Source organism: Gadus macrocephalus, chromosome 14, assembly GCF_031168955.1.
Source record: "Gadus macrocephalus chromosome 14, ASM3116895v1".
Lineage (NCBI taxonomy): Eukaryota > Metazoa > Chordata > Actinopteri > Gadiformes > Gadidae > Gadus > Gadus macrocephalus.
Genome location: NC_082395.1, coordinates 8,958,050 through 9,030,138, shown reverse-complemented (window position 1 = coordinate 9,030,138; position 72,089 = coordinate 8,958,050). Strand labels below are relative to the sequence as shown.

Below are 72,089 nucleotides of genomic sequence, written 5' to 3'. Positions count from 1 at the left end.
TTCAGGAGAATAGATCACTGCTGATTAACACACAGGCACCCTTACCTTGCGCACACTGATTGTGCTGTTAACATTCTAGTCACACTGGGCAAAGGGGGGGTGGGGGGTGGGGGGTGGGGGGAAGAGAGAGAGAGAGAGAGAGAGAGAGAGAGAGAGAGAGAGAGAGAGAGAGAGAGAGAGAGAGAGAGAGAGAGAGAGAGAGAGAGAGAGAGAGAGAGAGAGAGAGAGAGAGAGAGACAGAGACAGAGACAGAGACAGAGAAAGATAAAGAGTGCAGGCAGTACAGAGGGAGAGAGAGAGAGAGAGAGAGAGAGAGAGAGAGAGAGAGAGAGAGAGAGAGAGAGAGAGAGAGAGAGAGAGAGAGAGAGAGAGAGAGAGAGAGAGACAGAGGGGGGGGGGGGGCAGGGGAGAGAAAGAGAAACAGGAAGAGAGAGAGAGCACGATAGAGGGGGGGGGGGGGGGGCAGAGGAGAGTGAAGAAGCCGTGGAGAATGGCAGACATGTCAATTGTGCAGGGCTTGAGGGAGCGGCTGAGTCATCAGTGACCATTCCATGATGTGATCTCACGGTCCTGACTGGATGGCTGGGCTCTCTACCTGCAGCACACACTGGGGATAGCATTAGCTATTCCCCGTCCTCTTTGTTGCATTGGTTGAGGGATCAGAACAAACAGAAGGAATGTTTTAACAAGAGACACAAAAGAGCATTTAAAACATCCCAATTTTGTGCTGTAACAACCTTTTCTATTTCAGTATTGTACGTTTGGCTTGACTCTTAAGAATATGGTTGAAAATGTTTTCATTATCATGACAACAGATTATAGATATTGCCAGACATCATCATTTTCATTGTCCCAGAGACAGGTGTAGGCCTGAAGCCATGCTCCACAACACGTTGATATGGATATACACTTTGACCTACCATGTAAGGCGCTTTACAATTTTTTTCTGCCTGAAAATAAACCAAACTTGTATACAGGACCAAACCCAGAGTAATCATTCTGGGATTTACCCAGGCCTTAACAAATAGAAAGTGTTTTTCGCAGTGTGAGAAATCAGTCAATGTAATGGCACAGTCTGCCTTAGTTTACGTATTTACTCGAGAAACGATTCTGTTAGGACAAAGGATGACTGTACTGAGCCACTGCAAAACATCTAGCCACAAATTGTAGGAAAGTGAAAAGTTCATTCATCAAAATCCCACAGTAGCAGCATTATTGAAGTTTTTTTTAGCTCAAATCCATACAAGACGATGGGAGCTTTAATGTGGTAAAGGCCTAGGACTTAGGAACAGGGCATAGGACTTGCATTATTCAATGCTATATTAAAATACCTTAATATTATAATGTTTGCACTTTTTTGTTTCTCACATTACCCAATGTTAAAGTACTGTCATTGATTTATGACTGAACAGACATTACAGACTAGGAATAACCTGGACATATAACATAAATTCAACTTCCATCTCAGATAGCTCTAGTTTAGATCTCATCAAGAACATTGAGTCCCCACACTTGGCAATGAAACACAATTTATGTGATTTTTTTGCAATCACCATGTCTCTCTGGAAGAAGCAATTACATGCTCGGTTGGCCAGCAATTACATTTTTGAAAACTTCACTCTACATGAACTTGAAAAGTAGAAGGCATACTTTTTTAAGGATGAGATTTCACGCCGTTATCAATTATCACAAAATATCCCCCACATCTCTCTTGTTATATTATCATCATTATTATACAATCACATAGAATATACCAGAGCCAGAGTAAAAATTATGATATTATAGTAGGTAAGCATAATCATATTATTTATACATTTACGCAAACATACATTTCAAGCATGGTATATGCTGTTCATTACTGTCGCGGAAATATAAATCATAACTTTAATATACAATTATATACAAATTATACCTTGTTGATATAATTACTATTCAAATGAAAAGGAATTGCATATTCTCCCTGTACCTAGAGATACCTCCCTTTCTTTCTCGGACTGAGAGCGGTTAAGATCGTTGGAGTTTGCATTGCCACTGTAGCCATGAGGTCTGATGGTCTGATACTCATGCCAATCGACTCACTTCTTTGTTGTGGAGATTCCTTTAACTGTCTTGCAGCCTTGCTTGCTTGTATTGCAGTTTAACTTGGCCTCCCCGCCAATCCTAAACCCTCCACGATGGTCACTCCCACTCACCTTTGTTACGTTTGAACGACCCATAATGCAAAAGTTTCCCTATAAGAATCTTGTTCACCCTTCCATTGTATCTCTGAAGGTATCCTTGTTAACTTTGCTGCCTGAACTTTCCCATGATCATACTGTAATATTAAACCAAATGTTTGGCTGGCCAACGTGTCCTAAATTTTTCTTCATCATTACTCACCATATGTAACCTTATCTAGCATTGGTTGGATTCAACATGTATAAAATAGGTAACGAATAACGAATATAGTGAGTATGAACAGAATGAAAGAGCCTGAGACCATCCTGGTCACATGACCTCAGGGGCGTAGCCACGTGGGGGCCAGGGGGGGCCGTGGCCCCTCCTGGTCAGAGGTTGGCCACCCCGCTGGCCCCCGGAGTATAAAAATAAAAAATAAAAAATAATGGAAATGGTCTAAAGAAAGCTTAAATATATGCACTTTTAGTTTGATCTAACTTTAAGTGCAATAAATATTGCACTTAAAATACCCCGCCCCCGTTGACAATCAAGTGCCACCCCAAAGATAAGACTGGCCTGGGCTGGCCCCCACAGTTATAAAATCCTGGCTACGCCCCTGCATGACCTCACATTCTGTTTTGATATCAGGCTGGACTTCCTACAAACATATAGATTTCCAGAAATTACAATGTAATTGGGGCCAATAGTGTCGTAGTTGACGTAAATGGGCCAATCAGGGACTGCATCAAAGTATGCACTAGCGGAATTCTTTTGCAGAAACTATTCTGCCATGATCGCATGTGCTGATTGGGTAAGTACGTCTGTCAAGGCATGTATACTCGCCCACTGAATTTTAAGTTGGTTGCTTGCTAGAGGTTCAGACTTAGGGCATAATTTGAATCATATTATAATAATATGATATTGTTATATTTATTATTTTATTTATTATATTATATTATTATTTTATTTATATTATTATGATTTTTTTTGTAATTTCATACTTTTGCATTCTCATGTTGATTGGCTCATTGGTTGGTGTTTGTTGTTGCTGCAGGCCTCATGGTGCTGCAGTAATCAGTACTGACAGCTTCCACATTCTGGAAGAAAGACATCCTAAATTGGAATAGATTCCCCCCTCCAACTCTTAGCAGGATGGATGGATGAGGTTGCTGCGGTTGCTGTCGATTTAGTTAGAGCTAACAAAATCGTACTGCGTACTGCTCATATAGATCACCATATATATGACTGTATTGTTGGTTGTTGAAAGAACAACAACAACAACCACAACCGCCTCTGTACCTCATTCTTCCATCAACTTACCACTGGAAACTAGAAAACTCAATTCGGATCCAGCAGTTCTACCTCAGCAAAAACCACAGACTGAAAGAGAAAGAGCTAGGCCTATGCCTTGTTTCCTGTAACATTACGGTGATATATTCCTAAGAGGAAAAAACAAATTCAAGAGTGGATACGTTTTGAGAAGGTATATTCATACAGTGGCCAGCCTACACACTGTTGATTTAAAACGTTTACAGACAATTCTTTACAGTGTAATAGTGTTAGTGCTGACCAAGTTTCTATTGCTACTGGTAATAGATTACAGTTTTTTTCAATTGCTTGAACACGTTTTGCAAAATTTGGCTCATTGTGTCAAAACTCAACACACAAGCAAATAAGACAACAACACTGGGAAATAAACCATTCACATCTATGTCAAATTGAAACTCGGCTATCGAAACCTAACAATTCTTTGTAAAAATGGCACTCTGATGTCAAAATGAAACACACTTGCATCATATGAATACACTTTCAGATCAGCAGCAACACATTGGTCTACTTTATATAAAACACTGCAGTCTTTCATGTTCACTGTTTTTATTCAGCACCACAGAGGGCACGTTTTCACCACAACCAAAATAAATACTAAATACTGTATATTGCTCTACTGTACATTACAGTGCAGTAAATACAGTTTGAGCAAAAATAAATAAATAAATAAACCCTATTGTACTGTGAACACAGAAAAACATGGCAATTGTGCATGGGTGGGCTTATGGACCCTGCCGTCTGTTGGGGTCTGGCCATAGGATCTCATCAACATCACAAGTAATATTTTCTTGTGTGCCGAATCCATCCATGGATTGACCCTATGTTGATGTCTCTGCAGGCCTGTTCCATTGCCTGCAGAAGAGGCATGCGAGCATGAGGTTGGCGGTCATATACGCACCATCTCCAAGCCGAAAATAATTCTTCTATGGGGTTTAGAAATGGTGTGTAAGGGGGCAAGTATAGGACTTCAAATTGATGATGGTTGGTGAACCAGTTGCAGACCAGAGCAGCCCGATGGAAACCAACAATGTATATGTGGTACTGATACAATGGCACATATTCAGCTGTAACTGGATGACACCAATACTGTATTGTAAATGTAAAGGACTGTAACACTTACCTGTACATGTTCACGTCGAAGTCCTTTGACCCTGACACTGTTTCTCTCAAATGGGACCCTGTACAATTGCTTCATGGTAATTTGGTGCTTTACCATGATGCGTCTGATATTGGAAATGCTCACTCGCTCTATGTTATTGAATACTTCTCTATCTGATACAGTCTGAGTAGAGTAGAAAGTAGAGAGTTGAAGACATACCTGTTTTCGAGTTGGAATGTCCTTATTATGGATGAAACTGTTGGTGTTCAGTTTTGGAAGAAAGTGTTTTCAGGTGTGTAAGTAAGTATTCTCAATTAACCAATGTGTTTAGGATTTTGAATAGATGTGTTTTAGCAATGGTACAATGAGACGTCATTTTTGAATTAAGTGTCTTATGTATGAAATACTGTGTAGTGTGCAGGAGCAAGTGTGTTGCAGAAAGGAGCAAGTGTGTTGCACAATTGCAACTAAAGTGCAAAGCAGCGCTTTTGTTTAAGGAATGGTTACATGTGTTTAAGGTATAGAAACAAAAACTTCAAGTTGTGTTGCTTTGGTCTAAGCATGTGTCTATAGTGTTCAAGCAATTGAAAAAAACTGTAATTACACATTTACAGATACAGCGAAATTATTGGTCCAAACAAATAGGCTATGAAGCGAAAGATGTGAAACGCCCCTTTACCCAGATTTTATACTTGTCTCCTCTCAGACTTTCAATTTTTGAGTGAGTTGTGAGATTGTACTTCAACCCACCCCAATTCTGACGAGCCAACATCCATCATACGTTCTGCAGCTCCATGGCTCCGTTCCTGTATCAAAGTATATTTTATTCATTGCATAGACGCCTCCACCAACTCATTCCCTTGCTCAGGTTGACATATATTAACAGTGATAGGCGACTCCCGCGCCGCACGTCGTTGCTGCGTTTTGTTCCCTGGGAGGACTATACACATGTTGACAGATGTCACCGAGCATAGGCTTAGACAGGGCCAGACCCCAGTAGAGTAGCGTAGCAGGGAGTAAGGGATCAGCAGCCAAGCTGAGGGAACTGCCTGCACTCAGGCTGAGGTAATGCGACCGGGGTTTTACACCGTCTGCCAGACGCAAGAGGAGACAAGCTGCTGTCTGTTTGCCTATGCCTCAACTCTCCCAGCCACCCTGGAAACCCAGAGTGACTGCCCACCATTGGTTCCCTTCAGATCATAACAGTGGGACTTCTGTCTACAACAAACTAGACACCAATTCATCCAGCTATTTATTTAGCTGTATTCTTTAACCGACATACACTACTAGAACGAAACATCCAAATCCTATTTTGTTTAAAAACAGGAAGACGAACATTGAACAAGACACACAATCTCCTTTTTAAAGGACTTTATTTTAAGCTGAGTATTTGTCCTCTTTCGTTTTTGTCTCAGCATCACCTTCTATTAAGTGGCTGGGTAATTAAGACCAAACGTGATTGGGCCTCCGATCCCATCCTATGCTGTAAGTCACTCAGGGGGGCCTGCCTAACATGTCGTTACATTAATCTAAAGGACGTACATTGTTCCCCCTTGCTGGTTCAATATAAATGAATTATGGAGGGGAAAAACTAATTATCTTTGAAGTGGGGCCTACTCTGAGAATTCTGAATCATTATCACATTGTTTATTGCACGTTGTTTACGAAGCAATGTCAGGGAGCGACTGATGTGGGGAGGGGTGAGCAAGTATACCAGTTAGCCCTGCATGTTCAGACTTAATGATTCCTCTCGCTGATGAGAAATGAGGAACAAGTGCAATCAATGCATGGGCGGTGGATACCAGGTACCAAAGTAGTTTGAAGTATGTGTTGTTATTGAGCCGATATAGGACCGGATGAGGGCAAGTAACAGTACAGTAAGAAAGGAGACATACAAATACTTAGTTCATTAACAAGATATGGAAAACCATACAAGGAAGATGGTCACATAAATATATAGCATGCAGTAAAATGCTGACCAGTGTTGCAATTTGAAAGTCATATGATAATTGTTTCATATCTGATCTGACCAGATAGTTGATGATGTTGATCATGTCCATAGCTCTATAAAGTGGCATTCGATCTTCTATCAAGTTTCAGAACAACAACCTAGCGAAGCTCCATGTAGTTAAAGTCCGATAGTCAATTTATCATTTATAATAGCCTCTTCTGCCCCAAAAAAGAAAAGAAATGTTCCCATACGTATTGGCTTAAAACTGAAAAAGATATACGTGAGAGTATTGCAGAAGCTCAATCCATATGCCTTTCTTCTTGAGCCAACATGTGAATAAGAAAAGCAACCCCTCAACAGCAGGAGATGAGCTTGCATCCAACTTGATATCATAACTAATTTAAATGCTTCAGTCCTGCCCAAAGACATTTTTTTTTGAGCAGCCTATAAAGTGACCACAACAAATACAAACACACCTTGCTGGGTGAACCCTTCTCTGGTTCTCTGGGTAGGCTATAGGTCTTGCTCTTAGAATTTCATGAGCCTGCTATGAACAGCACAATAATAAAGGGGCAATTTAGTCATTGAGGTTTGGAAGTTCCAGCAGCTCTTATGTGTATATGCTTGCTTCGCAAGTTTTCTTAAAATGAACAGGCAGCTCCTTAATGTATGTGGCATTTACAAAAAAACGAATAATACCACCACAATAATAAAGCTACTCATTTAAACCTATATTCAATTTAAACCTACATATCTCTCTTTATTTTTACACACACACACACACACACACACACACACACACACACACACACACACACACACACACACACACACACACACACACACACACACACACACACACACACACACACACACACACACACACACACGCACACACACACACAGATGCTCTACTTATAGCACCACCATTTAGCTAAAAACAATAGTACTTTTCACGAAGAAAAAACGCAAAAAGGGAAGAAGGAGAATAACAAAGGCGGTTTCAGTCATCATGAATCTCCTTCTCTGGTTTGGTGAGTGTTGAGTGTTTTTCAATTAACAAGGTCTGGGACTGATGTTTTCTAAGGCTCTTTTAAGTAGAAAGTGTAGAATGTGCATACAGTATGTGTGTGTGTGTGTGTGTGTGTGTGTGTGTGTGTGTGTGTGTGTGTGTGTGTGTGTGTGTGTGTGTGTGTGTGTGTGTGTGTGTGTGTGTGTGTGTGTGTGTGTGCGTGCGTGCGTGCGTGCGTGCGTGCGTGTGTGTGTGTGTGTGTGTGTGTGTGTGTGTGTGTGAGAGGGGGTGTTGGCTGGCAATGCCTTCCACTATTTATTTAATCAAGATTATGATTTCCCAATACACAGCCCCAAGCAGGTACTTTTACAATTAATTCTTGTTTTTTTCCTTTCCCTTTCCTCACAGTCATGCATATCATGGTATTCAATTATATGTTATGTAATATTTTATGGTATTATTTTTTTTATACCATAAAAAAACATAATGTTAGGGCTAAAATGACACAAAATGTCAAGTGTACTGACCTGAGATAACAAATGCTATAGGGTAAGAGGATTCATTCAGGATGGAGGCATACTTGTCGCCTTGTAGCTGTTGTACAATGCTTGCAACACAAAAATGCCATTGTGGAAGGCAGGATTGCCAGCTTTCAGGCAAACACGTGCACCCTCTCGTTGCCCTCGCTGTCTTATTGGTATGTGTTCAGTTACAAAGCACACATTATGTGATGTGACGTGAAGTTGTGCCCAGGCACTGTGTTAGACTGATGGGCTGACCTGTTAGTGAGTTGTCAGTCCCCTGGCACTGCAGTCACCCAAACACACACTGTTCCCTTTCTCCTTCACTGTATATTTCAGAAATATGTTTGGATGAGACCGAACATTGGTTCCAGTAGTTTTTTGCTTCTCAATAGGCTACTGAAGATTTGCAGTACAGAAATTGTTCCAATTAGCATGGGGTCATCAACTCTTGCTGAAATGTCAAACCTAGAACTCTCGATTCTTTTATCACAACATCCTGTCATTGGTTTACAAATATAAAGGCCTTTAGCAACAACCCACTGACAATGGCTCTATAAGGGTAACAAATCCATAGAAAGGCGCATACAGATAAAAAAAATTACATCTTGTAATATTCAAGGTGAGTACTTCTTAGAAATATTGACAAAAAACGTTTTGACTCTGCTGTCTGGGTGAAAAACAAACCAGCATTTTATATTATAGATGATTGCAACTCTGAAAAACCTAAAAAAAAAAAACTCTAATAAAGCACCTTGAAGGAATGCTGATAAATTAAGGCTCGACCACATCTTTTTATTTAACTACAACCTTTCCCTAGACAGAATATTATGCTTTCAGAAAATCACTTAATGGGGGGAGGTGTGGAGTGGCAGTCCATTAAATACAAAGCTCAATGCACACCTGCATGTCTGATTCCTTGTCCTTAGCACTTCCAGTTCGATGATCCTGTCAAATCTGTATCCTCAGGCAAGGTCCACGCTGTCAACGGGTTTGTTGTTTATTGTATTGCTAGTTGATCTGAAAAGCATGTCACCAAAAAGTTAAACTCGACTGAAAGGAGACTGCCTTGCCCTCTTCCTCCAGGACCTTGGTAACAGCATACCATTAATCACAATTTCTTTCATCATTCTCTTGTCTGTTCCGTAAGCACTTCTTACTACAGTGAGTTTACGCTGAAAAATGATCAAATTCTCGCCTTTAACCTACAAAGCAGTTTGTTTGATGTTGTTGCTTTTGAGCACTAGATGAAGACAAATCACGCGCTGCTTTTCTACTTGATATCGATTTTTCTGTTGACATAGGTTAGATTTTGTGTGCCGCATTGAAAAAACTCAGAGCCTACTGATAACCAAAATACCAAACATAGTCCCATGACACTAATTATTATTTAAGTTTTACTGGTGTAATCGTTTAAAAATAATTAGAAAGGACTTGGAAACACAGTGAGTTGTATCAAGTTAGTTTTTCTAGCGATGCAAAAATAAGATACAATAAGATTACCATGGTACCATTGGTAGTATTTTTTCCAAAACATGTCCAGTATCCTTCTGTGCCATGAAACATTTCCAGATCCAGTAATACTTGCACTGTCAAGGTCAACGGCATGGCGCTGTTCAAGTTCAAAATGTTCATCTCACCTGAAACGTTATACCTTACTCACCCATAATTCTGTTCTGCACACCTTAGCCCATCACTGCTGACATGGTGCAATACCCCACTAGCTGCTCAGCTCTCACCCCCTCACAACAAGCTGGTGTTCATGGCCCCGGGCTCCCCAAACATCAGCTCTCTGATCATGCACCTGGAGCCAAAAGGTGTTGATGCTGATGTCGAGGAGCCGCTATCCCAGCAGGTCGGCGTTAAAACACCTGGTCCCTGTACCGGTGTTACCATGTGCAGGTGTTAATACCATGTACTTGTGGTACCATGATCATGCAAATTGTACACAAATCACCACACACACACACACACGCACGCACGCACACACAGGGGGGGGGGGGGGAGCAAAAGCAGACATCATGAATGAACTGAACGGTTGGTGGTTCAAACATAAATAAAGCTTGGTGGGATTTTTATTATGGCAAGCAATCTCTTCATGACATTCCTCTAACAGAATTCTACTGGTCATTCAGAAGTAATTTATTGATGGATTTCCTTGTAATTTAGAGAGGATTAAAATATATTGTGTTTTTTCACTGGCAGGTTCATTCCCAATTGCTCATATAGGAATCTGAAATCCTGTCAGTAGATACGACTTGATGATTGGACTTCAGGAAAAAATACAATATATATTTTCCACTTTTCATTTCTTTCTTTCTTTCTACTTCTTTTTTTCTCTTGTATCTCGGTATTAAGCTATTTCTGTGCTCAGGCTGTATTTCTTTCCACACCTATTACAGCTAATAATCTTCAGTGTATTAATGTGGGTATGTGAGAATGTGATGCACTAAGTGTTTTGAGTCGACAGAAGCTAAATGCAGTCTTTGTGCCATTTGAAGAAAACCTTGTGAAAGGCCAAAAGGTAAAACGTTTTTTCATAGAAATAACTACTACGGAGAGCATTTTCATTGAAATGCATGCTCTGAAAAATCCTCCACACCACAATCAACTGTTATGTTGTTGCCTAGAGGGAGCATAAAGGTGATAACCACTCAACTCAGCCTGGGATCCCTTAGTATAGAGAGACTGTATAGAGTTTAGCATAGTAAACTCTATAAGCATGTAGTTAAATAGAGCCCCAAGGTCACTGGGGATAGGGGAATAAAGCAAGAGGCAATCTATTGATAATATTTTTTTTCTTATGAGCTGGGGATTTTAGGATGTCATATATCATAAGGTTTTATTGCACTTTAGAGGTGTGAGTTAAGTGTGAATGTAAATGAAATTGGTATACCTCCAAGGATAATATTGCATCAAAATATGATTTTGGTCTGAGAGTAGAACAATCCATCTGCCAACATACAGACCATCAGCTATTTAAAAAAAAAATACATGAGATGAAAAAAAGATATAAGAAGCACTTGCATGCTAACCATGTTCCCTCCCAGATGTTCTTGCCACATGAGAATATGTTTTTGTATGGAATGGATCAGATTTGTACAACAGTATGCTGCATGTATGGTAATATATTCAGCTGCTGCCTGTACCTTGCGGTGCCATCAATGCTTGTTATTGGCCATTTAAGGTATGTGGTTTATTTATAGATTGTAGTGGGATACTGGCAGGTTGAAAATATATTATAGATTACGATTTCTTAAATGTAGGATAACACTCTGGGAGTGTGGGGGGCGGGGCGGGTGTTTATTGAGGTGTTATCTATTGTTTAGTTTTCAGTCTTTTGGGGAGAAGCTGTAAACAAAACAGAAAACCACAAAGTGTGTTCTTGGTCAGAAACAGGGAAATGTATTCTTTGCAAGCCTGCAGGGGAATAAGGCTGGAATAAAATAAAATGCTGCTAAACTATGCAGATTTTCAAGAAAAGCTGTAATGAAGGTCTCGGGGGTTACTTAGAGCACATTGTTCTCCGAAGTGTGTCTAAATCTACATGTTGCTGCTGTTAAGCAGATTATTTGGCATGGTGGATGTAAGGGGAATGATGATGTATAGCCAATCAAGGAATTTTCGAGCTTCTGCATCGCTATATTGCTCAACCGTGCTGTGAGGAAGCTGAGTGCACAGGGGTGTGAAAAAGTGGCTCATCATACAGCCCGACGTTTGACTTTGTTGCTAAATGTTAGAGTTAATGTCTTAAATATTTCTTTCCTGTTGCCATAGCTACATGTTTTATCCATGCGGCAGATTTGCAGACATCTGAGACACTATGAACTGAACAGGCCTGACAGATTGTAATTGCCTACAGAGTGTGAGTTTAATCTCCGCTCTTTATTTACCAATGGAGGGAAAATTGCGAGCTGAAAATGGCATTAGCTTGCATGTTTCCTTCTTGTTTGTTCTTAATGTTAATACTGCTCCGACTCATGTCCAAGGATGACTTGGACACCAGGGAAAGATGCATCTACAGAACTGTTGCTAAGCCATCTCACTAAACACACCCAAAACCCCCGAAGGGAACAAGAGGAATCCTTTAACCTAAATCCGATTTAGGGCATTCTTAATCTTCTCTCCAAAAACAGCAGATGTAATTGGAATAATAATTTGCTTACTTATTTACTTATTTGTTAGATATAATAATGTACTTCAAATCACTTTCAATAAATAATTATTGCATCAAACACAAATAGTTTTATGGTTAAGGGTACGTACAATTTAGGTTTATGTATACCTTGCAGTCGAATCAAGTACTCGCCTGATTCAAAAGTGATTTTCTTACAAGCACTCCGCTGGACCTATGCAGACGTTTGAGGTCTATGCAATGGCAGAATTAGGTGCTGCCAGTCTTATGTGTGGCGAGCGAGAGAAACATCCCTTCAGGGTAAAACAGCCCAGCCCTGGCCTGCACTGACCCCTCCACATCCTCCTAATCACTATGTCCTAAAGAAATCCTATTCCACACAGGTTTCCGGGAAGAAGACTGAATGGTTTTCACTGAATAGCATGAGGATTTCAGATTAACAAATAAAGATGTATTATGGATGGAATGTGTACTCAAAAACGTCAGGATTTTAGATTTCTTTTTTTAATATAACCCTCTTCATCAGATTTGAAAACCCTTTTGGTACAATATGGACTGAATAAGTAAAAGAAAAAAGCAACTAAAACCCATATACAAACATATACTGTTTTTTCAAAGACTGAATGAATGTTCTTTGGGCAAGGAATACTGGCAACACATCTATCTATTTTCTTTGGTCACATCAACTTAAAAATAATCATGATCAACGCATGCTAAGATATGTTGGTTAGGGAGGTTCTGTGATGAAAATAGGTTGCCTTTTATATTTTAAGGTCTGGCCCTGGATGTAATAAGGTCTGGCACGGTAAAGACTTGGACCTCCGTCATCTCCCCAGATGCACAACAGAGCAGAAATAGGCCTTGATTCAATGCTTCTTTCCTGGCTTTGGTCATTACAGACTGCGCAACTTACCCTTCTATTCTTGTCGCTTTCTTTTTTTCCCTTGTATGTTTTCTGTGTGGATGCATGGGAATGAATACACAAGTGTTATCACATTTGATCTGTTACAGTTGAACAAAAAAACAAGATACACTTAACATGTTTGTACTCTTTTATTACTATATATTATAAATAATCAGAATATTCATAATTAGAAAAGACAGTGTACTCCAATGTGTAGGCCGTCTCTCGTTTTGTACAGCATAATTGCTTTATAAAACTACATAGAAACCTGAGACACAAAAAACGTCAACTAATAAGAAAGAAACTAAAATTAAAAACAATTACAGCAGTTTTTTTTTTATCTTGCTACATAGTAGCAATGACAAGCAATAGTATGGGAAAAAATTAGACTTCCAAGTCAAACATTTCAAAACATAAGAGTAACTACACACCAGATCCAAGAAAGGAGCCAGCTAACACTGACCCTGTGAGGGAAATACAATGTTTAACATTTATCATGTAATGTCACCTGCACATTGTGGACATCATGGTGGACAATATGACTTTGTTACAACATGTACACCACACACACACACACACACACACACACACACACACACACACACACACACACACACACACACACACACACACACACACACACACACACACACACACACACACACACACACACACACACACACACACACACTTGATCTCCCTCTGCATAGGCTCATCTTAAGGAGCTGCTAAGCAGTGTGTTGGTGATGGACCATTTCTGCCCTGTGCATTTCTGGAGGGCCAGATGGTAGCCAAACTCGTTCTCATCGCTCTCAGCGAGCTCCAGGCACCTTTTCGATTTCCTGTTCTGAATAGCTCCACCCTGAAATATATAGAACAAACAAACAAGGAAATGAATGTCTATTCTGTGCGGGGAAACGTAGCCCTCTTGCGTTTGGCAAAAGAAAAAGAACGCTAGCAATTTGCCTGGCCATCTAGCTGACCCACCTGGACAGACACTTGGGCCCTGCCAAATGACTGGCCTTCAGGCAAATCACATTCACATCCACACGGCAGTCACATCCACCTGTCACTTTAAAACATGGACACAAACATGGACACAAAAGAAAAATAGAAAAAAAGAGGACCGCTGCTAGATGTCTGGTCAATCAGCTGAGGTTAAAATGAAAACGGTTTTGTACAGAGCTGTGGTAGTATGGAACTCGTTGCCACGTTATATCAGATGCTCCACTACAAAATAAGGATTTAAAATGAGGGTAAAACAGTATCTGCCAATATTTCATGAACTTGACTGATCTGTGTTTAAGTATGATAGAATAACAGCAGTGGTGGTTGTGTTGTGATTTTGGTACTATTAGTACATTTATGTACACAAATGAACAGTCAATGTAATGGGTATGTTTTTAACCCTTTTCTCCCTCTTGATTATGCAATTCATAATACTGTAAACTTGAATTTCTGAAATTCTTCTGAATTTTTGTAAGTGAACTATTGTCTATGTATGTGTGTATCTGTAGTGTTGTTGTGTATGATGTTGTGTGTTTTTTGGTGTGAAGGACCCCAGGAAGAATAGCCATGCTGTTGAGGCAAGTGCTAATGGGGATCCATAATAAAGTAAAGTAAAGTAAAAGGTCGTCATGGTCAGCTTGTCATGGACCATAACTTCCTATTCTGGCTCCAAGCAATTGCAGCTACATAGAGTTCAGATGGCATGAATCATTTGTCTCAAAATGGAATTGAACCATATAGGGAATGCAGTATGATTTTATCCCGGTTGTATTTTTAAAACCATGACATTTATTGGTGCGTCAAGAAAATGACCCATGAAATAATGTGTGGGTGTGTGTCTGTACATACGTGTTAGTGTGTGTGTGAGTGAGTCAGTGATTGAGTGCGATCCTGTGAGCATTCTGAACATTCTGAGCATCCTATCTTCTTTTTACATAATTTATAGACTGATTCATGCAATACATTTGGCTGCAAATTTAACAACGAAGAGACCCCACCCATCTCAATGCAATTAGCTGCTGACACCGCAACCTACTTTGTTTTGATTCATCTGGTGATGTAGCTTTGTGTTCCTGGAACCATAGAAGATTATAAAGGCACCGCTTCATATAAAAGCACTTTTCATGTCACTGCCACTCACTTCTAGAAAGACACAGTGCCACACACAGCATTTGCATAGTTCTCTTGAGGTAGATGACAAAGGGAAAAAGTTTTCAAGGGGTCCCTGAAACTTCCTTGTGAAGAGAAGGCCGCCAAAGAAAGAAAAAAGAACATTCATGAAAATCCAACTAAATTTGAAAGATGAATTGTACTTCATAATATTAACTTCGGCAGGTTTTCGAGGTCTGAGGAAGTCAGGGTCTCCTCCTCAGGGCCTCCTCATCATTTAAAGACCAGCAAGAGTAACTAGTCAAAGTCCAAGGATTCTGCAGTAGTGGCCCGCGGAGACACGGAAGATGGTTAGAGCTCTAGGCAGAGAAAGGAGGAAGATAAGCACCTGACAGCTCTATATTTGTACGCAGAAATGTCACAGGGGTCAAGTCGTGCTGGGTGGTTGAACAACGTGACGACAGATTGCTCCTCGTACGGTACCGTAAAGCTAGGGTAGGCAATTTGGAGAAACCAGCGAGAGCAAGCTAGATTTATAAACTGAAAGATCTGACCCTTACTGCAGGCTTCCCTCCAAAGCTACTCCCAAAAACATGTGACTAGCTAGCTTGCTTTAGCAGTAGGTCTGCCTTGGGGAAGACTCGAAACCTGGATAACAAGAGCCAGGGCAGAGTGCATACAGGCAGACGGGTATGTAGGTGGACAGACAGAAAGGCCATCCAATGATTTCATTCAGGCCAAATTAAATGGTTGGATGAGCTTATTTCTGGCCAACAACAGATACCAGATTTGTATGATTTGTTTGTCAGAGCATTTTATTTATTGATTGCAGTCAGGATGTAAAATAATTTCAAAAAATATTTGATATATTCTATTTCTAAACTTCAGCTATTATTAAAAGAGCAGTGAGTTAAACTGAGTGGCATCTAGTGGAACCGACTTTGCAGAAATGGAATACAAAAAGAAGACTTTCATTATATTCTTTGCATTTATTTCTTCACTATAAATTATACTGTTGTTTTTCGTCTATGTAAAGCACATTGAACTGCTTGATGTATGAAATGCACTTTACAAAACACTTGCCTTGCATTGAAGTATATTCAAGTAAGTTTTAAATAATTGAGAATTATAATCCTTCATTTTGGAAGTACATTAAATGGGCCAAAAAAACAATAATAAACCAATGATAATAGGGCAAGCAGCTCAAATTTCCTCATCCCCAAACATCTCTAGGTCAACACAAAAGGGTCACTCATCTCTTAACTCCACGCCCGTTGCATTTCACAGACTGCTTAAACAATTCGACACACCCATGGAAATGTTGTCACATTTACCTTGTGTACATTGCTATATATTTTCTTTCTTCCTTCATTTGAAAGGTGGTTACAACACGTTAATTTACGCTGAAACGCGGGGACTACGGAAAAGAGGCAGGAGAGCGTCTTCCCTCCATTATGTTTTGATGAGCTGAGATGTTAGCGCGCAGCGCTCCCTTAAGATGCTCCGGTTTCATCAAGGCTGCCTTCTTCCGTTTGAGCGAAACACTTCAGCAATGGCATCAATAATGAATGCCTTTTCTCAGAGATCAGGCGTGCGGCTCCTTTTTCACACACACCATGGAAACTGGTTCACTGGTGCAACTAGAAGTCTTCCATCCACATGCTTAGAAAGTTTGAGTTGGGTGTTATTCACTACTAGGGGTGTCCTCGACTGAGATTTTGCATAGTTGAATCTGATTTGTCAGGCCAGCCCCATCTTCGATTGATCGTCGAATAATTTATCATATATTTGATATATATATGCAGCTCAATGTCGCCAGATTCTTTGTGACTTTCGGATGGTTGAAATGCTTGAAAATTATGAACATGTCATAATATGAAGAAATTGTGCACGTCCGTTCATGTCAGCATCGGCCTTTAATATGATTTATGCAATACAGGCTTTTTGCCTAATATACTATATGTATATATACATATAGTATATACATATAGGCTAATATATTATGCTCCCTAATGAATGTAAAACATCTATGCAATCAAACAGTTGCTGGTTTCTGGGGAGACTGAGAGGTTTTTCTCAGTCTCCCCAGATTTTTTCCCCGGAAAATCCTGCATCGATAAAGAGGATGCAGAAGCGTTTAACTGATTCCAAATTTAGGACGAATGTGAATAAACCATTCACACAGCAGCGTTCAGACTAGCAGAACAGCAAAAATGCACTACCGAGTACCGACGGAGTGAATAATTTTAACCAGCACAAGTGGTGTGATATGACAGCTGCAGCTGACACAGTTTGCATTTTACAATTTTCACATCATCTCAAATGGTTTCGAAATGAAAAGAAAGAGTCAATCACCAACCCCCACCCAAGAACATTGTATAATTTATAGGCTTTTACTTCTAGAAGCCATGCAATACTGTCACTCATTTAGCACTCCAATTCTCCCACTGTTAAACACACAATTTTCCCTAGACGTCAAACTGCTAAGGATGATGTCCACTAAATGTCTTTCTATCGAAGGTTTGAAGTGTCTTAGGTTCAAGGTCGTCCCTATGCAGTCGACAGCATGTTATCCTGGCAACTATCACGTTAGTAAGAGAAAGTTCTCGAGACATATGTTCGGGAGAAGTACCACACCTGTTCCTCTACCTGCCATAACTACCTGTATTTAAACCCTCCTTTTTCAACCTGTCTCTCACGGCATTCTTCACCTACATCCTCCACTGGCCTGTGTCCTTCCTGCTTCCTAACTCTCCAGGTCCAGAATGGGGATTGATAGATTGAACACAAGATGACCACCCAGGGCTCCAAGCCAAACTTCTCCCTCCCCCAACCTCCTGCTTACAACCTCATCTTCCAAATCTGCTTAACTGAATACTGTCGAAAGCCTAGACTGGAGAACCGTTAAAGGAAACAAAAGTGGGACAGAGTTGATTAAATTCTGAATATTTTGTATCATTCTTTAATCCGTATGACATTTTTTACAACAAATCTTCCTATGTATTATTGTGTTTTGTCATAGTAATAATAAATACACAGTCTGAAATACACCAAAAGCATATTGAGTATTGTGAATATTTCTTTTTGGGGAATGCAACTGTCAAAGGCTGATAAGGAGGACAGAGAGCGTAGTTAGCCCGCATTGGCTCACAGTAATGGGAGATTCGGTCAGCCTTGAAATCTCTTTGCTATCTGGGCGACCCTGTCGGCTCTTAATGATTATACTGCAGCCAGATGAAACCCTAGGCCTTTTGGTTTTGGACACATGCTCGACACTAGATCCCTGGGACCTAAGTAACTGCCTCTTTTTGGTGTGACTGGATGAGGCGCGTTTACAATGCACTCTGCTTTTTCTTACTGCAGATTGCAGACTGCAACTTCTCTCATCTGTCCATCCATGTCTTCCTGTAACCTTCTGTCAGACACTCGACATCAAGTCTCTGATTTAGACGAGATCCTGACCAGACCAGATCCTGTTCGCCTCCAAATGCAATCAAATGCTCAGCTTACTTCGACAGCAAACATTACCATCCGGAAGAGACTAAAAGTAAACCAACACCTACTACTCTGAGCTGCTCATTCCGTGTAAAAGGAGCTCTTCAGGTAAAGCTTGTGTACCAATATAAATTGGTACAAAGATAAATGTTTTCAACAAAAATGATTACTGTGGTCACCACCACCATCTCTTTATGCGTCTGTATATCACTGTATGTGTGTGTGTGTGTGTGTGTGTGTGTGTGTGTGTGTGTGTGTGTGTGTGCGCGTGCGCGCGTGCGTGCGCGCGTGCGTGTGTGCAGGACCTAACACGGGGGTTGCCCACCTGCGTGAAGAGCCAGTGCAGCTTCATGCGTTTGGCGGCGGCGTAGCTGCACTCGATGAGACGCGGGCGGCTGTTGACGTCCACCAGGCACTTGTTGTCATCGTCGTCTATGGTGGGGCTGAGCAGCCCGACGTGCAGCAGCTGGGTACTGGTGTAGTACACGTTCTGAAACAAGCCACCAAATCAGACCATTCAGGAAGCTGAAGCAGGAGAATACATTCCCCTACGGTTCTCCTCATATTACATGTCGATTCTAATGTCCCAACGTGTCGTTGCATTTGCCGGCCCCTCGCCTCCATCTCTCAACCAATCAGGAGCCTCCATGCGTTAAACAGGACTACATTTGCGCCAACGTGCCACTAAATCTACCACCCGCGGCATCTAGACTCCATCAGGGGGAGATGCCATTTCCCGGCAGACTTCATGGATCCGGTATATTGTATTAAATAGATTATATTGTTCCGTTTTATACGAGTCTCTACTGATTGAAAAGTCCTTTGCACACAATGCTACACAGGTAGAGGATGCTTTACCATCCTCTCTTCCAGTTTAGTCCTTAGCCCACAATACTATCTACTGTTCTGTATCTAACTAAATATGTAATGAATTTGGGGTCAACATTTAGAACGTGGCCCCAGGTCATAAAATATGAAAAAGGCAAGTGGGATGTTGTCTTTGTGTTGCTAGGTTTGAAACGGATTTGCATCTAGCTTGTTCTTACTGACTTGAGCCCGAACACAGGGAATATGGTGTGGACACCTCATCATTTATAGAGGAATGATGAATATGAATTCAGCCGCCATGAGGCATCACTAATTGCAGCCTCTTCCATTCAATCACACCCTCTTATGTAGTGGGCCCATGTTAGTTAGGCAAAAACGAAATACCATCAGCACAGGCATACCAATAAAAGCCTAAATTAATTAATTAATTGATTAGCAATAATCTAAATGTTTGTGTGATACGTGTTTGCTTGTGTGATATGTGCGTTCGTATCTGTGTATATAATTCTAGCTTTTTTCAAATATGGTCGCCAACATTCAACCGTATTTAGACGATCAGCCTTGGAATATGCATGCATTGACGAATTAGAATTTGCTATGCAAATTAGGACTATATCCAAAATAATCTAATAGGAGAATGGCGATGGATATAGTAGTAAGCAGATATATTGGTTTTATCGTGTGCAGATAAGAAGCACATGAATGTATTTTCCTTAGTTTACAATAACAATGTTAACAAGGATGATTCCTGAGTAACTCTACAATGTCATTGTAGTATATATGTATGTATGTATGTATGTATGTATGTATGTATGTATGTATGTATGTATGTATGTATGTATGTATGTATGTATGTATGTATGTATGTATGTATGTATGTATGTATGTATGTATGTATGTATGTATGTATGTATGTATGTAGCAGACACTTACTTAATATATACACAATAGGTTTACAGACGTTGAAAATGTGGTCTCGCAATGTTATGGATTTTTTGTAGCTGTTTGAGTGGCAGCACCATCAACAGTAAGTATGCATGACAGTCCTTGCTGTCCCCCATTGGATTACACAATGGGGAATAAAGAATTATCAGACTTCCTACACTGCGACCCCTGTCTTCACGCAGAATTGTAACTATGCGCTTCAGTCTCTGTGAGCATGCACAGTGGCAAGTAAACACAGAATCAAAACTTGTGGATTTGTGGCACTATTAGAGAAAGCCTACTCGCTAGGGTAGTTTGTATGCGCTTATGTAAGGGTGTATAAAATAAAAATGCTGCTATGGGATCTTCTAAACACTCATTTAGAATAAAGTAGATGGTGATTGATCGCCAATTACCCCATTTCTGAACAAAAATCATTGCTGATTTGCATTTGGACATAAAGAATGTCAACAACAAACCCAGGGTCTGAACCAACCGGCCAAATCCTTGAATTACTTTTAACTAAATGTAGTTCAACCAGGATCATTATTACGTGACTAAAATCATATCTATTCCCATTGACTCAGAATATTGGGTCAGTCTGCACCAACCTCTTGCGAATCACCAACTAGATTGTCTCTTACACATGAGTTATACAAATCGACTTCAAGGCTGCTGCTTGGAAAGCATACAACTTACTTTAAGTGGTCCTGGCATTATATCTTTAGGCTCAGGATGTGCAAACAAATTGTGTCTGGTCAAAACATTTGCACTACCACGTTCCATGTGTGAATATTGACGATGAGTGTGGAAGTTGCAGTGATCCCTGATACATAAGATTTTTTAATATTTGCCCCCAATTAATGACTCAAGTACAACCTCAATATGTATGCATGTATGTATCTATGTATGTACAGTATGTATGTATGAATGGATGAATCGATGGAAAAGGTCAAAGTACTAAGCATCTCTGTAGAATAGATAAATGTACAATCAATCCAAAATGGAAAGCGCTCTTGTAATTGCTTGCATGCTCTGCTCCATCACAACAAAGCAATATTCATGAACAAATGGAGTATAAGTGCTATCGTTTCCCTGCATCAACAGTGGAGGATTTAAAGTGGGCCTTAAAAAAGGAAAGTGAGAAACAATAAAGAAAATCCCTGGATGATTTTCCATGAATGTTTTTTTTTTATAAAAAAACGGGGGATCTATACCAACAATGGAACAAAGGGAATCTGCCAAATTAATCAGCTTTATCTCCATTTTCCTCTTTGGGATGGACAATGACTTTGTATTCTTATCGAAGGGCGGAGGATGTGGTGATATGGAACAAAGTGATATCCAAGCGAGCATTCTTCCTGTCACGGATACCCAATACCCAATCAATACAATGAAATAGGACCTCACTAAACCACTGAGAAAAGAAAGACATCCATTTGAGTGGATGTGATTCAGTTTCAACTTAATTCTTAATTTATCTAGAGATTCTTTCAGTTGCCATTAACTCGCATTGCTGCAGGGCCTGGAATATACTGCTTGTTAGCATAATAATCTATGAGTTCTATTCTGATATCGGAGGTGTGGTTTTTGCTGTCATGCATAGCTTAACCAATCGCAGGGGCAGCACGCGGATCATGATGTAATCCTGAAATTGGCCCATCAACATGCTCACAGGGGCATATTTAATATAAGTTTTCTCTGGGGACATAGGAGTCCAGAGTCTGGAGAAAAATTGACATCACTGGCAGACTGGAACCAATTTCTAACAAATTTTAATAAGACATGGAGCCCTACGGGATCCGAGGCTTAATAAAGTGCATTTTGATTTGGCAGGGACAAATATCTTGTAAAGAATATCTTGTGTAAAAGAGTTAAATCTCAACGGTTTTATGTGTCAACGGAAACCAAACGTCTATGAAAGTAGGATGCCCTTTATTTAACCTTTTTTTAATAAGAAGCTAATTTTGTTGTTTTTCCCTCCTCCTTTTCATTTCTTCTTTTCATCTCATAATAAATCGAAAGACCCAAAGTGTAGCATCCTAAAGTTATGCATTTTAACTTTTTTTTTTTTTACCCAAAAGCTGCTAGCAAGAAAATGCACGCTTTAATTATACATGTATGATTAAGATTTGCTCTGGGTCACGAAATATATGAAACCTTAAAGATAGAATTACATCATACATGATTTATCTCGCAATTAATATTAAAATAATAGACTTAATCAGGTTCACATCATTTTAGAATAAATTGGTTAAACCTTGTGCACTAAATAGACACCAACAGCCGAACTCACTGCCATGTTAATGATCTCCTCAGTCTAAATTGGACCTTGGTGTAATGAGCTGCAGAACTAGCTCCACAGAAAAGATCCATTCCCATGTTGCTCTAGGCGCATCGTGACTTGGGCTTTTTTAATCTACTTGCCAGGAATAGTCCTGTCAAGCCTCAGGGTTTATGCCCGTACTAATTATGAATGTCCAATGGCAGATGCATATTCATTGCAATTCAGTACATTGTTTTAAATATCATAAATATGTTTGTTCAGTGAAGCAGTAAAAACATAGCATGCTAAAATAACAAAGTCCTGACAATAGAGCATATTGGTGGTCATTAATTTCTTGTCAAGTGAAGTAAACTTTGATTTATAGCCCTTGGTCACTATTAAAGTATAACATGCATCACAAGGGGAACTGAAGACCATGTGGGGTCATCCCCAAATCAGTTGTCTGCAGAACAATCCAGAAAAGGCACTCATTATCCTTTTGAATGTTAATCAATATTCCTCAATAACATAGATCATAATATGATCATGTTTAACACAATTGATAAAAAGCTTTTCAGGTTTATATATATTACCATGTATGTTTATATTTCTAAATAGATAGGCTTACTGTGTAGTGATTGTTGAGAGCAACAAGTTGTTAAAAGGTCATACTAAAGGTAATCTCTATAGCATATTTGAGGTCTTTCAAAAGGACAACACTGGTATATTATAGAGTATATATTTCTATGGCTCGAAAATTGCTTTTTGGTGGCCTGAGATATGCCGGTTAAATTATGTTAATAACTAACTGTGGCATTTCCCATCTTGGTAATTATATCAATGATGCCTTCCTTCTTGGTAAGTGCATCAAACCTCATCATAGAAGGATGTCAGCCTTTTATGTTAGCTCGGCCATTAGTGTGTGACACGTTCATATAAAAGTGTGAGTGCAAGACCAGCCAACCTGATCTTAACATTTATTAGGTTCACACAGGCAATGATAAAGGGTGAGCTGGGATACTGCTGTCTGTGACAGCATTGAAGCCATGTGGTGTTTTACCCCTTGAATATTATGAAGATTAAACAACGATCAAAGGAGTGTTCCTCTTTAATGGTTGCTGCCAACATCTGTCCAAGAGGCCGCAAGTTAAAAAGCAATTACAAAGTCAGAAGAAGGTCTATGGTAGAAAGAAAGCACAGGGGTCAATGATTCAGTGTTATTTGTATTATTATCAATACACATGAGTCTTGTAAACAAGAAACATCAGTTTTTCCTTTTTTTAAACGAGTTGGGTCTGCAGCTTGGCCTTAGGGATTGCTGATAATTAGTTTGTTAAGGAAAAGGTGATAAGTACTTTGTGATGAGCGCGATTCTGTAAAGCTCTCAAATACCTTTTAAAGTCCAGTGTGAGGATTTCAACCTCTGTTTAGATTCACACAGCGGCAGTAACATAGATGCATGTGAAATGCCAAGAGCATCTTTAATGGATTTACCTGTTAGCTCAGGACACCAGAGGAATATGATTTCAGCTGCTGCACTACATAAAAGCACTTTCCTTGCGTCAGTGCAAGGTTACACAAGCCCTGAAACCAATGTTCTCAGCGCAAATGAAATCAAGGGATCAGTAAGGGGGTTGAGCGAGGAGAAGGAATGGAGAAAAGCAAATTGTATAAAGATTGCAATGCCAAAATAAGAGTTCTGCTTTATTTTAGATCTAACTGAGTACTTCCGAAAACAGCCAACGTCTCTATTTGGATTTTGAGTTTGTTCGATGAGCACTGAAATATAATCTCCCCAGAGTTTGGCAGAGACAAAGTGTATCTCTCAAAATGAAAACAGAGAAATGGATGTCAACACATGGGTCTCAAAAAGCATTTGAAATGGAAAATGCAAAGTAACAGCTGTCCCTGTAATAAAACCATGATGAATAAACAACATCATCGAAAATAAGTTAATAATATGAATAAATAACAGTGTTTAACAGTGTTCCTACCTGAGGTGTCATTCCATGACAAAGATACAAGATGGGCACATTGTCGTTTTCAGGCCCCTGGTCCAGACACAAGTCATTCTTCACTGAGTTTTTTAGCTGTGGAAAACACACACACACACACACGCACACGCACACGCACACGCACACGTACACACACACACACACACACACACACACACACACACACACACACACACACACACACACACACACACACACACACACACACACACACACACACACACACACTAATTACATGACATTATGCCATTGCTAAGAATGGAATTGTCTCCAAAAATAAAAGTCATAAAAGACAGTGCTTAGTAATAGCAACTCTATACTGTACTTTTAAGTACAACTTAAGAAAAAAACATTACCGATGTTCATTATCCTTTATAAACATGCACAATATTTAATTAAATTTGGATAATGTGACAATTAAGAATGGCTTGCATGCGAGATAACTCGTGACTAAACTATTTCAACTTTAACTTGATGCTGTTTGTGTGAGTCTTAGACTGGCCCTGTTTCCGAAAGCATGCTGAATCCCTCATCAAATGGCCAATTGAAACGGTTGTGAGATTGCGATGCAGGAGAGATGTTTTCTCCTTCTATCCGGGGGGGGGGGGACAGAGAGACGGAAACAACCGCTGTCTAAACCCTTCCTGAGGTGTTGTACGCCACAGCAAAGTAAGCAGGTAAACTCCGGTCTGCACCCATTCACGGAGACTGTGCAAGCCAAGGATGTGGAGCAGACCTGATACCCAGTACGTGTGTTATCTCTCGTAAACTGCCCTTACGTACAAACAGCTGTGGACGCGCTGTGTTGGCCTTTCGTGTAAATTGATTCTTATTTAATCTACAGAAAGCAATTTTTTCAATCAACATAATCTTAAAAAAATCTAGATCCAATCTAGATGAAAAAAAAAAGGTAAACCTAGATATCTGTCCTGTGTAGACAGTGTTATTAGGTGTAGACGTGACATCAAAAGGACACGGCTATAAAGGACTCAAATTCCCACTTGCACGGAAAACAACGGAAATGTAAGCAAATATTGTTCAGTATCGTAGAGATGGTTTAACTGCTATATAACAATATAAAATGGAACATTCTACTTGTAGAGCATAGCTAGGTCATATAATTGTTTGTTGAGAAAGGAGTTCTGAAATTAAAATGAAAATCCCTTTGAATGCAAAAGACATTTAGAATAATAAGCACTATCTCAGCTCCCCCTTTCAGATAAGGCTGACCTATTTCCTGTACAGGATCTACCCTTTGAGTTTTCCTATGGAGAAGCTCCACCGTCAAAGATATGAAGATGGGGATTAATTTCAGCAATAGGAATTTTTCAAATATATTGAAGAACATATATGAGCAAAGGTGCCACAACAATGGAAGGCACATATTCTGAATGGCACACAAATGCATTTCCCATATATGCACTCTCCTCAGCCTTTTATTGTATGCATGCCAACAAAAATCATGTGACATTTGCGTAATTATTTCAAATCACGTCATAAGCATGGATTTCTCCCCTGCAAAGAATGCAGAACACATACTGCATTCTACATAGCATCAAGTGCTTTAAGCATATTATATCGACCCAAAACATTGCAGTTTGTTGGGACCTCCATACTTGCATTATACCCCCATACTCCTCCATTATAGAATATTGGGATTTGGATTTCAGGGTGTCATTAAAACTATTGTATTCAACAAAAGCTTTACACATATCAAATAATGCCTGTGTATTGTATTCAATGACAAAAAGTAGGGATGTCCGATATTGGCTTTTTTGCCGATATCCGATATGCGATATTGTCCAACTCTAAATTTTCGATTCCGATATCAGCCGATACCGATGTCGATATTTGGGTTATTTTTCCTCAAACCTAATTTAGGTAACATTACATATCTCCTGTTGTGGAATTAACACAACATGCTTAATGTTATTGTGATGCCCCACTGGATGCATTCTTGAATGCAACAAGGCTTTCCAAATGTTAACATTGTCTGTGCAAAATAAGAAAAATACTTCAACTTAATTTAAGGGAAAAGTGCCATGTTTATTTTATTTTTTTTAATGGTCTCAGACAACAGTTTGGATTACACTCTCCCTGAGATAATCTTGACAATGCCCACAACAAATAGGGCAAACTTGACTTCACAAATGATAAAACATTGTACCTGAACAACCATGTGCAACATAGCAGTATGTTTCTTTAAAGGTCCCATGACATGAAAATCTCACTTTGGGAGGTTTTCTAACATAAATATGAGTTCCCCTAGCCTGCCTATGGTCCCCCAGTGGCTAAAACTTGCGTTTGGTGTAAAACTAGCACTAGCTGTTCTGCTCGCCTTTGAAAAAACGGAGGCTCAAGCGCGCTGATTTGGAATGTCTGTGCTCATGACGTCATCAGGAATCTCAGCTCCTCCCCTTACTCTGCCTGGCCCGCCCAGAGACGTTGGCCCGCCAATGAGACTCGACCGTGCGAGCGCCACATGTGTGTGTGTGTGAATACACACACTGTAACGCAAGTGTTTCTTGTCGGTTCTTTGACGTGTCTTGTATTTCCACAACGAGACTGTCGTGGGGGTTATCTAAGCCATGGTTGAGAAGGAATTGGGGGAAAGGAACTTTGGTTTGACTCGCTGAAGTACATGAACTGCGACATGCCGCCGGTTGCCGCGAGGCACCATCGCCTGGCAGCGGGCAGCAGGCCGCAGGCAGCGCGCGGTTCAGTCGACTTCAGGTTGATGTGAAAGTGGAAGAACCAGAGACGTCGCAGAACCCGACAAAGTCGTTTGTGATTCATAATATCGTCTGGAGGCGCACACAATATGTTATATGATATAGATATCTATGTATTATATGATATTATTTAGATATAGAGCTCCAGGACTGTAACGCAAGTGTTGTACACTTATTTGGATAACCGTTCTGCTGTTGGTGTGACGTCGGACTCTCGTATCTGGTATTTCTACAACGAGACTCGTATTGGGGGTTATCTCAGCCAAGGTTGAGAATGAATTGGGGGAAGGAACTTTGGCTTTGACTCCCTCAAGAACATGAACCACGACAAGGAGGAGAAAAGGGATCTTTGCCGGGCAGCGCTTATGCACCTCCGCGGGGCTCAAGCGGGAGACATTCGCCGCCAACAATCCCTTTCTCCTCCATGTCGTGGTTCATGTTCTTGAGGGAGTCAAAGCCAAAGTTCCTTCCCCCCAATTCATTCTCAACCTTGGCTGAGATAACCCCCAATACGAGTCTCGTTGTAGAAATACCAGACGTGTTATGCGCCATCACACCAACAGCAGAACGGTTATCCAAATAACAAGGAAGTGTACAACACTTGCGTTACAGTCCTGGAGCTCTTTATCTAAATAATATCATATAATACATAGATATCTATATCATATAACATATTGTGTGCGCCTCCAGACGATATTATGAATCACAAACGACTTTGTCGGGTTCTGCAACGTCTCTGGTTCTTCCACATCAACCTGAAGTCGACTGAACCGCGCGCTGCCTGCGGCCGGCTGCCCGCTGCCGGGCGATGGTGCCTCGCAGCAACCGGCGGCATGTCGCAGTTCATGTACTTCAGCGAGTCAAACCAAAGTTCCTTTCCCCCAATTCCTTCTCAACCATGGCTTAGATAACCCCCACGACAGTCTCGTTGTGGAAATACAAGACACGTCAAAGAACCGACAAGAAACACTTGCGTTACAGTGTGTGTATTCACACACACACACACACACATATGGCGCTCGCACGGTCGAGTCTCATTGGCGGGCCAACGTCTCTGGGCGGGCCAGGCAGAGTAAGGGGAGGAGCTGAGATTCCTCATGACGTCATGAGCACAGATTTCCAAATCAGCGCGCTTGAGCCTCCGTTTTACACCAAACGCAAGTTTTAGCCACTGGGGGACCATAGGCAGGCTAGGGGAACTCATATTTATGTTAGAAAACCTCATAAATTGAGATTTTCATGTCATGGGACCTTTAAAGAATACATAAAATAGCATGTCATGGGACCTTTAACTAAAACTCAATAACCTTAATTGAATAAATGCACAAATATGAGTCAATTACAATGTGCACTGTACTGCACAATTTTGAAAACATTTATTTGAGCTATAAAAAAAAAAAAATATATATATATATATATATATATATATATATTTTATCGGTTTTAAGGCAAAAAAAATCCGATACCGATATTGACCGATATTACATTTTTATGCTAATATCGGGCCGATAATATCGGTGGGCCGATAATATCGGTGGGCCGATAATATCGGACATCTCTAACAAAAAGCAATACAGTCTTTTCTGGCAAGATAAAGTGGCATATAAAATGACAAGTAATTGCACAGTGAAAAACTTGGGACTCATATTTCCATATATTTGGCATCCATATTGCCTAAGATATATATATATATATATATATATATATATATATGCATATATTTGTCCACTGGCTTTATTCTGTATTATTTTCTTTTTACAGAATAAAGCCAGTGGACAAAACAATGAACAATATCAAGCATGATCAATCAATCTTGTCAAGATCCTAGAGGAGAACATCTTTCTCATTGGCTGGGAATGACTTGACAGCTATCTCCAAACGACGGTACATGTCGTTTGTGATGAAGGGTTGCACTCACCACTCCGTATGCGATCGTCTCGGTATACATCCTCATCTCAGGGTAGATGTTGACCAGATACCATCGGAACGTCTTGCACTGCAGCCTCTTCCTCAAAGCCTTACGCTCGCTTATATCTCCGATGTCTATTCCTGAGTCCTGTATCCAAACACACACACACACACACACACACACACACACACACACACACACACACACACACACACACACACACACACACACACACACACACACACACACACACACAAATCACAATACCAGTTAAGAACACATTGAGGAAATTATGCTACGGTTCACTGTACCATTGTATGTTTTCCATATTTTCCATAATTTAAATCTTAGCCAGTCCCAACTCACGCAGCCATACCCCCCTGGGACCCACCGAAAGTCAATGCATCTCTTTTTGAGAGCATGTTGGAAGAAACTTCACAGATTTTTAATGCAATGTGATTGTTGGGCAATTAAGGGACGCAGGGGAACAATTAAGTCGCATTGGCCACAGCTGAAACAAATGAGTCTAATTAAGAGGATGAGGCAAGGATTCAGAACGTTAAGAAGATCAAAGATAGACGGTCCAAAGCCAGACTAAATAAATCATGAACACAGCTTTTCGTACATTTCAAACAAAATTAGAATATCCATGCTGAAATATAATAATGAGATGGGAAGGAATATATATATATATATATATATATATATATATATATATATATATATATATACATACAGGAAATATAGGAAAACATTCAGATATAAAAGTTGAAAGAAAATGAAAGTGCAGAAAATCCCGGGTAATTATACCCCAGGGAATCGAATATTATACTTAAAATGAGCACCTGTTTTAATATCTAACGTATTCAAGTATTTCAGGGCTCGTTTCATTGTGAGATCCTCTTTCGAAAGAACCCATTATGATATTGCACAAAATTAATATCAAGAAGGGCAAAGATAAAAATTCATTTTTGATGCAGCGGTCAGTTGTGGAAATGAAATTTTGAGGTCATTATAATTACAAAAGTAATGAGCTGCGATGGCTAACCATAATTAAGAGGAGTACAATTTCAGAAAACATTCAACTATGTTGACAATCTCGAAGGCTGGGTGCCAGAAGTGCTTTTGATAACATGTTGTTAGTGTGTAAGTGTTCAATATGCAGCTATAGGAGCTTGGGAACATAGCAAAACATGTCTTCGGAGGACCTTGGTACCCTTGGAGGACAGACCGTGAGAACAACCAGACGTTGTTTTTTTGACGCCTTTGTCTGTGATTACCAAGGCGTGTGAATTAGGGGTCTCTCTGATGACGTAATAAATTTGCCCTGGCATGCGTACAGAGTCGACAATAACACCTCTGTGATAGAGGCCCATCATAGCTGAATACAACCTCTGGGTCATCGGGTGTATATACACTTTCCTTGGGGGGCGTAGCCTATAGGTCGGTAGGCAGATTACAGAAGGGGTGTTTTGAGGTGTGTGGAAGATAGGAGATAACACATAAGATATTGGAATAAGAGGGATTATAAAAGAGAAAGTCGACATCCCATCAGCACAAAATTAAATTTCAAGTAAAAGGTCAAGAAGATTGATGTGCATGACATGATTCAATGGAAAATATGTTTGGCCTTTCACTCACTGATACACACCCAACATAATCATTGGTTTGAACAGTATATTTTGTGTTTGCTGTATTTCTAATAAATCAATTCTTGACCCTTTCTAAATGACTTCATTTAGAAGGTAAGCAATCCTTTACAGTGCTGCGCGGGCCTCAAATAGTTGATGGACACCATCATTAAATCCATAATTGGTATTATATTTGACATGTTAGTTAAAAAAACCCTGAACTCTAGTATAAATGAAATGGGAGAGTGCTGCACATTCTTAAACATTCCATTCCATAGGATTGCCTGCAACAGGCCCATCATTACTTACCTCCTGAGGAATGTTCCAGGCCATGTAAACATGGCTTTTAAACTCATCCATCCACACCTCTGCCACTCTCAGAGCATTGCGCCTCACATGGGATGTCAGGTCCTCTGTGTAGGGCTTATGGGCACGCTCGATATGGGCAACCCGGGCACAGGGAAGGACCTCAACGCTGCCCCCACACTGCCACACCTGGTATTACACATTGCATTGTTACGAACAGACCACATCAAGTGTAATATATGAGTGTCATTGTAATTCAGAACACGTTTTCATGCCAGACAAGAAGGGATCTAATACTTACTTGTATTCTAGGTCTATTAATAACTTTTAATAGACAGATTTAATACATTCTTTGTGCATTACATTCACTCCAGAGAGACTGCCCAAGCAATCTTTTATCTGCTTTTCACTCTTGCAGAGCTAGCGATGTACACTTCTAAACACTGATTTAAATGTTACATCCAACATTTTGAAACATGGGATGTATCTGGTTTAATTGCGTTTCAGTTAGGCTTTTGTTTAGGGAAGGGTACTCCATGATTAGCCTATTGTGTAGAAATATTGACCAAGTGATTGCTCTACAGAGAGGAATTATGCTGCCAGACGCTAAGCCCTGTCTCCTCCTCTAATATGACCCTTAAGTATCCCTACGCAGGCATAAATCAATCATATTTTGAGGAAAATGATTTTGCTCGAGACAGAACCAAGCCAACAAATAGGTATAATTGTGTGTAATTTCAGAGATAACAGTGAGACAAATTACTTTTTGAGACAACTACAAATCTAGCCACATTGTCTAAAAGAACAACATTGAAAACAAAAGCATCTTCAATTAACTGCTATACTAGTGAACTGTGAAAACATGAGCGGCGTTCCAGCATCTACATGGAAAGTGTGCACGTGAGTCAGGTTCATCATCACAATTATACACACTATTAAATTATATATCATGCTTCAGAACTTCACTCTAACAATACCTACTTTACAAAACGAAAATCGTCAATATTTTGGTAATCGGTTGTGGTCTACTTGACGAGTAGCCTACTCATTTACTCATGTGCATAGCATACATGCTATGCACACAATATGTATGCACATAGCATACACATTATTGATGTCAAGTTACTTAGTTACTTAGTGTGAATGAGCAATGAAGATCCATAGAAGTCTAGACTTTTTGCATAATGGATGTAGTCCTTAATGATCCCAACCAATACTGCCGGGCAATGGAGCTATCCGCTTGGGTTTGCTGATGATGTATTGTTACTGACTGGCTTCACTGGCAATGTTCCACTACTTCACATTTGCAGGTGTTGTGGGAAATGATAGGTTTTGTTATACACCATCAGCCTCCTCATGTCCAATTTTTGAAGGTTTTGAGCGTGTGGCAAAACATGAATACAAGTCTATGCCCAATAACTCATTAGCTAGTCAGTGCTATTCAACTTATTTCTAACAGCAAAGTATTTACCCTGGCAAATGTTTAACACTGATTAAATATGCCTCAATCAGCCAATGGCAAGCTCATAGTGATGGTGATTCATGCAATCTGGTATTATTAGCTTGTCTTTCTGAAACGAGAAATCTTTCAAATAGCAAAACTAAAGTACGTTTTAAGTGTTGTACGCTTGTTGATCTTAGTTGAGAGGAAGTCTGCTATTTTGTAATTTATTTCTCTGCTGTGACACATTGTGCGCCCAATCGGGTCTCTTGAGGTCGGGCTAGAGGTTTATAGCCAGCCAATATGCTATGGGCAGGAGGACAAGAGAACAAGACTGGGGACTATCTTGATTCCAGGTGTATACGTTTGTATAGCACATCAGTTTTATCAGCCCCATTAGGGACGAACATATAGTACAACTGACAATACTCAAACCTCCCACTAAGCATCATTAAGTCTAGCCCGGCTGTCCAAAATAAAAGTAAACACTATAAAACAGGCCTGAAACTAGCAGGGATCCAGGGGTCCTGTAGTAGAGCAGAATTAATTGCTCATACATAAGCAAAGAAGAATGTTGGCTAATAATGAGTAACCAATCCATCAACATTAATAATGTCCAGCAAATAGGCTGGATTGGACTCTATAAAAACTCTCTATGTGTGGGTGGGTGTAAAATGTATTCCGATGTATTTCAGTAGTCTTTGTTACAATTGTTACAATTGTTGCTTGACTACCGCAAGCCCCTTGCCATCTGCATCTGCTGCAGTGATTTTGGCTGAAAGAGAAGGAAGTGCCTGATCACTCCAAGCCTCTGGCTGGAAAATGGCCTTGGTCATTTCTATGTAGGGTAGATGCATCAAAGCTATCATGGCTACATCTCTCGGGATATGCTGCTCTGTTTGAGGCCCATCTGCTTGTGGGGATGTGGAGACGAGATGGGATCCAAACAACTACTGACTCCGTGTCAAAGCTGATGCAGATGCCTAAATAAAATGGCTTGGCAACAACTCAAGAAACAACTCACCCCACTACCTGCTCCCCTGAAACTGAGATCTATCATTGGTGTCCTACAAACTCACTTCAATTTTTCCTTCCATCCTGTGTTCCCTAATTCACCATGTAAGCCGTTGCCAGCTGCAACAGGTTTTCAGCAAGAAACGTCTCATCTTATCTCGCCAGAATTAAAAGATGTATCTTCCAACGTTAAATTATAAAATCAATGTTTTGTAAAAAATCATTGGATAAAGGCGCAACAGATCATTGGCTGATTTTAACTTTATGTGACGGAAGATGATACCCTACCCCAACGCCTCTTGATAAAACCGCAAAACATCAAAGAATACTTAAATACTAAATCATTCTTTCAATTGCTTCGAGCCAAATGAATGTCCAGAGGGGAAGGTGAGGCCGGACCAACCTAGCCTGGCTACGAACTGCACTAACGGGCCATTATCGTCGCTAATGTCCTACCCATTACCTGGAGGAACAAAAGCAACATCATGACTCACCCTAACGCCCAGCTCAACGTTCTCTCCGCCATACACTTCCATGCCTTCGTCCAGCAAGCCGATCTCCTCAAAGTACAGCCTGTCAACCACGAAGCAGCCAATCAAGGCAGGGCTCCTGAAACATTGAGGAATGCAGTTTGATCCTACTTTCAAGGGAATGATTACGATGCAGCGTGATTATAGTGAGGCACAAAAACAACTCTTTGCTCTGATTGAAAAATGTTCTTAAGCTAGACACGTTGGGTTTGTTGTTTGACGATGATGCTGTGTGTATTTTTGTTACTGAATATTTTATCGACACTGTGATTTTCTTGGCCGTTCATGACTTCCACTGGTTGTGTAATCTCATCTGCATATGACGCATGAAGTTGAAATTTCCAAGTTGACTCTTATATATGTCCCACCTGATGGGTGCACTGTTGTTGGCGTTGTGCCACCAAGACTTGGGTGGGTTGAGGTAGCGGCACCACAGCTCCCAATCAAAGCCCTGAGCAGACAGTGGATACTCTTCAATCTCAAATGTGTCATACTTGATGTTATCAAATGATGGGGAGATTATGCGAGTTCTGTCCTCCTTAATGCGCTGGAGAACTGGTTCGGCCCTTAAAATATGGAGGAGGAAGGTAATTTTCTATAAATATTCAGAAGAAGAAGACAGCTTTATTCCACGAGCGCAGTAAACATGGCAGGAAAGTAAACACATCTGATATTGTAAGCAGGGAGACTTGATTAATCACTGAATTGTCAATACTTTCCAAATAAATAGATACGATGTGACAGAGAGAGAAAATAAGTCTTGGAAAGAAAAGAACAAGAAATTTGAAAGACAAATTTATGCAAAGTGGATTTCGTGGAACAGTACCAGTGAATAATAACGTTTTATCCAATAATTCAATTATTATATTCAAGCAGTTGCACATATTTCTTTCAAGTAAACAAAAACAGAGACTGAAAAAATAACCAAATTCATGCTGAATAGTTGTATTGGTAGAATTGTGGTTATTCATGTTTAATCGTTTAATCTTTTAATCATAACTCATATCTATGTTTATTGTTGTTGATATTATTTTTTCAGGAGATATTAAGCTGTGTGTCTCCTCCATTTAAAATGTTTGCCACTGCCACTTCGTCAAACATTGGATTAGTAAGCCATTTATAAGTAGAAAAGGCATAATAATACTATGTGTATAATTTCTACACATTTAGAAATTATAATCAGTGTGATTGTACTCCTTTCATTCCTTCAATGGAAGGAAACATATTTTTCAATATGTGACGTTCTGTTTGAAGTGAATGAAAAAATAAAAATGTACACCCAAATTGAGGATGCAATTTACGTAATCGGAAAAAAAGCAACATAATGGACGTTGTTCAATTTCCCCTGACAGATTTGGGTCAGGCAGCGAGAGTGCTAGATAATGTGGTGCTCGCCACCAATCAGAGTGATTCTCTGTGGCGGGAGAGACGAGCAAAGGCTCCGGCACACCTCATACCGTATGCATGTGTTAGCACCCATACCGTATGCATGCGTTCACAACATAAACGGTAATCCATATGTGAAGATAAAAGCCGCACGAGGGGAACATAATACACCGACCCGGTGTGGGTAAAACAACGTCAACAATGAAGCGTAGCCTTCCGAAGCGTTAATTACATGTGGCGTGCGCAGTGATGCTTTGTACCCGTTTTGACTCACCAGCCTACGTTGAACTCCACGTGGGCATCAAACAGAGCCACCACTGGGGCGCTGGCAACCTTCCACCCACTCACTCGTGAGCGGATAAGGCCCTCCTGTTTGGAGTGCCTCACCGTCTTGATGAAACCCGGTCGACGCCGGTTCGTCTCCGAGACAAACTCCTGAAGCTTCTCCTTCAGCTCCTCTGCAGAGACACACACACACACACACGCACACACGTAGGCAGGCACGCACTCACGCACACAGACACACGCACACAGACACAGACACAGACACAGACACACACACACACACACACACACACACGCACACACGCACACACGCACGCACGCACGCAGGCACGCAGGCAGGCAGGCAGGCACACACGCACGCACGCACGCACGCACGCACGCAGGCAGGCAGGCAGGCAGGCACACAGACACACACACACACACACACACACACACACACACACACACACACACACACACACACACACACACACACACACACACACACACACACACACACACACACACACACACACACAGTAAAAACACATACATCGTTATTCCGTTGTCCCTGCTGGGGAGTTGGTGGACCATGTGAGAAATAGCAGCTAGTGAGCAAACTTTTAACCACACGACTCCATTCCTTATTTCCCTCCTAAGGACAACATGTCTGGGATAGCGGTGCCAAGAGTAGACTAGTCCTGCTCCACTGCTTTGATCACTGGACCAAGGAGGCCGCAGCTTCAGATGGCATTCCTTCCCTCCATAGAGCTCAACACAAACACACACACACACACCCATACACACACACAAATGCACGCACATACACGCTTGCAGGCACACACACATGCATGCATGCAAACACACGCAGGACAACTGCCAACTGCAATATTGTGGTGTCAGCATGCAATCCCCCTTAAGAAATGGAGGAGGTGAGTGTTTGGGGCATTTACCATTGTTATCTCACTCAGTATTCACTTGAGAACATTATAAACACTGCTTATTTGCAAGTGTCAGATATCTGGAGACTATAAATGAAGATGTGTGTTATTTTGAAAATCCTCTTTTCCCCCAAAACTAATGTTTTACAAGTATTTAGTCTTATAGTTCATGCAGTATTTATCCCATTCTCTATGCTCTGCATATTTAGCTCCAGATTTGCAGCTAAATATAAGCTCCTACGCACCTAACCCACACAACTGTAGAACTCTGCTCAGTTAAAATATACAATTTTGACAGTCCCTCGTATAATTGAGCCCGTGTCATGACAGTGTTTCACAGCCAAGCGTTTCTCAGGCCACAGCTTGGGACATTTCCCAATTAAGTAGGAATCAGCTAGGTCAATTTACCCTTCTCTTTCCTGATAGCTACACTGTCTGCTGCATGCTAATGTCTGCAGGTGAGCACTGACAGGAAGCAAATGACTGTAATAAGGCTGCAGGTACCTGGAAGGTTAGGAGTAACGGATAGCCCCTCGAACAGCCCGAACAACCTGCACCGCACCTTTGGCCAACCGGGCCGACAATGTTGAGCGGAGATAAGATTTACCATCTTGGTGATAATGACAATGGTGGAACTGTCTAGGGGAGGTGTATTAATGTGTGTGTGTGTGTGTGCGTGTGCGTGTGCGTGTGCGTGTGCGTGTGTGTGTGTGTGTGTGTGTGTGTGTGTGTGTGCGTGTGTGTGTGCGTGTGTGTGTGCGTGTGTGTGTGTGTGCAGGAGGGAAAACGGGTGAAATGCTTTTTTGACAAAATGTCAACACGTGAATTGGGTCCTCATGGAGGTGAAGAGGACTGCTCTCTGATTTACAATTATGTGATACAATCTAAACCCCTGGCAGTCGTGGTAATCTACTTGTGCTTGGAGCGACTCCGCTGTTTCACCATAGTCTTTGAGCGGAATGGGGTTACAGGATCAGATTAGCTTTCCAGCGTTATTATTATAGCTTGGTGGAGATTGCTGTTATCTGTTGGAGTAAAAGCTGAGCTGACGGCACACATCAGATCAAACCAGAGACATGTGAACGATTGGATCGTCGGGAAAAGGGATGCAATCATTTATGATAGTTTGCTTACTTTGCTCACGTTACGCGATCCTCCTTTTCTTCCAAAAATATAACCCTGCTATATTTTGCTTGTCAAAGTGTCTCATACCGCCTGCTCTAACACTTCTTATAAGCAGACAAACATTTTTAGATTGCTTCGCTGCCTCCCGAAATAATATATTTAACACTGTTAGGCTTATGTTTATTTGTGTATAGATATGTGCTTCTTTTTTGGTACGCGTTGATCAGTATAGAGTACAAACCCATACCCAGATAAAGGATTATAGGCATGCTATCCATTTTGTGAGTTTTGTCCTCAATGTACGCAACAAAGAGTAAAGAAAATGCATACGTTTGCGCACATTTACTGAATCGGCTACATTTAATTAAATTTTACCCAATATTCACTGAACGGCTCTCACAATAATGGATTCCAAATGCAAATTGCAGGATATGTACAAACACCTAATTACTCCGTGTGACACTTATCTTCCTAAAGACCTATTTTCTTGCTTTCCCACTTGTAAGTGTTTTGTTTTTTTAATCCATTGGTTGAATCAAAGACGCATAAGCCCTAATTGAGAATGTTAATGTGGCTAGAGCGAGGAAAGAACGTCATCAGAGAACCGAAGTTAATTACCGTGACTGTATATTCCTAGCGATACGGGCACAACATAGCGTTTCAAAGAGGAAACCGGGATCTAGATTATGCATTGCAGCAGACAGGGGTAACGATCCGCAGGCCTTGCTCACTGTTGTGTGCCTGACGCTGCCTACCGTTGTTGCTGTTGTCATCCACCAGGATGATCTCCTTGAGAAGGTGGGAGGGCGTCCTGTTCATGGCCGAGTGAACGGAGCGCAGGATGACGGACGAGGCCTCGTTCACAAAGATGAACACGATGCTGACTTGAGGGAGGTCCGCATGATGGCTCATGTTTTTGCACCTATGGAGAAATCATGGGGGAAAGGGCCTTTATAACTCATCGAATGACTTCGCTTCGGTGCCCACCCTGACTGAGCCTGAGTGTCCATCTGCTCATGGGCCGCCTTGCGGATCTTACCCGTCAGGCCGCAGGTCGGGTATGGGTCTGTCCAACGCCAGGCGGTCGCTGAGGTAGCTGTTGTAGCCGTAGTACTGGAACGACTTGAGGGCCACTCGGCGGTTCTCTGGGCTGAGGTCCTTGCCCCAGTGAGCAAACAGTGATGAGTCGGAGAATGATGTGTCTGGCTGACCCTCTTCTCCTCGCCCTGGCGTCTCTGCGAGAGGGGCAACATAATAATGACTAAGGGCTAAGATGGAGCACTCAGTCAACTGGCGGGCAGAGGGAAGATGGATTAAATGGACATTGAAGATACAAACAATTATTTTTAATTTGCCCGTTCAGAAAAAGCTATGAAGAAGTAGGCTCTGCCTTAATGGACAGCATCTGGTTCCTGTAAAATGCAGTAACTAACAATTTGTAAACCCTTCAAAACATTTCTTTGGCATCAATCATATTTAAAACCAAGGATAAAAATAAGTTTGTTTTATGTTTTTGTCTATCCAATAACATAAAAATTGGTCAATGCTGATCTCAAGGCAGAAGATGTATTAATTGTATAATCATCTAAACAGAGAAAAGCCACCAGCTCTTTGCACTTCTGAAGGTATAAACATCAAAACCCTCACACTGATGATCACGGTTAACATTGCAAATAATTTTCAATACTAATCGATTAATTAATTTAGCAATTATTCACGTAGCCGACATAATGGTTGAACATTTATGGCATGTGTTGATAGCTTGGGTTCTGGCTTGCATCCTCCTGTGTCAAGCTAAGAGATCCTTGTATTGTGTGTTAATTACTGCCGCTGTGCTTGGTAATTTTTTTAGAGTAGATAATCAGCTAAATGGCCACTCCCCTCACTGCTAATTGCCTGCCTCTCCATGCTAAATCAGCTCTTCTCAAGTGGAGATCAAGATTCTCAGTTACAAAGCACTATGCATTTTCATATTCATTGGTGTGCTCTTACTAATGCTTTACAAACACATTAATCACTCCATTCAGACCTTCGCTACATATTCACAACACACTAATGTAGAACACTGAAAGTAGCAATGGCCTACGTTCTGGTTCCAAAAACAATTAATTGTTCATTATTGTTTTAGCTCCTGGCACGTTCAAATGCATTATTTCTATGACTTGAGTTGTTTGGCTTTAACTGGATGAAAAAATAGGGTGAGAATTGAGAAAATGAAATCTTGCCTTATAAATGAACGTTAGGAATACTTTGAATCCAATTTTTAGTTGTAGTTATAAAATATTAGCAACACATCTTAGTATGACAATCCTACTTTATCATCTATCAATTATTGAATTGAAGAAATTGCCTCTATTCCCTGTAGCCCGCTGCAGCCAGACAACAATTAGTCACAAAGTACATTCTTTTCATTTAGTTCCTGAAAAAACATGCTCATTTTGCATTCTACAAGATCATCTGGTGGAGAGCTCAAATATTCCTCTCATTCAACTATCAGGCAAAAGGGAGAAAGCTTTGAGGTCTGAAACGGCTCAATGGCCTGCAAAATGACTGCCAATATGTTTCAAATTGATTCAGTGAGATTGCACTCCTGTGTGTGTCTGTGTGTACAAGGGTGGTGCCCTTCGTCACACTGTGTTCCTTTTGCATACTTAAACTTGTGTTTGTTTACTCATCAAATGCAGAAGAAATCACACATCCACCATGCGTCTCAATGACTCTAAACGGGAAAGGCATCCGTTACGTGACATCATTTAAAACAGGCATGGCCACTGGCTTCAAAGTGAACCTGTTTTTTATCTTGGTTGCTGGTATCAAACAGCATGTCCAAGAGTACAGTACACTCCTTACACTCTCATCGAAACGGAGCATTGTGGAACATGAATAAACATGGGCAAAAAGGCTCATACAGCAAAATGCAAATGAGTATATTAGTATAGCATAAGCTATAAATTCAAAGGGGATGGCAACTTGCAAACAAAGCAACAAAGTGAGAAGAGGTTGAAGGAAGGGTGTAATTGATAACACTGTGCAGACTTCTATCAGCGTGTCTCATGTGACAGAATAACACGATACAAAACGTGTAAGGTGTTTTCGTTTGTGGTTGGGTTCTACGTGTGTGACTAATTAGGCCACAGGGATTTCTGAGGTGTGAACGTGAAGCTGTTTACTCAGACCAAGTTTAGGTTGGCTGTATGCTGATAGTGGATGCTACCATGGAAACGCACGAGAATTCACGGTCCTTTAACAGACCTATTAGTAGTGTAAGATGATCATGTGGGAGTTTACCAAATTAAGGAGTAAACACAACAACAACAACAACAAGAACATCAACAACAACGGTGCTAACAAAGTACCCATAACACAACAGACTACTACACTGAAAAAAAGCATTTTGATCCCTTTCTCATCGGCTTATAGGTCAAGGTCATGGGGTCTGTGAGGCAATTAGGGACTCACAACTCCATGTGGGGCCCTAACCTTTATGTCAGTACTTGGCAGGGACACCATTTGCACAAGGCTCACCACTGAAGAACAAGAGGCCTAATTTACAATAGGAATGAAAGATAGGGGATATACAGGCGCACACGTGCATCACTGGGAACATGAACCACAACCACACCAGAGGCTGTCTGGTTTAGTTCACGTAGGTGCAAAATAAGTACCAAAACATCAACAACTCACAGAATTTAAGCGTATACAGGGTTCACAACCTGCATTACAAATCAATTCCTAAGTATGCTGACCAAAAATGTGGACATCAATAAATACAATGAATATGTATGCCTGCACTGCAGCCCTATTTGAACGCTTTATCCTTGCATTGCAAAAGAGCAACTCAACTCTCTATTAAAGCATGGATGTGTTCCATTGGATTATTCAATCACAATGTAGCCTATAATAAAACACAGCTATTCAGAATGTTCTCAAGTGCACTATTTTAAGCTTTATGTTGAAAGAAAGCCTTGCATTGAGGTGAGGTTGTTCACAATGTTCCCACTTATTAAACATGATTCTCCCTAAAAAATGTTGGGGAATAATTGTATTTTATTTTTATTTTATTTAATCATGGCGCAACTCCATATCATATATAGATATCCTTTATTTGGTATCGCTTTAAAATAAGCCATTAAATAATTAACCAATAATTAACATTTGTTAATGCACGAATAAGCATTAATTAACAGTTAATTAACAGTTAAAGAGTTATCCTTTTTTAATTGTTTTCATGTAAATGAATGGTGTTCATGTTGAATAAGGTAATGGTGTTCATGCTAACAAAGGTATTCATTCATACATTATTTAATAGGGTTCTGGTTAACCCTAATCCTATTAAATAATGTATAAATGAATGCATTACAATAACCCTAACACTATAACTCTCACCCTTATCCCTATGCTAATACTTTATTAAATAATACTATAACTGCATTAACTAATGTTAGTTCATGGTTAACTAATGTACACTTGTTATCTACTGTATTCTTAACTGTACACCATCACACAATAAATTAGACCAAGGCTGGTTGCTTGGTTGACAGGTTGGCTTGTGAACAAATCATTGGTGGGTGTGCTGCGTTTAAAATGGTGGGCATCAGTGACTGACTGAGAGAATGAAACAGATTGTATGATTGGAAGAAACTGTGTGTGTTTTGCTTTTCTTTCGAAACCTAGAGGACTAATGGAAGGTTGCCATGGTTTTTAACAAAGTCTATAATGCCCAAAGGTAGAAAATACCACCATTTGCAACTGTTCCATTTCTGTACCATTTTGTTAACTGCTATAGCTTGTATTGAGGGTGGGTGAAAAGAACACATTTCATTGAAGCTTGAACATTTCGAGCAACAATTGTTTTCTTGCTCTGAAAGGAAAGCAGGGCTATTTCTAGAGGTGCGGATGCCCTCTTTGGAAATACTATGCACACCTAACAGGATAGAAATGTATTACGAAAAATGGATTCTACAAAACCCTCTTTATCTTTGGGCTTAAAAGCTAAGGATGGCTGCTGATCAATACTGAAATTGTGTGTGTGTGTGTGTGTGTGTGTGTGTGTGTGTGTGTGTGTGTGTGTGTGTGTGTGTGTGTGTGTGCATAGTCCAAGAAAAGCAAGAAACCAGTCAGAGAACCATAAATATGGACGACTTCAATATCCTCATCCATATATCACCATCATTGCAGCCCAAAATATTTCCCGCTATGTTTCTTTATTCCCACTTTCAAGTGCCAAAATTGTCACATTAAATTCAGTTTGCTGAGATCCCTGTTTTATAGCATCCCTTCAGATCTGACTCCCTGAAGGGCCGGTGAACAAGTGTGCTCTCTCCCTCTCTCCCTCTCTCTCTCTCTCTCTCTCTCTCTCTCTCTCTCTCTCTCTCTCTCTCTCTCTCTCTCTCTCTCTCTCTCTCTCTCTCTCTCTCTCTCTCTCTCTCTCTCTCTCTCTCTCTCTCATCTTCACAGTGGAATCTTGTGCTTTGGGTTCTCAACATGACTTTTCCTCTAATGGTTGCTGCTTTAGGTCTAAACAGGCAACCAGGGTGAAACGTTTGCTAAAAATAAATAAAAAAGCAGCTTGCTGCAGAACATAACTCAAAAGTATTACTGTGGGCTGAAGTCCATGGTGCGAAATGAACATTGGCAGCCAACGGCATAAAAAAACCACAGGTGGGAGAGTGGTATTAAGTAACTTAATTAGCCGTGTCCAGCTGCCTGCATTGCTATCTGTCACCCAGGCTTGTTTACAGTATTAAGCAGCCTCTTAAATCAACGTTACTAATCATCATTTGTCATTGGTCACCTGCTTATTACCCGCATACCGGCACTAAGATGTGTATGAACTTGGGAATTATTAAATTAAAAAACTAAACGAATAGTTTTACTTTTATTTACATAATTAAATCAAAATCCCCAGTTCATACGAAATGCTCTTGTTGTCCGATTCAAGTAGATTTGAGTTGCAGACATAGTGTCCGAGACTTATACATGCACGAAGACAGGTGCCTGGGCAGAAATCAAAGTAATTTGTGCAGAATTTTGTTCACTAGATGAATGAGGATCAGATGTTTGAAAAGCAAAATGAAGGTAATCTTTCATAGCATTTTGATGTGACTAAGATCACACAACAGATATTTGTTGTGGAAAATGAATGTATTTAATGAAGTGTCAAACGGGCATCAATGTCAGCACCATTAATAAATTAACAACAATAATAAATGTTTCACACACACACATTGCTATAAAAGCATCAAATGGCTTCTGAGCTGGTTTCCTGCCTGCAGCCCAAGGCCAATCATTGCTGATGGATGAGGACCAGTTGTGCCAACAGTAAGCAAGCACCAGTGGCAAAACAGTTACCGTACCCAAAGAAAAAGAACCTCTGCGCCTGTATAACTTTCACACCCTGAACCATGAGCACAGCTTGACCAGCTGGAATGACAGCAAATATTCTGCACTTCTTCTTAAGTCAGCATAGCCAGCGAGAAGAATAGTCAGGGCTGTGCTCTCGATTTTCCACAAAAGGGGGAAAATAACGTTTGTTATTCAGTGTACGCAAACTCTCTCCAATGACTAATCGTAAGCGAAATTCTGTTAAATTCAACAAGGCTGGGCGTTTATTTTATCATCAGAATTCAATTCCAAAACAGAAGGAATGATTGATACAATTAGCTCAACTCTCTGTTTGCCGAGTGTCTAAGAGGGAAACAGAGCCGGCCCTTATCATCGCACGACAGACGTGCTCCAACAGTGGATGTCTAAAGAGCGAGCTCTTGTACTGTGTCGCTGTTTCAGCCCCCGGGGCCGCGGGGAGGGAATGGGTGCTGATGGCAGGAGCCACTGAACTCTGTACCCAGCTGACAAAGCACCGGCTGATGGCTCTATCCCTCTAGTCTTTGGTGTGTATTGCAGCCACATACAAACGCACACACGCACCACACACACACACACTCATAAGCATACGCGTGCGCGCACACAAGCACGCACGCGCGCACGCATGAACGCACGCACGCTCACACACACACACACACAACCAGAGGCTTCGCAGCATTTCTAATCTGTTGTTGTGTGTAAAGAGACACTTTGCCAATCTACAGATACTTTCAACAGTAAGTCGTTGACACTGTTGAGTTGCGACGCATTATGTCTATTGATGCTTCTGAGTGCAGATTATTCTTAACAAGTATTATTACAAGAAGAACAAGTACAGTGTGTTTTCATCTAAATACGTGATCATGAATATATTCATATTCATGGAAATGTTTCATTCATTCTTCCTTTCATTTTTTTTACACTTGAGCGAAATAATAGGCATAGGATCATTCTTTTTATAGAAATTATCAATTGCATCCAGTTAAACTAACATTTACATTTTCTATTTCACCTTTTGACATTTTCCCATTTGACCCTCAAGATGCTTTTTTCAGGTAAGTGGAGGACAGTGTAGTAGCATCACACACACTCACCCAACCAACTGCACTTAATTAATAACCAGGGCCCTCGAGGCAGTCCTGCTCATCAAAACACAGCCCACACACCGAAACTTCTCGCAATTTTGTAATTAAAAAAGTAGATAAATTAAAATCAGGACTACCTTGACCGAAATACGCGGAGCAACACTCAATGACAATAATAACAGCCTCAAAGGGCTTTGCAGACCCACATCAGACGGACAACACCCCCTGCATCTAAACAAGCAAAGGAAACATAATGCAAGGAGGCTGAATTCAGAGGGATCCATCCAAGGATGGAATATGACTGAAAGATTCATAACAAACACATACACAATTCCAGTACATCTGCTATTACTATGTGCATGCACACATTGGAATACAAGCACTATTGCTTTTGTTGATCTCAAAGTAAAAATTCTACTCGCAATCCTCTTAAGATCCGTCAAATTGCGTTGGCATGCCTCCCTGGACGACCACAACGTACATTTTCAGTCTGCTAAACCATCAATTCATCAAAAGCTAAACCCGCTGCTCCAAGATCTTGGGACTCCTAGGGTCTCACACTGGCTCAGCAAGGCGCCTACACACACTCCAAGAGCCGGATTACTGTTAACCGGGCTGTGAGGCTCCGCTGCCCCCCTTCTGGCAGCCCGGGTGCACAGGAAGGGGAGGGGGGTTGGGTGGGTGTGAGCGTGGTAGAAGTGGGAATGTCTCGACACTCATCATCTACGCTCACACTAACACTATCCCAGTAAAAGAAGGAGTTGTTTCTTTACTTGAACAATGGATGGATAAAGATCGATTAGAAAGGTGGGGAAGAAAGGCAGGGAATAGCGATTATAAGAATTTACCTCAACACTCGTGGGTAAGAGACTGGTGGTACTGCCAAACACACTTTAGTTTAAAACTTGTTATCGTGGAACTTTAATATGAGACCCTCAAGACCACCTCTTGCTATCAGGCTGCCTGAGCCGTGGTACTTATTAAAATTATTTATGCTATTAATCCTTCAATAATCCCCACATCAGGTGATCCGGTGATCAACCCCTGATCAACCCTAACCCGGTGATCAAAAAACCCCGGAAACACCCTGTTATGTAGTGCAAGCACGCAAGACAGATTGCTCAGCAGCTCTCCTTAGGGTGTTGCGTCACACCTCATTGATCATCTTCAGCAAACAAACATAGGTTTAATTCGGCCAGACAGTTATGCCCCTCATCTGCTGTTTGCAGTCCTGTGTCTGTTTGTCCAAGATCCTCCTGTTTGGCTGCATTTATTAGATATTTTCTGAAAAGGCATGTTTTTTTGTAAGCCAGAAAATATGTCTGCATGTTTAATGTATCTAGCATGCTTGTAGGCCCCTTAAGAACATGAGAAGAAAAAGAGAAAAAGATTATCTTCTAACCATATCTTTTAAAACTATCTCTAACATGCTGAAGCAATATTTAGATATTGCCATGTAAAACAGAATGTCACTAATGAGGGGTGTGTGGTCTGTTGTATGATCATATATGATAGCATACTAGAGATAGTGTAGTCTCTCTAATAATCTAATATGGCCATGTTAAGCTGACGGCCTTGAGCCTCACCCAAAATCGAAAAGAATCGAAGGAGGAATCGTGGATGTGAGGGGGGAGTTTCACCGCAGCCTGCAAATGTAAAACAAGAATTGGAGCACCCGAGGAAAGTGTACAAATCGACAGAGCAATCAACACGTTTTATTCCGAGAGAGACTAGAATAACGATATTAAAAGATAGAATTTGCACAGAAGGCAATTCTCCCAGGAGTTGTTTTTGATTTCCAACCAGAATGGGCAAGAGAGAAGGAGCAAGGGGCGTCACTTAGTTATTTAATCAGATTAGCTGGGGTACTTTGAACAAAGAGAGGCTGCGCCCATATGTGGAAATAATTTGGTGCCCATCCAAGGACAGACTGATATTCCCCCCGCCAAAACAAAGAAATCTATGTGCAAAGCCCTACGGCCCTGCACTGAAAAATGGTACACCTCGTGTTACACCGTATTGATTGTACATCTCACTCATCTGGCACCTTAATGCATGTGGCAAAGCTAGTCTTGTCTCTTTAATGGCAATCCCCATAGGGTGGAATGGGGGGGGGGTTAGCGCCTCAGAGACCAGGGGTTAAATGTAACCTGCATCCTAGGGGAGGATTTCCCCCGTTCTCACCGTCACCTCATGTCTCCCATGTCTCCCATATATCGTTGCCTCTCGCACCTCGATTGCATGTGCCACATCAAGCGATTGTTCTGGGTTATCCAGGGTCATTCAAGGTACTCTCATTCCTCTCAGTTGTTGTGTTTTGTGCGTTATTACAGTATGATGTCCACAGTAATTCAATATTTTGGGCCGTACAATCAATGATTTACTTCAGTGAGGGTATTGGGATACCTCTTGTAGTGTTATTACATTACATAGCATCACACTGAGTTACAGAAACAGCCAAGGACAGCTCCTGTAGCTGTGTTGGATAATCCGGTGAGTCTGCTGAAAGCAATATACCGCTTAAGGGCGGCTTTATCCATGGCAAAATGCCAAAAATGCCAATTGCAGAAAAAACTAAAGTACTCACCATTTTTTCTACTTTTTGATATTTATGTAATACCAATCTGTTTATCTTTATTAGTCCAGAGAGCCAAGCATAAAAATAATAATCTGAATTTGTACATCTTTTCTCCAGTTTATCAAGTTCAAGTTGCAACTGGAAGGAAGCACTAACGAAAAATATTTTATAACCCCATTTATGAATTTTATAGTGAAAAAATATGCTCAACATGTGTGTACTGCATTGAACAAATAAACGTTTGAAGACAATGATGAGTGAGAGTGTATAAATACTCAGATAGTTAATCCATGGATTTGTGAGATAGAGAGGCAGTTCAACGCAATCTGACTGATCTAAAGAGGATTGAGGGAAGAAATGACTTTGTAATCCACTGACATAGTCCGTCTGATTCAAACACAAGCAGCTTTCAAGCAAATATGTAGCATTATGCAACACAGCAAACCAGCTCCTTTCAAACCAAAACAAAACTGCATGCATTTTTCCATGGAAGTGTTAGTGTTGGTAAAAGACAGCTGTGAATATTTGATGTCTTCACTGGGTAGTGTGGAGACTGGGTGAGTGCCATGGGAGCTGCCAAGGTAGTGCTTGAGGTGTCAGCCCTTCAGTAACACGGGAATATCAGCAATGCTTTGCGCTTGGTTTGAAAAATGTAAAGACACAGGGGATTCAGAAGCGGCAGCAGCTGGGACAGATTTCACTTGCTGAATTTATCGAGCGAAGATGTCTCTTGAAGGAAGTTATATGCTTAAAATACTTTCTACAACACATGCCATCCGATTACTATACCTTCTACATTTAACTTATACAACCATTGCATCGCCTGGAAGGAATTGCTATTCTCCAGCCGGTATATCTTCTATATCCAGCATGGTTTAGACAGTTTGTTGAATGTAACCTTAAGGTGAGTTCATGAGAATGATAGAAAGGCTAAGAATGTTTTCTACGATGAGAGGCTACCACCAACGCAAGGCATTTTGCATGAAACCAAATTTATGGAAAGAAGCAGAGATGGTTTAGCAAGCAAATATGGTTAGATAATATTATTCTTTTGCAGTGGCATAAGGCAACTTGGTTAAAACTAGCCAGATAAAGGATAGGAATATTATTTGTGCCTATGAACTTCATAACTGTGTTCCGTTTATTATTTATTTTTTTACTAAATGCTCTTGAGCATAGGACATAGAATAGGACATAATTCCTATTTCATTCAGGTATCCAACATTGACGACCACTTGATTGAAGGACTGATTTAAGGGCAAAGCTTTATAGCCAATGGCATAACCAGGTGGAATCGGTGGCCCAGGTGTAATTACAGAGGAAACATTGCAAAGAACAGAGAATGATTACAATCACCCCAGGGGCAGGTCAGTGAATACTTTGGGGAGTAGTAAAGTACACGAGAACTTAGACAAGAATTTTGAGTGATACTTTACTTCTGTAACTCTATAATTGGGGTAGTTACACTTTTTCTCCACTACTCTCCAAGCATGTTAGGATTATTCAGTGACAATAGGTTAAGCAATTGATACATTTGATGGACTACATGGTTCAGCTTGTTCAAGTTTGCATTGGTAAATGCCAAGTTTGTGACTAGCACGGTTGCAAATTCACTATATGATCTACAATTATAACATAGAATATTATCTAGCAACTAAAAATAGGATACACAGGCACAGATTTCAAGAGCTGAATTCATGCTGTGCAAATGTATGTTACCACACCACGCATATCCGTTACAAGTCACACACGATTTTTACCCACCCACAGATCTGAAATACAAACAGAGAAGTACTGCCACCTATTTGACTCATCAAGTGGTAATCATGGCAACAGCATGAGCGGCTGCAAAATGGCTACCATACTGCTGTGAAATGGCGAGCGTACACACCATTTAAAACATTTAGGGGGATTTAGTTAACAGATACAGTTATACATTTACTGTAACTGTTTGTAATCTACAAACATTGTTTCTGTTATTCCTATGGGCCGGCTACTCTGCAATCCTTCCAGTTGTTTTTTATACGCTTTGCATCACTATTACGTTTTTTCTGGCTGCTCCAATTTTGATTGCTGGCTTCGATTGTTCTCAGCCTCACGTGTAAATTACTTTTAGATAAAATAGTCCGCCAGATCCATACACAATCAGGCAGAGCAAAAAAGAAAGTGAGTTTCATTTGAAGACAATGTATTGGGGCCTCAACATTCAACCCCCTTACCTACCATACCCCAGCAAACTAAAATGTCCGTCAGGTAGCAAGGTACCCTGAACCAGACCATAGCATATAACATCAACTCACACACGATCCCTGTGGTAAATGACTAGTCCCCATTAGCCTAACCTGCAAGTCTTTGGAGGTAGACGATAGCTGCTCCTGGCGAAGCTACACAAACACAGGGATAAAGCATGCACACTGTTATGACCCAGGACAATGGACTGATCAAATGCAAACCTCAGGTCTCTCTGGGAGCTGTGATGTGAGGCACTGCACAGTAAAAACATCCTATTGTGCATCCCGTTAACTGCATCCTCCTCCCCTTCCTCTACCGTCCGCCGCAGGAGGGGCTGTGAGTTCTATATTGTGTCTCAGACGGAATACATGTGCATCAGCAAGAAATCACATCATCTCTGGCTTACATTACATATAGTCAGGAGGATTCTGAGCAGTCAATATCAATTAAGCTTTAGTTTTAGATCAAAACTGATTAAAAAATATATATCTTCCTTAAAATGTCCTCTAAAAGGGAGATTTAATAGCGTTTTTGCTTCATCCCAAACCATTATTTTGTTTAAAGAAAGTAAATCACTATTGCTTGGTCTCAAGAGACGACTCTTTTATTTTAGTCAGACACTGTTTTGTGATGCACAAATGCATCGTGTTCTACTAAATATGACACATACTTGGGTCAGACAATGCTTTTCAGGCTAAACTAGAAATAGACAGAACCCTAATCTCTCAGGATTGTATTAATTCCAGTCATTCCGTTTTTCTTCTTATAGAAGTGGTTGTGTGACACATAGATGTTGAAGCGATGGATGATATTATCATGAAAACAGTGAGACAAAACTGCATTCTAGGCAATTTAGGTCATGTAACGGATAATTTCTCGCTAAACGTGTTAGCTGCAAGGTTTTTAAATACACAATAGTGACCAATTACGGAAACGAGATAGGAGCTTTAGGGCCTCTGTCCTATTTATGTAGATTCTGGTGAGCTGTTAAACAGTAGGAGTCAAGGGCTTGCTACCCAGAACGCTTCCAACAATAACCATGGAAGAGAAGGTGATAATTAAAGGTGATATTCCCCTATCCTGCAGGGGATGAGGATGCATATATATATGGATATTAGTTTATGTGTGAGAGTGTGAGTGTGAGTCTGAGGACGTGTAAACTGTATACACACACATATATATATATCGGTAGAAGAAAGGAAAGGGTAGAAACACTGCTTATCCTGCAGAAAGCAATGTTGTTGTCTCATGTGTACTGAAAATCAAAAAGTATTTAAAATGACATCATAAAATCCTTTTGTAGGTCCATAGATCAGTGCTAGATTAAATATGGATAAAGCAAGTGTACATCTGTATAGCACATTTTCCAGCATGGGTATGTCTGATTGATGCAATAGGTATTTAAATCAAGCTAAATGTACTGCATATTTGAAAGAATCGAGACACATTAAACCCTCTAGTCCACATAGAGATAATTACTATGGGGACTATATGGGTACTGCTTTACAATAACAATTCAATAAAATAACATTAAGAATTCAAACAAACGAAAGGTGCCACCGCGGTGATTCCAGTATCTGTTTGTTTTATGGGGGTTTTTCGTACAAACAACACAAATAGTGTTGCACCCCATCTTTATGTAATGTATGGTTCCAGGTTTATATCCAATTTTATATACTTTAACCATACCTTAACAAAAATAATCGTTCAGAAGCGACTGCTAATTATCTACAACACTTCATGAACTTTGATTGTGCATTTTATTGATCGTATAACATTTATATCAATCTAAACTACGGTAATTCAAACGTAAACATATTTCTCTCGTTGGGTTCAACAGGGTTTCAACTAAAGCAAGCGCAACATCAAACAATGCACATAATTAATAAAAGTTGAAGATATTCAAAATGCAATATTCATTACAAATCCAAGTGGTCAAATATGGATGAGAAAATCCAAGCAATAAAAAAATCAAACGGAGGTAGCAGGGTATGCCAAGGACACGCCGAAGCAATCGAGACATCACCTTATTCAAAATCGAACGGTTTAAAATTCAAAAGATTATTCTTTTGGCATCCCAAAGCCCATGGCCCGCACAGACACTGCGGCGGCAGAACTACATGGACAGCTCTGCCTCGTTCACAGCCTTGAGGGCTGCTGACACAGCGTCACAACAGACGCGGACGCTTCACTAAGGCCTGGGCAGAGCACTCTGTGTGGACTGCTCGGAGCGCCTGTGGAGCGGGGCTAGGTGTGCACAATTGCGCCTTTTAAACCGTCTCAGTGTATAAATGGACTCGACAGCAGCCCGCCTCTTCCAGTCGCGTTGTTCCAGAATACACCATCATTATTCCTACACTGCCGAAATCGGCTTCTTGTAAATGCAATGTGGGGCACTGTAAAAAAAATAATAATAATTGGGCATCACACAAATTCGGCCACTTGTTAATTTATCATTATCAAACATACATAAGGAGGTATTATATGGATTGAGAATAAACAACCACTGTCTAGATAACATGTTACTGATCGAGATCATTCACATGTAAATTGGATGCTACTGTAGTCTAAAATAAATATTCACTTCCATTTACAGGTTGTTATTTCTTACATTATTTAGTATCTGTGGCTGTCGTATTCCTGTAATAGGCCCGTCCAATAATTTAATTTGGCCCGAATTAAATGATTGAATGGCATACCGGTCCTTCCTGCAAGCATTCGGCCAATGCACTCATTTTAAATTAATGGAGTCCGCCACAAGGCAAGGCAGACCTAATGCTAAAGCCAGCAAGCTGGTCATGTGTTTTGGGGGAGTGGCTTGAAGGAAGGCAAGAAGGTAGCAGTGGGATTTTTTAGGTTGGCTACCGAAAAATATACAGAAACATGAATGCCAGTACGAGGCTGTACATCCACAATCTTTGTTCTCCTCTCTCACCGGCCCTCCCTAATTCGTATTCCCCCATTGTCTCAGACCCTGTGTTCCTTCCAAGGTGAGAATGGCATTTGCTGAAAGCTGGGTCCAGATTAGAAATAAACCTACAGTAAACCCAAGAAGAAATTCAGACAAAAGTAGGCTATGTAGAATGCAGTTATTATAAACCAAAGGCCTCTATTTTGAAGCTCAGTCAAGCCTCTTTCTGATTTTGCCAAAGAAACCATTTCCATGGATACTGATTATAAAGTAGTTCCAGCTGTTAGTATGGGTTGTAAATTAATGATTGGTGTTAGTGGAAGGCAGGTGACAGCAGCAACACAAGATTTACGAGATTCACCGGAAAGCACGAACAAAAGAAGACCTGGCCTTCTTGTTCTTCAGTGCCTCCTGTTTTTTGGTAGGCCAACCATCAGTATAGACAAAGGTTTATTTTTTTTATTTTTGTAGAATCAGAGTTTACTAGAGGCCATTTAAAACCCTACAGTATATGCAGCTCATTAATATTAAAGCAATATTCCAATATTCCACGCATTTTGTATTTTGCAAAATCCTCAAATACATGCAGAAAGGGATTTTCCAAAATGTTGTTCCACTTTGTGTAGTTAGGGATGTGAATAACTTATCTTTTTCATGGTCGAATAATCAGTGGGTGGTATGAACGAATAATCTATTATTCGATTCACAAAGGCAGCCATGGATCATCGGCAAAAAATCACTTAATTTCTTAAACGCAAAAAAACAACTACCTGCTAATTGTCAAACAGTCAAATTGTCTGTTGTGAAAAATAAATTAAACTGTAATCAGAAAACGCGGTTATATGTATAGACCCTATAGTATCACTATCTGTGGTATAAAGGCTGGGACGAATTTCAAATTATAAATATGTACACTTTATGTTTAAAGGATAGACCGTCGCGATTCACATTGAAGCGAATGGCGCCGTGATTCGGTCTTCTAGACGAGAGCTGGTCAATTGTGAAAAATGAATTAAACTGTAATCAGACAACACGGTTATATGCTATCGACCCTTGAGTATCTGTAGAGTATTTTGACCCTCTGAAACGAATAATAGAATAATCGAATATTCTGACCCATCCCTAAGTTCAACCCATTAATATTAAGCATCATAAGAGCTGTAGCACTTTTTGACCCTACATTCACTTGCATTAAGCAGGCAAAAAAAATAATTATATATAAAATGCCTAGATTCATTTGTACGATTTTTTTTAAACTTTTTTGATACTGCTGACAATTCACTGAACAGATTATATGTGCAGGACTAATGTGCAGAAAAATGTTTATGAGTGGCCACAGTCCATTCAAAGCGCAGTTGCAGAACAATTTGTGTTGGCGGAGCCAAACAAATGATCGATAAAACAAGCAAATCATCATCTGTTGTCGCTTATTACTGTTGACTAATGAACGGGGCTAGTTAAACCGTAGTACAAAGGCAACATCACGTTCAAGGTTGTGCTTTAATGCTGAACATCAGCATGACTTTGATTTTGTCGTGGGTACCGGGCTGCAGTCCATGCCGTGCTGACATTCACTTTTACAGCAAGCACAACCTCGAGTGTGATGTTGGTTAAAGACTGCAAAATAAATTGCCTTAGAAGTAAACACTTTATTTACCACATTTTGATTTTAATTATTTTGGGTTGATCTTCAGAAGGGCAAATATCATGTTCAGGTAAATTGGTGCTGAAATGATGGAAGGCAGACTTAGAGTCAAACAGACAAATATAAGATATGGGATGATATACGGATGAAAGCTTTTACAACTGCAGTTTCATGGATTGAAATTGTAATGTACATGGGTTCTACATATCAGTCAAGGCAATTAGAATATTATACGTTAAACTGTAAATCAATATTCAACTACAATTTGATGAAACAGGTCCACTGTGCTATGGTTACAGTGTGAGATACCTGATATCCTAAAACATAAAATAGCTAATTGTGTGTGTGTGACTGAGTGGGTGAGTGGACGCGTGCATGCGTGTGTATGTCTGCGCGTATGTGTGTGTGTCTGTGTGTATGTTGGTGTGATACAGCAAACAGAATGCAATGGATAGCCAAACATACTTGCTGTCATTTCGAGAACACATTACATGTGAACATGACTTGTTCTATCATCTGTGACTCATGCTGATATTACAAGGTTGAACAACAAGCTTACCGTCAAGAAAAAAGCACACAAGGTAGATTTGCCATTAAAAGGAGAAAAATAATAATGTATCCACATGAAACAGAATTGTTTTCAATGTTCCCCTGTGGGCTAGAAAAATAATAATATGATTATGACATTGAAGTCACAATGAACACTACCATTAACTGTCATTGTCATCGTCAACAATAACTTATTCACGTTTAGCTTTGATTTTCCAGTGCAAGTGAGTGAGCCAAGGCCACCATGACGTGAGCTCTACTGTAAGTGAGATGATATTACCCACACGCACGTAGCAATAGCCATTTGTTTCATAAAGGCAGGAGAGTGCAGCAGGCAGCTTGCACAGTGGGCGTGTGTGGGCTCGCCTTTCTCCGCTTTCCAACAGATGCTCCCCTCTCATTAACTCCACTCAGAGTAGTGAGGAGTGCAGTGGTACAACTACATACGTGCCACTGCTACCACTTCCCTCCCTGACACTCTGCTGTTTGCTCTAAACATCCTCAAGAAGCGATCGCAGTGCTGTATTTTGGCTAGCCCCCCAGTGGCACTGGTGCACACAAATGAGGCACTGCTCCGGGACAGTCACCGTTTTTTTGTCTTCGGTCCCTTGCGTTGTACTCACGCCCTGCAGTGCTCCGGACGCTGTCTCTCTGGGTTAGGCTCGTGGTAGGACCTACAACTGTGTTGGGTGGTGCGAGACACGTATTTGGCTGAGCTGATGGCACGCTTCAGTGTCGTCAGCAACCATCATAGCAATAATAAACATGGGAAAGGATACAAAATGTATTTATTTTTTATCTATATATTTCTTGGGTGAATGTAAGACATTAAGGACACGGTCTGACCTCATTACCGGTGGAGACATACCGAGGAGGAAAGGATATTCTTAGGGATTTCTAGTCAGCCTTTGCCGGGGCAAAAATATGGACTTCCCACACTGTTGTTTGCATGTTGAATATTTACTCATGGACAGTGTAAGGGCCTCATTAGGGAGCCACATCTACATGTGAGGCGTATTCCATATTTTTGCACAATATAAACAAGGACCCATTCACCAGATGACGGGATTGAGGTTAGGTTAGGTTATTAGGCTACACTAAACATGTTCTTTATATATTCTGCCAAATGTGGAATTTTACATGACATGTAGGTCATATTTCGTATTAACGTCGATTAAAAATAATGGATGCTGAAAATGCCCCTAAGTTTAAATGTCTTGAGACATTAGCAAATTGCAAGGTTAAACATTATGCAATATCCACAGTCAATTATATAATAACAATAACAGAAGAGGCTATTGAGATCAATTTTTTTTTTTTTTTTATGTTTATGAGAATCGTGTTATATTAAGGAGGAAGAGGTGTCAGGATAACCTAGCGTATAACCTTATGTTTATGGCTGTTAGGAAGTCTGTTGGGTTCCATGCATGACTTGGGAATCATGAAGGCGGATCCGCGCCATATGCGTAATCTAATATGGATAAAAGAAAACGGAAAGGCGAGCCATCAAATAAACTAACCCCGCACACAACTCCAACCCCGCAAAGTACCGTTTGAAAAAGTTGAGGATGTGCGTAATGTAAAAATATAAGTAAAGCTGTGGATTTTGGACAATGCGCATGGCACGGAGGCACAACCTGCTAAAAGTTCCAAATGCAGGCTTGATGAAAGCATGGGGGGTTTGGAATGTCCTCAAAAACCACACACCTCTATCATTATAATAACAACAATAATAATATGAATAGGCAGAAAAATAAAATAATGATAAACGCCGTGAACGTTACCTTGTATGTGCTGGTTGACCACACTCTCGAGTCGATCCAGTCTCTCGATGATCCGGAGAGTGTCACCCCGTTTGTCGCCATCCAACTTTTTCTCCGCTATCGGCATCGGCACTTTGATGTATATGTTAGCGATATAATTAGTCACCCATCCGACATAGAGCAAACACACGATATTGGTCATGCCACTCAGTATCACGCATGTGGACACCAAAGTTTTGGTTCTCCTGGTGCAAGCCATGCCGACATCCCGACATGCAGCGTGTGTCTGACTGTCTCCCAGCGCAAGACAAGGCAGCAGTTACCTTCCCAAACCTGGAATGTAGGCTACTTCAGTGCACTGCACACGTCACTTTGGACCAGCCGCATACAATCATCCCTCTGTCCCTATACGGCAATGCAATCCGGTACAGTGTTGAGTTTCGTTTCATCCAAGGGAGGTATCATATGTTCAATTCACGGTTGATTTGCCATTCCAAGCATGTTGCATTAACACTCACAGCAGCTCAGATCATGTTTCCATATTAACAGATTACGCGGAACAAGGTGCAATAGGCTACTGCGGTCACGGGATTTGATAGTGGGGGTCTTCGGTATGCAGTCCCCTCATTAGCGAATAGAGGCTTACAAGTAATTTATTAATTATGACATATTGCACAAATATGTACTAGGCCTATTTATTATATTTATATGATTATTATTAATAGTTATTATTACTATTACTAGTATTTAGTATTATGATGATGATGCTGATGAAGATGAGGATGATGATTATGTTTAGTATTATAGTAATTATTATGATTATTATCTCAACATCAATTAATAGTTTTTTTGGTGACTGTTTTATACTCAGCGACAGAGTAACGATAATATATGACATTTACTTAGTTTATCCCGTGGGTAATCATTGTGCAATAGCTGCAATACGATATAAGAGAAAAATGGCAAAAGAGTATCAGTATGTGCAATAACCATGTGTGTAGAGCTAAAAATGTGACCGGTAACGCTAGGTATCATAAATAAAATGTAAACTAGTTATGTTAGTATAAGAAAATGCTCAGGTGTAATCCAAATATACAATGTCCAACTATCCCAGTTTAACACAGTAAATGTCACAGAGTTGAATGAGAGTTTCAGAAAAACCTATGCATGTACAGAATCGATGATGGTGATGTTCATGGTTCGATTTCCGGGCCTCAGCTGTCCCTCTTTTGGGCTGGGGAAATTGAGCTGTTCAGTTGGATTGCCCCAGGGAGAAAGGATTTCCTGTGGTGTTCTGTGGGACATCGTGGTGGTATCAGTCTGCTGTAGAAGGTACTCCTGTGTCTGACCAGAACAACACGGAGAGGATGATAGTCCTTATCCATGTTGGTCCGCCATTTGCATAGCTTCCTCCTCGCTGACACCACCGCCAGATAATCAAACTTCTCCCCCTAGGACAGAGCCAGCCTTCCTGATGAGCCTATTGATTCTGCTGGCTTCGATTGAGCTCACCTTGGTTCCCCAGTACACAATGGCAAAGACAATAGCACCGGCTTACAAAGACTGGTAGAACATGGAACTGCAGACATGGATTGTCCGAAAGCCTCCGCAGAAAGTAGAGTCGGCACTGGCCCTCCTTGTACACAGCCTATGTGTTCTTCACCCAGTCCTGTTTATTGGCCAGGTGTTCTCTGAGGTACCTGCACAGTATCCACATCCATCCCCTGGATGGCGACGGATGTAGCGTGTTCTTTCCCCCCTGCAGAAGACCCCATCAACTCCTTCGTCTTGCCAGTGTCGTGCTGCTGGTGGTTCAGTCCACATCATTCAATGAAGGAGTCCACAACGCCTCTGTATTCGGCCTCCTACCCCACGATGATGCAACCCACAATCGCAGAGTAAGTGAAATTTGAGTTGCAGAGTGAACAGAAAAGGTGACAGGACCCTCCCCTCTGGGGCACCTATAAAGCAGGGTTCCACCGTTGAAGCGGGTCTTTGATGGTTTCATCCACATTTGCGCAAAACTGATGGGGGTCCAGTGATGGTTTAGCCAGGGGCTGAAGGGATACCAGGACCAGTCTATCAAGGTTTTTCATCAAATGGAAAGACAGCACCACTGGTCTATAGTCTTTGTAGGTACTAGAGCACACCTCTCATTTGGAAGGGAATAAGGCAGGATGTCTTCTAAAGCCCAGGGAGCCTTTCAATACTCAGGCTCATGTTGAAGATGTGCTGGAGTACTCTGCACAGCTGGACGCCACAAGCATTGAGTACCCACGTGATGACACCATCAGGATCCACTGCCTTGCCTGGATGTGGTGGTTTTCGACAAGGACAGCGAGACACTGGCCCAACCGTTTTATTTTTCTGAAATGTTTGGGGAAACTCGGACGAGTTCGGGAACAAATCTGTTCCGTGTGTTCCGCTGTGTTGGAAGCTTTTGGAACCGTGCGGACGGTGTCTGGTCCGATTCAACATCGCAAAAGTCTGAAAGTGTTGGTGTCTGAGCAACGGAGTGGTCGGATGAAGGCAGTTGGTCGTTGGTTTAGATGGGGGCTGTGTGTTGGCCCCTTAAGGGTGGAGAGAAGGGTTGGAGGATGGGGGATTGTAGGGACAGTGGGACAGGTGGGTCGAGGAGGGCCAAGGGTCAAAGAGCTAGAGGAGATGTGTGGAGGGCCCTTAATATAAGGGAAAACAACTCAATGGCCCATTCCAGGCCTACCCTGCTAGCTTGCTGCCAGTCTTCATATAGACAGTGATACATCTCATGCCACTCAACACATCCTTTGAATTGTTGTGCAGGAGCAATGTGTTCCAGCTTCGTCAGGTGGCTGCCCTTGCCTTGCTGGACCCTGAGTTGTCTCTGATTCCTCTCCATCTCCTCTCCCTCTCCGTTCTTGAAGGCTCCCTCTTTCTCATTCAAGGAGACCTTTTGGTCTCTGGTGACACAGGGTTTGTTGTTGGGGAAACAGCATACAGTCTCTGTTGGAACAACATGTCCTTGCATAAGTTCCCTGTTAAACAATCTGTGAAACCATGAATGTCCTCGCCATGTGAATTGCAGAGCAAACTCCAGTCTGTGAATATCCCAGCAGCCCTGCAGAGCCTCATTATTCTCCTGTGACTGAGACCAATGAGGTCTCAGACCTATAATAGAAGATGGACGTGAGGCTTTTACAGGAGCAGGAGGTGTATCAGGTTGTGGTCAGATCCAAAGATGAGGGAGGGCTATTTTGCTGTATGCCTCATTAACATTAGCCTACAACAGATCCAGCAGTGATGTAGTTGAAGCAATTTCGCCAGTAAGGTACTGTTTACTTGAAGTAATATAACTGTAGAATATAAATACAGTAGCTTGATGTAATCTCAACATACAGCATGTCACTGTAATATTACACTAATCTACTGGCAGCTAAATGATAACCTTGTACCTAGACTCCTTGGAGTCTTAGCTTTTATATGAATTAGTTTGTGTAGATAGCATGATGTGAAAAGATCATTTTCAAGCATGTTAGCATTTAGCTTCTATTAGAAGTTAACCGGATATATAGGAAGCACCTAGCCTCTAGCCATATAAGCTTTGGTACCAACTCACAAACGCCTTATATGGAACAATGAAATTTCCATTGTAATTGATTTGTGCTCTTGCTCCCCTTACACTGCCTGACTACGACAGCAGCCTTTTATTTCATCTCCCAGATCACACAACCATCACAGAGGTTATCCCACCACCCTAAGAATCTCGGTGGCGGTGCCCGATTTCCCTCAACTGCACCAAGGCCAACGTTATTTTCCCAAGATTCTTTTCTACTTGCAGTATATGGCTGTACATTTACACATTGACTGATGAAAAGCTTGAATGAGCATTGAGACTCCCAAAATGTTTTCACAGCATTCTACTGTAAAACCTAAATATAGTAGATTACTGTTATAATTTCTCTGTAAATTTACACATAAGTCTTACAGTGTGGATATCGCGATGAATGCATTAGATGAGTTCAGATACACTTCATTAAGAAACAGGTAGGGTTAGGGTTAGGAGGGCATCCTGCTCTAGTCTAGGTAGGCTAAAGGTTGGCTGTGTATCGAACCCAGTGCCTTTTTGCTAGGAGAATAACAAAACATCCCCAATACAGTATCTTGCCCGATGTGGCATGTTATGAATATACCTTTACTGATTATGGTTTACGCGCTCTAGGTCTTTTTCATTCCTAACTTAATTGTGGAATTTGTACATATGACACATTCATCATTTATCGGAAAATAAATCAAATCCTGTGGAATTACTGTATGGCAGCAATTTAATAATACATCATAGCTCTGGGTTTGACACCACACTTTGATTGGAACAAAAGAACAGGTAGTTTGCCACATGCTATCATTTTACTCCCCTAATGGGTTCTGAAGGGCTCATCCCAGTTTCTCCTGCTCAACGACTTGGTTTATTTAGTCATAACTGAAATATAAACGTTAAAGGACAGGCTGCTTGCCATCCCATCATCTAAACTTCAAATAAATGAACTTTTTCCAATAAATTGACCCTGTGTCAATGGTTTTTCCCTGATATAATATCCAATTTCAAATTTGTAATTCAGGGACAACTCAAGTGGTCTTCAGCCAAGAGTTAAATTAATGAATTCAATTAAGCAAACTTTTGGGAAGGCAGGCTCACAATGTAATCAGCGTAGAAAAGTTTTTTTGCTCCTGCAGCCTCTTCAATGTGTTCCAATTATAGAATATGATCATGTGTGTGTGTGTGTTTGCTGGTGTGTGTGCGTGCGTTTGCGTTCATGCGTGAGCGTGTGTGTGTGTGTATGTGTGTCAAATCCATACATATTCAATGTTAACTTGCATTCTTTGATACAATTTACATGAATGTACTGTGATGTTTACCCTTTTCAAGTCAAATGTCCTCCAAATGGATCAACACAGCTTGCTGCCATTCTGTGAAATTTTTCTTTGTCTCTTCCCTTCTCAATTATTTGCTGCTGACAAGCCTATCTTAAAGGGCACCAATAACTCGATTTGTAGTGTATTTTCATTCTGTAAATAAATTGGTTTATGTTTTTGGCATTGGACCTCTGTGTGCGACCACCGGTCTTTCTGTTTACCATCTAGACTACCACTTTTATGCTACTCTGATCACACGTCTGCCAAAGCCAAAGTCAAAGTTTGAAGGTGCGCGGATGGTGGGTTGGAAACAAATATTTTTATATCCAAAGTTTCCAGATAATATTCGGATGCATGAAATATTTAAGTGCAGCAGGAAAATGGTCGATCCGGTGCTCTGTGTGGTTTTGCTGCGGGAGCTGGGGACGGAGAAAACATTGCATGCTTCCAAAGTGGAGCCTTCCCCTCTCTCACACACACACACACACACACACACACACACACACACGTATACACACACACACACACGTATACACACGCACGCACGCACGCACACGCACACGCACACACACACACACACACACACACACACACACACACACACACACACACACACACACACACACACACACGCACGCACACACAGCAGTCTCTGTTTATGGTCACTGAAAATACTATCTCTTGACTCCACTACCACTACCACTGCACAGGCAATGCATATTCTTCTGAAGAGATATCATTGGGAGGGTGAAAGTGAGCTTCTAGTTGTAGTTTTCTCTGCTGCAAGTGAATGCCTAACGTCTAATCTAATGTCTCAAATGAGAGCTGCTGTATGCAAAGCCACACTGTCCGCGACATCGCCACTGTTCCGTCCCACAAACTCATGCACACAACCTTGCCTCTCAACTGGTTCAGCCTAGCATCAGAAACCTAATGGCCCCACTCATTCCCCATTCACAGTAGAACGGTTACAGCACAGGTTATAGGCCAAAACATACTATTAACCTGACATAAATTGCATTTGCTGCAGCATACGTATGTAGTTAATTTAGTATTATAATCCTTGTAAAGCATCGAATTTCCCTGTATTCTTATTAAATACATCAATTAATTTGATCTCTTAATTTGATCTCTCTGTAATACTTCCGAATTCCAGATGATTGTGTCTAATTTGGAACTGGTAGTGAGTTTGCAATGTCCAGAAGTGATTATCATCTGGGAGCTGGCTCCCTGAAACAGATCCATATACCAGCGTTCTTATAATTATTCTGGTGTAATTTATTGAGACAACTGAGAACAGAATCAATGCTGACTGGTGATTTACTTTGCCTACCTGGTCAGTGGCTGAATCATGCCTTGTCTGCTTGTGAGGGAGTTGTGAAATAATACTGTTCTCCATATTGAGAGGTCAATTCCTTAGGGACTGTAGGTTATATTGGTATGTCGTGTCAAAGCCCCGTATATTATGGTTAATGAAGTGGGATAGCATTTGATTGATGACATTAGAAAACCTGGAGGAGATTAAGGTTGTTCCCAAATTACACTAAATCAATTCAAACACCACGGGATCCTGTCAATGAAGTATGACAAACAGCACCATTTGTGGCCAGGGTTTAATCAACTCTAAAAACAATAAATCTCATGATTTGTACCGATGTGAAACTGAAGTAGAAGCCAACTCATCAACTAATGTGTGTGTCCCACTAGGGGACAGCATCAGAGAGATTCCCTTTAGAAGGAAGGGGCTACATGCTGTTTGATTGTCTCTTGTTATAAATTATGTCATGGGAAAACGCTTTTTAAATCCACAGTGTAGCAGCTTTTAGAATCATCCTACACAAATATTGAACAATACTGTATAATATTGTATATTATTCTTGTTGCTGTTGCTTCATATCGGACTCAACAGAAGCAAATGCTGGATGACATTTTTCACAATGTAATTCCTCGTTTTAAAATACAGACTAACAGTACAGTCAAGTTTTGACATTTATGACCTAATACCCATTTGAATGACTAGGACTAGGTCTATACACATAAAGGATGAAATAGAAGATTTGCATTAATATCAAACCTATATATATATTAAGCGCTTTGAGTGTGAGAAAAGCGCAATATAAATTGAATCTATTATTATTATTATTATTATTATAAAGCCATGACCTTGATTTACATTGGTATGCCTCACAATGAACCATGCACACATTATTTCACAGGCTGGTCCCCAATGCAGAAAGAGTTCAAGGACGCTTTAACACTTGATTCAGGAGGATCAAACTAGCATGCAGCTCCAGTTGCCAGACAGCTGTCATCTGCTCTGCTTTTGACATGGTATTCAGACACTACTTCCACAATCCAGAAGATGCTTCTTGTTGTCTTTTCAGTCACGTAACAACAGAAAAATGCTTGGTGCTAAACAAGATGGTTTGCGGTCTGGGGATTGTTTTAAATAAACAGAAGGTTGTGTCAACCACTCCTACCGAAAATATCTTCTCTCAAGAAAGCATGCAGAGTCTGTTTTGTTAGCAAAGGAATAATAAAATAATGAGGTGTGAATGCAGTCTTACACCTTGGTGGATGTTCGATTGACTAACTGGGAATCAATATTATGAATATTAATTTGGAGCACCCACCCATGTAAGATTTTTTATTATTGTTTATTATGGTAAATCCTTGCCACATGCTCTGGGGGGAGTTGTCGTGTTGTCTTGTCACTGAATAAATAGTCTACTTTTGGGCTGATTAATTACTGTGTGGGGAGGGTTATCCTGTAATCATCACTGTGAGATTCAGTTGGCAAAGACACCGCTAGGTTCCAAGAACGAGACAGCAACCATTAATCAACCAATCAACTATTGAAGTGCACAGGCTCTTTAGAAGCTGCAAGGGAGCTGTTTTTAGAGGGTTGCCGATTCCATTCAGTCTTATATCAGGGAATTTTGTTGTTTAGAAAAATATAGATACTTTACAGGGAGAATATATTTGCATATCATTAAAACAAGGAATGGCAACTTATTTGTTCCGCTATGAGCATATAATTATCAAAGATAAGGCGAGTGCGGCATTTTTTTTATGTCAATGATGTTTAAATACACTTTCCTACCCGGCTATTAAATGGAATTTACTGTCGATGGGCAAAGTAAGGAAGAGACAGCAGTAAATTATTACTAGCTTTGGCGATACTTCTTTGTATCACTGACCCTCTGCTCTGGCTATAAAAGCTCCTTGCGGGGAAAAGTATCCAGAGATGGATTTCCCCCTCGTGGGTCAATAAGATCCCGAGGATGGATGTTTAACCCCTGATGCTGCACTGCAGTAGTAGCTCAAGTCAATGGACCCATTTTGAGGAGCTCAATTTGATGGGAGGCAGTGGCTCAGGAAGTAAAGCGGGTTGACTGTCAGCCGCAAGATTTCTGGTTTGAACCCCACCATCTCCTCGAGTGTCATGGTGTCCCTGAGCAAGAACCCAAAACCCTAACGGCTCCCGATGAGCTGGCTGTTGCAATGCATGATGGACACCGCCGGCAGTTTGTGAATGTGTGCATGGATAGGAGAATGTTAGGCAATATTGTATGCGGTTTGAGTGGCCACTGGTTAGAAAAGTGCTGTATGAATGCAGAAATATCTATGATATCTAATGTACTTAATACAGAATTCATGCTTTTTTATTATATAAATACATCAATACAGGTTTGTATTGTGTTGTATTGTATTAATCAAAATGCTATAGCGCTGATAACTATAATTTTTTTGTATATTTCAAGAAAGGTATCAATTTCTGATAGGTCTGAATTTGACTGTGAAAAATATATCATTCCCTGGCACAAGTTCCCTCTGAACTGATACTGAAAACCAATTAACTGATAAGTTTGGAGAGGAATAGAAAGGGCCCAAAGATGGTTTTCTGTTGGGGAGGTATATATCTATTTATATATATATGTATTTATATATATATATATGTATATATATTTTTTTTTTTTTCTGGAAATTACCTTTCTGGAAATGTAATAGTTATTAGCACTATAGCCTTTTGATCAATACAATACAATACAATACAATACAAACCTATATTGATGTATTTATGTAATAAAAAGCATGATATATATACACATATATATACATATATATGGCTGTGAATTTGAATTAACCCTGGCTCTGGGATTATTAAAGTATTTATCTATCTATCTATCTATATATATATATATATATATGGCTGTGAATCAATGTGAGCATGGTTAAATGTGAGGCATACAAATGTATATCACTGTCATGGCTATAAAAGTCACCTTATCCTTCAGTGTTTACAAAGTGGCTGAAATTGAAATCTCGAATAGGCCATAGACTAGTGTCATGTTAAAAAAGTGCTCTAGCTCCTTATCAGGTGAGTGCTTTTTTAGAGCCAACTTCCCTGTGGTGTGCACACTTTGAAAAGACAAATGGCTCTGATACAACAAGTGACACTATCATGCGCTTATCTTTTAAAGTGCACAAAGCCTCACATTTCTGCAGTTATTATTTTTGGAGAGTGCATTATAGACATTGTCCATAGCCTGAACTGTACAAAAACGTGTTGGGCCCACGATTCAACAGGCTGCATAAAAAGGTTGGAATTGTTTTTGTTTGAACACTCATTTTCCAATCGCAGGTGTACTGTAGCCAGACAGCCCCTGAATCAGTGCCAAAATATGGACCAAAGGAAAATAACTCTGTAGCCCACGTGCTAAATGAACACAATAAGCCCTTTCTCAAGTATTTCAGACAGGACTTCTCTTTTCTGCAATTCCCGTGTCAATATGGACAAATAACTTGTGTCTCTCTGGATGCAGTTTCCTTTTGAGCCAGTAATTCAAGCCGCATCCACATGATTCATGCGGCAGGAAAGAAGGTTATAACTTTTTGGCACTAACAGATCCTAGCCGAGCACCAGGATCAAGAGAGGAGGCAGTAAGAGGACTGTACCGGAACACAAGAGGCGTCTTCCAATAAACACGCTGTACAGTCAAGTATGAAGAACCCTGGAAAACATTGAATAAATAAGTAACTCCTGCTAAGTTCACCCCTCATGTTCTCTTGAACAACACGACAAGGCCAGAAGCCTGATTTGAATCAGTTGTGGATTTAGCAAATGCGTTCAAATAGAAGAAATCTCCTAATTGTTCAGAAATCACACTAATCCGAGAGCGCAGTTTTGTTACCTGATTCATACAGGGGAGAAACAATTATCCCTGAGTACTGCAAAGTACAAGCAGCAAGTCAGACAGTCGACTTGAGACTCAGAATGAACACACAGATATCTACAGAGAATGTAGACATCTGACGTGTATTTCTCACTTGCTGCAAACCTCAAAGCCATAGTCATTTGAGTGAGCAGTAGTGATTAGCTAGCGATGTTAGATAAGGTTCAGAGGACGACTGCACTGCAGGAAGCAGACACTCACCCGGGGGTCCTGGAGCTGGGGTTATTACTCTGTTCCTTCAGACTCGATGGGCAGTTTGCTTGGATGTACTTTGGAATAAAAGCAGAATGCGAAATGAGAATCAGAAAAGGAAAACGGAGGAAGAGAGACAGACGATAGAGCAGCAACCAGGCCACGGGCCTGACAGCGAGCCAACTATGACAGGGGATTTGACTGAGGATTACAAAAAACTGGGTTACAGCAGCTACAACTGCACTTATAACTGCACTGGACTGCATCATATTGCATGAATGGAAATGCCAAGCAACAAGCCTGAACTGAATTTAATGAAGCTGCCAGTATGTGTGTGCGTGTGCGTGTGTGTGTGTGTGTGTGTGTGTGTGTGCGTGTGTGTGTGTGTGTGTGTGCGTGTGCGCATGTGTGTGTGTGCTCTTATGTGTGTCTGCGGCTGTGCAAATACGTACTTAACATCCGTTACTCTTTGGCTGAGAGGCCAGATTTATTTTATTTTAATATACTAGCACGAAAGAAAAAAATAAAACTACTGCCACGGCCTATTGCCCTCTTCCTCAGCTACTGATGACAGAGATGAGCATATTACAAAGCTCATTATAAAGCTAGGCTCCTGGTCTAAAGCTCAGCGGAAACCTTGCTCTGCCCCACTTATACAAACCAAATACACCCAAATACAAACACGCAAACACACACACACACACACACACACACACACACACACACACACACACACACACACACACACACACACACACACACACACACACACACACACACACACACACACACACACACACACACAAACACAAACACAAAGGGATGATCAGAAAGAGAGACAGACAGGCAGAAATTGTGGATGCACTTTCCAATCTACCATAACAGCTTTAACAACAAATTACATGGTGACTGAGCATAATTTGCGTCCTGCTGTACATCTGAGTAAGAGATGCTATGATGCATCTTAATAATAAATTAGTTCTAAAAACTTGATAACTTCCTACTTTTGGTAGGATTTAGGAACACATTCACAATTTTAATGTATGATTGATCAATAACAGAAGTTCTGATGAATCTAAAAGGGAGGGGTTTATAAAAAAAAGTACTACTTGTCAAAAGTACAACTGCAAACTTTGCAGTTGTGATGGAAAAATCAATATTACAGTGGTTGGGTTTAGAAAACCATTTATTTTTGCAACTGAAACGGGTTTGTTGATTATTCAGTCAATCAAGTTTTTGTAGAGAACCTAAAACGGGCTTGACTTGTGACAAGGTTCTCAGTTTTGCCAACATTAAGGTCGACTTTGTATCTTCATGTGCTTAGGACGAAATGTGGAATATTACCATTTTAGAAAAGGATAATATGATGTGCTATTTAAAATGAATTCCAAACTTTGTTGCTGTGGCAGGTTCTACACAGCAATAAATCCTCGAGCAGGGTCTAGGAGCAGAGATAGGGTGGGCTGATATGACCTTGCCTCTCACTCTGGCTGACAGTTTTATAAGACTATCCACTGGTGTGAGTGCAGCAGAGAGACCTTGGCAGATACATGGCTTTGATAAAGCAAGCACACAATAAAGAGCACCACCGTAAATGACATGGGGCTGCCAACACTTATTGATTAAATATTTAATACTTTGAAATTGCACCGTAATCTCTAGCTTTCGACAAATTGTCTGAAACATTAGAGATCATCTAGTAGCCTATCACATAACAATTTAAACAGACACCATTTAAAAAGACCAGATTAAAGAAACTGAATAAAGTTATTTAAGATGGATTCAATGATACTAATCAATTTTCTGTCAAAACAGTTGTATTAATAGATTTTTATTACATTACTTCGGGATAATATTTGATGACTGTAATATAATTATGTTTCATTATTTTCTATTGGTATTGTTGATATCCATTTCCTTGGCTGTCATATCCGGTTCTTTGTCTGTCTTCAGCAAAACCCAATGGGATTCAAAATTAGCACATCCCAGGGTGTTTATGCCTTTTGTGTGTCCACATTCTTTTCTTGGTTACTACCATGAGCTGAAAGCGAATGAAATCAAAGTCATAGAACCAAACCAAATCGATGAAATATAATTGTCTCTCTGAATGATAAACAAATCCTCAACCCTAAAATAATATTTATTTGATTGTTTGTCCATGTGTGAACATGACCTCAAAAAGTAATGGCAACATTGCAGTAAATTTGGTAGAACTGTTGGTCATTTGTCAAGGAAGAACAGATAAACTTATTTCCTTTAAACCTCAGTAAATGTCTCCCATAGGAACAAGAAATGCATGGATTTACACCAACTTTTGTGGGGACATTAGTCATTGGCTGAGAATTTTTGATTAAAGGGGCTATAGCTAAGTTTCAAGAAAGAGAGAGCAGATGAGAGCAAAACCTCCATACATTCCTCCGCCATTGAGTAGTGTTGCTTTTCATACAACGCTTCTCCAAAGCTATTTCATGCAAATAGTCTCACACAGATACAGGTGCAGTCACCTAGTAACGACATTTTCACAGCGCATTTCACTCGTGAATAGCTGATGGACGGCTATGCCATTTCTAAGAAATGATACTCAAATAATAGCTCAAAAATCTCTCCTACAGCACGTTCAACTTTTCACTACAATTAGGAAAAGAAGGTGTGGTGTATCACACAAATACACATAAGGTCTGAACGGATGGACAAAAGCTTGGCAATGAGCTGGGGACAGACCAATTTTCGCACCAATTTTTCTAAAAGTGGTGTTGCAGTGGGTGTGGCCTAGCACAAAAATGCAAGTCACTTATAAACAAACAAATGTCACACCCCAAATGTGCTGCAAATGTTGGCAAAGGGCAGAGGAGCAGCTATTGAATATCTTTCAGTGATTTTCTGTAAAAGGGATGCGGTAGGGTGTGACATGTCACAATATAGCAGGTAACTCCTAACCCTTCCCAGGCCATGCGCCCTAAGGGGCTCTGTAGGGGGGGGGCTTCGCTGGGCTCGGCGTAGGTTGATGCTCCACTGAGCCCATGTTTTAGGTATTGAGCATTGTGTTACTGCGGGCAAGTCATGCAGTCGACTGAAATCAGTGATGTGATTATATTGTCAATGTTCTGTTTCCCTGTCTCTGTTCTGTAACCCTGGGGGTGTGGGGGGTTCTTGCTGGCTTGCTGCCCGTTGGAGCATGGCTGCTCGGACAGGCAGAGAGATTTTTCTCCTATAATAAATAAGGAATAGACCACGACAGTGTCTCGTTATTGGAAAATAAAGTATGATGGGGTGGCTTTCCCCCATCAATATTTTCAAATAACTTGACCCACCGGAGTGGTTTATTCATACCACAGTTACCTAGATATTACTTTAATCTCCAAGTCAAAATATTGAGCATCGTTGTTGATGTTGGGTTTGTAGCAAACAGCAGCGGCGCCAGAACATTCTGCCCTGGGGTGCTATGGTGGACCTGGATTATTTATAGCAGGTGCTAACGAATTTGACGAAAATAAACGGCAGAAGATCTTTAATTCATCGACCTGATACATAATTGACATGCATAACGCTACATTATGCTTAGCGTAAGGCTATCTGACATCAAGCACGAAATAACTAACCTTCACAATCCGAATCTTAGTCAGCCCAGAAAATATCAGTGGATTTTACATAATATTGTGGCGGTGAGCAGAAACAACTGGAGAAGCGCTGGCTTGGAGTTGAATATGGTAAAGGCTTGTTCACTTGAGACGCTGTTTGATACCGTGTGCAACCCACTCCTCCATTGTTTTCTCATGGAGAAAGTGCCAGCCTCGCGGCACGTTTCAGCGGAGGGGAACTCGCTTCAAAGATTAAATTATTTCAGTTCTCCAGTTCTCTAGCGCTCCAGCTTTCTTCCAGTTATCTCCCAAAACACGTCACGCACATGCATGACGTGTTTCTGGTTCCCGTTTAGATCAACTCAAGCAAACGTTGAAAAGTAATTTCAACTAGCCGGTCCCCAAACGCCAGTGTACTCAACCGTCACAGAAGAACCACTATAGCCAGTTGTTATAACTTGGAACAAAGTGGTAAATCCCTGCATTTAAGTTGGCAAACCACTGTTAAAGAGTCAAAGTCAACCTACTCCAGGTGTTCACACTTGACATCTACCCTCCCTCACTTTTTTTGGAATCACAAAAGTGAAGTGGGCCATATTCAACACCATTCAACCATGCATAGAAATAAAAAGAATATTCCAAACCTGTACAGACACTACGTCGCCGCGCGCTTCTATCCTGCAAGCAATCACATTTGCAAGGATACGTACTAACCAATCAAATCAAGAGTATGTCTGAAAACATATCCCAAATGTGTATGTGTGTGTGTGTGTGTGTGTGTGTGTGTGTGTGTGTGTGTGTGTGTGTGTGTGTGTGTGTGTGTGTGTGTGTGTGTGTGTGTGTGTAAGAAAACACTAGGAGAGCTGTGATGACCCACAGAGTTTTAATTGCGATTCCGTTATTGATGCTTATGTTTTTAAGCCATCAGGAGTTAGACAAGTCAAAGGTTGTGTGGCCACTTGCCAGACTGCTTGCTTAATAAGTTGATTTATACACTTGTAATGAGGCCCTATGCTACTACTCTTTTGCAGTC

General features: G+C 40.7%; 1 protein-coding gene and 1 long non-coding RNA gene across 2 annotated transcripts; both read right to left on the bottom strand.

Annotated features, from left to right (window-relative positions):
* Positions 1–13,242: 13,242 nt before the first annotated feature.
* galnt18b (UDP-N-acetyl-alpha-D-galactosamine:polypeptide N-acetylgalactosaminyltransferase 18b) lies at positions 13,243–57,703 on the bottom strand. The gene is made up of 11 exons (XM_060071100.1): positions 57,181–57,703; positions 39,073–39,268; positions 38,789–38,955; positions 35,978–36,161; positions 34,686–34,883; positions 34,282–34,396; positions 31,336–31,521; positions 29,405–29,542; positions 24,734–24,829; positions 19,047–19,211; positions 13,243–13,970 (listed from the first exon to the last, which is right to left on the bottom strand). The coding sequence occupies exons 1-11, from the start codon at positions 57,416–57,418 to the stop codon at positions 13,821–13,823; spliced, it is 1,833 nt and encodes a 610-aa protein (XP_059927083.1). The 5' UTR covers positions 57,419–57,703; the 3' UTR covers positions 13,243–13,820.
* On the bottom strand, positions 26,543–29,049 carry LOC132471810 (uncharacterized). The gene is made up of 2 exons (XR_009528921.1): positions 28,773–29,049; positions 26,543–26,954 (listed from the first exon to the last, which is right to left on the bottom strand). It is a non-coding gene; the product is annotated as an uncharacterized LOC132471810 (long non-coding RNA).
* Positions 57,704–72,089: the final 14,386 nt, after the last annotated feature.

Coding starts and splice junctions, on each gene's coding strand:
- galnt18b (XM_060071100.1), bottom strand. CDS start 57,418: ATGGCTTGCACCAGGAGAACCAAAACTTTGGTGTCCACATGCGTGATA. Junction 39,269..57,180: donor GGTCAACCAGCACATACAAG/GTAACGTTCACG, acceptor CCCCTCTCGCAG/AGACGCCAGGGCGAGGAGAA. Junction 13,971..19,046: donor TGCACTGGCTCTTCACGCAG/GTGGGCAACCCC, acceptor TATATATTTCAG/GGTGGAGCTATTCAGAACAG.